At 53.1% G+C, this 66,080-nt stretch overlaps 4 protein-coding genes across 12 annotated transcripts; 3 read left to right on the top strand and 1 right to left on the bottom strand.

Annotated features, from left to right (window-relative positions):
• Positions 1-18,201: 18,201 nt before the first annotated feature.
• FLYWCH1 (FLYWCH-type zinc finger 1) lies at positions 18,202-37,874 on the top strand. Of its 2 annotated transcripts, XM_084882291.1 has the most exons (8): positions 18,202-18,562; positions 18,788-19,234; positions 22,675-23,091; positions 23,236-23,499; positions 29,847-30,110; positions 31,150-31,422; positions 32,504-32,576; positions 36,244-37,874. In XM_084882291.1, exons 1-8 carry the CDS (start codon positions 18,226-18,228, stop codon positions 36,254-36,256), a joined length of 2,088 nt encoding a protein of 695 aa, XP_084738417.1. In that variant the 5' UTR covers positions 18,202-18,225; the 3' UTR covers positions 36,257-37,874. The 2 variants fall into 2 exon arrangements, with proteins under 2 accessions (XP_084738417.1, XP_084738418.1); XM_084882292.1 differs by lacking the exon at positions 32,504-32,576.
• A 3,365-nt stretch (positions 37,875-41,239) lies between these two features.
• Positions 41,240-45,173, top strand: KREMEN2 (kringle containing transmembrane protein 2). Its single transcript, XM_084882356.1, has 9 exons — positions 41,240-41,472; positions 41,738-41,912; positions 42,876-42,967; positions 43,068-43,192; positions 43,372-43,525; positions 43,925-44,257; positions 44,353-44,478; positions 44,563-44,656; positions 44,953-45,173. Exons 1-9 carry the CDS (start codon positions 41,340-41,342, stop codon positions 45,161-45,163), a joined length of 1,443 nt encoding a protein of 480 aa, XP_084738482.1. The 5' UTR covers positions 41,240-41,339; the 3' UTR covers positions 45,164-45,173.
• A 1,363-nt stretch (positions 45,174-46,536) lies between these two features.
• On the top strand, positions 46,537-50,737 carry PAQR4 (progestin and adipoQ receptor family member 4). Of its 2 annotated transcripts, none has more exons than XM_084882481.1 (3): positions 46,537-47,001; positions 48,375-48,596; positions 48,736-50,737. In XM_084882481.1, the coding sequence occupies exons 1-3, from the start codon at positions 46,836-46,838 to the stop codon at positions 49,167-49,169; spliced, it is 822 nt and encodes a 273-aa protein (XP_084738607.1). In that variant the 5' UTR covers positions 46,537-46,835; the 3' UTR covers positions 49,170-50,737. The 2 variants fall into 2 exon arrangements, with proteins under 2 accessions (XP_084738607.1, XP_084738608.1); XM_084882482.1 differs by having other exon boundaries at positions 46,887-47,001; positions 48,301-48,596.
• PKMYT1 (protein kinase, membrane associated tyrosine/threonine 1) lies at positions 49,981-60,469 on the bottom strand. 7 transcript variants are annotated; one of them, XM_084882348.1, is made up of 8 exons: positions 60,388-60,469; positions 59,825-59,959; positions 54,171-54,663; positions 52,797-53,290; positions 52,040-52,146; positions 51,490-51,901; positions 50,329-50,409; positions 49,981-50,244 (listed from the first exon to the last, which is right to left on the bottom strand). In XM_084882348.1, exons 3-8 carry the CDS (start codon positions 54,516-54,518, stop codon positions 50,133-50,135), a joined length of 1,554 nt encoding a protein of 517 aa, XP_084738474.1. In that variant the 5' UTR covers positions 54,519-54,663; positions 59,825-59,959; positions 60,388-60,469; the 3' UTR covers positions 49,981-50,132. The 7 variants fall into 7 exon arrangements, with proteins under 7 accessions (XP_084738474.1, XP_084738475.1, XP_084738479.1 ...); XM_084882349.1 differs by lacking the exon at positions 60,388-60,469 and adding an exon at positions 60,174-60,191; XM_084882353.1 differs by lacking the exon at positions 60,388-60,469 and having other exon boundaries at positions 51,490-51,647; positions 51,729-51,901; positions 59,825-60,018.
• Positions 60,470-66,080: the final 5,611 nt, after the last annotated feature.

Raw genomic sequence — 66,080 nt, 5'->3', positions numbered from 1 at the left:
GGGAGCCCCACATTTGCCCGTCTCCCCCGGCGGTGTCCACCCCACCGCACCCTGCCTCCCTCCTGGCACCCATCTTTGCGGCTCTGGCGGTACCAGTGAGTGAGTGACCTTGCACTTTTGCTGTGGCTGCATCCCTCCTTCCCACTGTTGGTTGTTTATGTAGATTGTCCACTGTGGCTTTCAACCTGTATTCAACTTACACTGAGAAATATGTTTTACACGCAGACCCTGTGCCTGTAGATGTAGACTAAGGAAAGATTCCTTTTAAAGGGAGGTACTTCACATTCCATTCCGTTCTATTCTATTCTGTTCTATTCTTTCCATTCCAGAAAACCATCGCTAACCCATGAAATCGATTCCAGGGCCTAATCTGTGTGACCGTGGTTCAAAATGCTTGTCTTAACCATCCGTCTTTCACTTCCGTTAGCTGCTTTGGCCTTTGGAGAATGCTGAGCTCCAATAATTAGAGAATCACGTGTAACCGTATTATTTTGACATTTCTGGTTCTCAAGGCCAAAAGCATTTCCAGGATTTGGTTTGGATTTTCTGGCTTGATTCAGTCAGGTTTCTCTTGTTCCTCTTCCAAAAGCCCTTAGTCAGACGGGGGGTGGGGAAGGGGGGAGAGTGAGGTGGAGAGAAATAGTGTGTGAGGTTGGTGCTAGATTGTGGAGCTTTTATAACAGAGACAGATGACTTTTATTGGAGAGAGGAATGATTAAAGTTGAACTTTAGGAAGATTAACCAGCAGGCACTGCATTGCGTAGGGAGAATTGGAAGGACCTGGAGCCAGAGGGAAGGCCATTGGGGCAGGGGCGGGGATTGAAGTCCTCAGAAGACATGGAAGGTGGCAGGCAGGCCCCGGGGTGGAGAGAATGAGATGTGAGGACTCGGTAGGCCTGGTGAGAGAGGGCTAAAACTAGCTAAGGTTCTGACGGGGGTTGGGGGTGGGAGCACGTTGGCTGCAATCTCTCTTCCTATAGGGCGTCTCTAGTTGTTTTGGAGCAGTGTTTCCCAGGGGACATTTACAGTGCTGGTTGTCGGGATTGGGAGGTGCTCCTGGCATCCAGCAGGCAGAGGCCTGGGTCCCGTTAAATATCCTTCGTTGCCCAGGACAGCTCCCTCAACAAAGAATGATCTGGTGCAGGGAGATAAGAGATCAACCGAAGACTTGTATGCATGCATATAAGCATAACCAATGGACGCAAATTCTGGGGAGGGAGGGCATGTATGGGGGGGGGGGCAATGGTAAGATATGTACATATATAATACCTTAATTAAAAAAAAAAAAGAATTATCTGGTGCAAATACCACTGGTGCTGAGCTTGAGAAGCATTGCCTTAGAATAGCAGTTCTTACTCTTGATCACTGCCACCTGCAAGCTCTCCCGAGAATAATGTCTATATACACCGAGAGTGGTGCCTATAGTCATAGGAGGGTTCTGGGGCCAGCCAGTGTGCACTGTAACCTGCATAGCTCATCAGTAGGGGAAGGTGGGAGGACAGCAATTAGAATCATCCAACTGATTTTAGAGAGAGGAAAGGAAAGAGAGAAGCATCGATTTGTTGTCCCACTTATGTGCCCTGACCTGGGATCGAACCCAAAACCTTGGCTTATCAGGATGATGCTCTTTCCCCAAAAATAAGACTGTCTTATATTAATTTTTTCTCCCAAAGTTGCGCTAGGTCTTATTTTCAGGGGATGTCTTATCCTTCCATGCGCTAGGTCTTATTTTCGGAGGATGTCTTATTTTCGGGGAAACACGGCACCTTGCCAGGGCTCATCCAGGAGCTTTTTCAAACATCATTCTCTCTTCCCTTCCTACTCTTCAGGACCCCTGTTGGGGCCTGTACAGAGAATTCCTTGTTCTTGTGCAGTGGTTTACAGTTTATAGGAGAATTTGACATACACCGTCTCATCTGCCACTTTTGCTGTTTCACAGGAGAAACCAGCTCAGAGGATTGGCGGGATTTGCCCAGGTCTCCCACCCAGCAAGCCAGCGCCAAGGACCTGGGTGTTGGCACCCGAGGAGGTAGTTGTCGCCCTCTTGTATGAAGGTAATTCTGTTGATCCACCATCAATTGCTGAGCCAGGCTCTGCCTTTCAAGATCTTACTGATTAGGGCTTGGACGCAGGGATGTCTCCTAGGTGTTAGTTTTAAACAGGCCTTTGTAACCACCAGCAGGACAGCATTTTCAAAGCAGGCAGTCTGAATACTGCCCTCAAATTGCTCTGTACCTCGGTTTTGGGGGAAGGGGAGAAAGGATAAGAGAGTGATCAACCATAAATTATGAAGCTCTTGAACTTTCCATTTACATCTGTCTGACTTAAAAACATTCCAGACACTCAAGAAATCCCTAGAGTGAAAACTAAATACTGCAAAAGAAACATTAGGGCCCAAGTATTTACCTCAACACCATGACCATCCACAGTAAAACAAAAAAAAGTGAGTCCACTAGGATAGATATACATATGTCTAACAAATAAAAGTTTTATATGATAATGCTCATTTTTATTATATGCAGTAGAGATTGGTATGGCTGATGTAATTTTTTTTAAATTGCTGACTGGAACCCAAAGATATTAAGACCAATGACCAGGGCAATCTAAAAAGCAGAGCCTTAGACCAAAACAAAGGAAATAAAACTCATAATTCCATACAGATATGAAATGAACACTTGTGAAAGCTTTTACTCGACTTCTGAATAAAGGAAGCAGTAAGATCTTACAGCCAGTTTGCAAGAGAACCCAAGGAAGATTCTAGAAGACTACAGATCAGGAATATTGAAATGGATGTGCAGATGGAGGCAAAACTGGTTTCTTCCACAGTCGGAAGAATCATTTACATGTCCATATTTATTTATGTGGAGAGAGGGAGTTTATTGTCTATAGACTATCAGTTCTAGTTCTCATTATTCTCTATAATGTATAGAGTTGTAAAAATAGCTCAAAAGTACTGAAAGGCTAGATTTATATAGCCTGGAAGAGTGTGTTCTAGACAATGCATAATTTTCCACTGAACAAATTTTCCTTATTCTTTCATAATCTCAATGAAAGATATTTTTGATAATGAAATAAGGCTGGTCTCATTAGCTTTGGCTTGATTATTTGCCTAGGTGCAGTAAGTGTGTTAATTTACCATAGAGGCTTTCTTGAGTTTGCTTTGCTGGAAATCTTCATAAGGAATCTCAGATTGAATTTTTTAAAATCTGGTATTTGCTGTCCTGAGGTATGGAAGCCATTCCCAGGAAGCTCACCCCACCAGAATTTACCTGAACTACTTATAAATTTGCTCAAGTTACTCTCCTCTTAAAGTCCCCACAATACCCCAAAGTATCTGAAACTTGTTAGATTGTTAAAGGATCATTTTTAAATAGATGACATCATGGTTTTCCCACTGATATAAAGTAAACAGATATTAATGATTTTATTTAACACATTAATGAGGAAACCTGTAGAGTATGACATATTTTTTAATGTTTTTATTGATTTTAGAGAGAGGAAGGGAGAGGGTTAGAGGGAGAAAAATTGATGAGAAAAATTGATTGGCTGCTGCCTGCACACCCCCCACTGGGGAACTGAGCCCGCAACCTGGGCATATGCCCTGACTAAGACTCGAACCACTGATCTCTTGGTTCATGGGTCAACACTCAACTACTGAGCCACACTGGCTGGGCCCGTGTGACAGATTTAAATGAGATAATATATGTAAAACATTTCCCGTGGTGCTGGAAGAAAGAAAACCTCAGGTCTTTCTTAAGTTGGTCACTTAGCTGTAGACCACTTACTTCTCAAGAGCATCTATTCCATTGTGTCTGAAAGCAGTCTACAATCCACCAGTACTTGTTCAAAATCCAGATTCTTGTTCAAAATCCAGATTCTTGAACCCCTCCAAAATTTTGGGTGTGGAATCTAGGCACCTGCATTTTTATTTTTATTTTTTTTCCTTTTTGAGAGAGGATGGGGAGAAAGAGAAACAGAGAAAGTTGCCTCCTGCACTCTTCCAACCTGGGATTGAATCCACAATCTTGGGTATGTGCCGGGACCAGGAACTGAACCTGGGACCTTTTGGTGTATGGGAAGATGTTCCAACCAACTGAGCCACACTGACCACCTGCACTTTTGTCAACAGCCCTAAGTAATTCTTATGGAGACAAGAATTACACATACAAATAATTAAAAGTTGCATGTAAACTATACTTAGCTTCATTATGTGGATGCTCTCTTTCTATTCTATTTTTAAAAAATTAAATTTTATTGTTGAAAGTATTACATATATCCCCCTTTTCCTCCATTGATCCCTTCTAGCCTGCCCCCACCCCAGGCCTTCACCACCTTATTGTCTGTGTCCATGGGTTATGCATGTATGCATACAAGTTCTTTGGTTGATCTCTACCCACCTACCCACCCTCCCCCTTCTTCCCTCTGAGATTCCACAGTCCGTTCTATGCTTCTATGTCTCTGGATCTATTTTGTTCATCGGTTTATTTTGTTCATTAGATGCCACATATGAGTGAGATCATGTGATACTTGTCTGTCTCTGACTGGCTTATTTTGCTTAGCATAATACTTTCCAGGTTCCTCCATGCTGTCTCAAAGAATAAGAGACCCTATTTTTTCTAAACTACTGCATAGTATTCTCTGATGTAAATGTACCACAGCTTTTTTATCCACTCATCTACTGATGGGCAATTGGGCTGTTTCCAGATCGTAGCTATTATAAATTGCACTGCTATAAACATAGAGGTGCATACATTTTTTCTGATTGGTGTTTTGGGTTTCTTAAGATATATTCCTAGAAGTGGGATCATTGGATCAGATGGCAGTGATTTTTTCAGAAAACTCCATACTGTTTTCCTTAATGGCTGCACCAGTCTGCATTCCCACCTGCAGTGTACTAGGTTACCTTTTCTCCACATCCTTGCCAGCACTTGTCATTTGTTGATGGTAGCCATTCTGACTGGTGTGAGGTAATACCTCATTGTCATTTTAATTTGCATCTCTCTGATGATCAGTGACTTTGAGCATTTTTCCATATGCCTCTTGGCCATCTATATGTCCACTTTGGAGAAGAGTCTATTTAGGTCTTTTGCCATTTTTTAAAATATATATTGAATTCAGAGAGGGAGAGGAAGAGAAATATAGAAACATCAATGATGCATGCCCCCTACTGGGGATCAAGCCCACAACACAGGCATGTGATGTGCCCTTAACCAGAATTGAACCTGGGACCCTTCAGTTCACAGGTTGATGCTCTCTCCACTGAGCCAAATTAGCTAGAGCTGTCCATTTTTTAATTGGATTGTTTGTCTTCCTTTTGTTAAGTTGTATAGGTTTCTTATATATTTTGGATATTAAAGCTTTATCAGATGTATCATTGCCAAATATGTTCTCCTGTACAATGGGCTCCCTTTTCGTTTTGTTGTTAAGAAGCTTTTTATTTTAATGTCGTCCCATGTGTTTATTTTCTCCTTAGTTCCCATTGCTCCTAGGAGATGTTCTGCAAACATATTGCTACGAGAGATGTCTGAGATTTTTCTGCCTATAATTTTTTCTAGGATTTTTATGGTTTCATAATGTACATTTAAGTCTTTTATTACCCATTTTGAGTTTATTCTTGTGTCTGGTGTAAGTTGGTGGTCTAGTTTCTTTTCTTTTTTTGGCATGTATCTGTCCAATTTTTCCAACACCATTTATTGAAGAGACTGTCTTGACTTCATTGTATGTTCTTGCCTCCTTTGTCAAATATTAATTGGGTCAATTTCTGGGGTCTCTGTTCTTTTCCATTGATTTATATGCCTGGTCTTGTGCCAGTATCAGTGGCTTTGTTGTATAACTTGATATCTGGTATTGTGATCCCTCCAACTTTGATCTTCTTCCTCAAGATTGCTGTGACTATTAGGGGTCTTTTTTTGGTTCCATATAAATTTTTGGAGTATTTGTTCTGGATCTGTGAAATATGCTGTTGGTATTTTAATAGGGATTGCACTGAATCTGTAGATTGCCTTGGGTAGTATGGATATTTTAATGATGTTAATCCTACCAGTCCACAATCACAGTATATTCTTCCATTTGTTTATATCTTCCTCTATCTCTTTTTCAGTGTCCTATAGTTTCCAAGTACAAGTCTTTTACCTCCTTGGATAAGTATTCTAAGTGTCCTAACTTTTTTATTACATTGGTAAATGGGATTGTTTGTTTAGTTTCTTTTTCTGAGAACTCATTATTGGTGTATAAAAATGCCATAGATTTCTGGGTGTTAATTTTGTATCCTGCTACATTGCTGGATTCTGTTACTAAATCTAGTACTTTTCTGGTGGAGTCTTTAGGATTTTCTATGTACAATATCATGTGATCTGCGAATAATGACAGTTTTACTTCCCCCTTTACATCCAATTTGGATGCCTTTTTATTTCTTCTTCTTATCTGATCGCTGTGGCAGGACTTATAGTACTGAGTTGAACAGGAGTGGTGAAAGTAGACATCCCTGTCTTGTTCCTGTTCTTAGAAAAATTGTTTTAGTTTTTGCCCATTGAGTATGATGTCACTGTAGGTTTGTCATATATAGTCTTTATCATGTTGAGGTATGATCCCTCTATTTCCAATTTGCTGATAGTTTTTATCAAAAATGGGTGCTAGATTTTGTCTAATGCTTTTTCTGCATCTATTGATATGATCATGTGATTTTTTTCTTTTAGTTTGTTTAAGTGATGTATCACATTTATTGATTCCAGCCTTGCATCCCTGGAATAAATCCCACTTGGTAATGGTGTATGATTTTTTAACATATTGCTGGATCTGATTTGCTAATATTTTGCTGAGGATTTTAGCATCTATGTTCATCAGAGATATTGGCCTGTAATTCTCTTTCTTTGTAATTTTTAAAAAAATATTTTTTATTGATTTCAGAGACGAAGGAAGAGGAAGAGAGAGATAGAAAGATCACTGATGAGAAAGAATCATTGATCAGCCACTTCCTGCCTGCCCCCTACCAGGGATTGAGCCCACAACCTGGGCATGTGCCCTTGACTAGAATTGAACCCAGGACCCTTCAGTCCAGAAGCCAACACTCTACCCACTGAGCAAATAGGCTAGGGCTTTATAGTGTCTTAATCTGGTTTTGGAATTAGGATAATGCTGGACTCATAAAAAGAGCTTGGAAGTGTTTCTTCCTCTTGGAGTTTTTGGAATATATAGTTTGAGGAGTATAGGAGTTAATTCTTCTTTGAATGTTTGGTAAAACTCCCCTGTGAAGCTATGGACTATGGCTCTTGTTTGCTGCGAGGTTTATTATTATTATTATTATTATTATTATTACTACTACTACTTCCATTTCATCAGTTGTTATTAGCCTATTCAGGTTTTCTGATTCTTCCTCATTCAGTTTTGGGAGATTGTATTTTTCTAGGAATTTGTTCATTTCATCCATCTTATCCAGCTGTTGGCATATAGTTAGTTGTTCACAGTATTATCTTACAATCCTTTGTATTTCTGTGATGTCAGTGATTACTTCTCCATTTTTGTATCTGATTTTATTTATTTGGGTCCTCTCTCTTTGTTTCTGGATGAGTTTGGCTAATGGTTCATCAGTCTTGTTTATCTTTTCAAGAATCAGCTCTTGGTTCCATTGATTTGTTTTTAGTCTCTTTGTCATTTATTTCTGCTCTAATCTTTATTATTCTCTTCCTTCTACTTACTCTAGGCTATATATATAATTTTTATTGATTTTTTACAGAGAGGAAGAGAGAGGGATAGAGAATTAGAAACATCGATGAGAGAGAATCATAGATCAACTGCCTCTTGCACACCCCCTACTGGGGATGTGCCCACAACCAAGGTACATGCCCTTGACCAGAATCGAACCTGGGACCTTTCAGTCCGCAGCCCGACGCTCTATCCAAACCGGTTTCGGCCTCTCTGGGCTTTTTTTTTTATTGTTCTCTTTCTAATTCTTTAAGTTACAGAGCTAAATATTAGTTTTGTTTGTTTTTTTCTTATTTTTTGAGGTATATCTGTAGTGCTATAAACTTCCTTCTCAGGACTGCTTCTGCTGTGTCCCAAAGATTTTGGGCTCTGTGTGTTCATTGTCAATTGTTTCCAGGAATTTTTTAATTTATTTCTTGAGTTCATTGGTAAGCCCTTTATTGTTTAATAACATGCTATTTAGCCTCCAGGTGTTTGAATATTTTTGTAGTTAATTTCTAATTTCATTCCACAAAGATCTGAGAAGATGCTTGATATGATTTCAGTCTTCTTGAGCTTGGAGACTTGTTTTGTGTCCTAACATGTGGCCCATCTTTGAGAATGACCCATGTGCATAGAGAAGTAGGTATATTCTACAGCTTTGTGGTGAAACATTCTATAAATATCAATTAAATATCCAATGTGTAAATTAGATTCACACATTGTTAATTTTTTCTCTGGAATATCTAACAGTGACATCATTGGGGGGTTAAAGTTCCCTACTATGGCGGTATTGTTGTCTTTCTTTCCCTTCAAGTCCTCTAGAAGTTTTTTTTTTTAATATATATATTTAGGTGCTCCTATATTGGGTGCATATATGTTTACCAGGGTTATATCCTCTTGTTGGATTGATTCCTTTAGTATTATGTAGTGGCCTTTGCTGTCTTTTGTGATGGCCTTCATTTTGAAGTCTGTTTTGTCAGATCTGAGTATAGCTACCACAGCTTTTTTTGGTTTCCATTACATGGAAAAAATTTTTCCATCCTTTCACTCTCATCCTTTGTGAGTCTTTTGTTTTGAGGTGAGTCTCTTGTAGACAGTATGTAATTGAGTCATGTTTTTGTATTCATTCAGCTACCCTATGTCTTTTGATTGGAGCATTTAATCTATTTACATTTAAGGTTATTATTATGTTTTTAAATATATTTTATTGATTTTTTACAGAGAGGAAGGGAGAGGAATAGAGAGTTAGAAACATCGATGAGAGAGAAACATCCATCAGCCTCCTCCCACACACTCCCTACTGGATATGTGCCTGCAACCAGAGTACATGCCCTTGACTGGAATCGAACTTGGAACCCTTGAGTCTGCAGGTTGATGCTCTAGCCACTGAGCCAAACTGTTAGGGCTAAGGTTATTATTAATAGGTACTTACTTACTGCCATTTTAATTCTGTATGTCCATGTTTCTCTCTCTCTTCCTGTTTTTTCTCATTACAGCAGTCCTTTTAGCATTTCTTGAAGTGCTGGTTTGGTGATGATAAACTCTTAGTAATCTTGGTGGTTGTTTTTTTTTTTTGTATTTTTTAAAATATATTTTATTGATTTTTCACAGAGAGGAAGGGAGAGGGATAAAAAGTTAGAAACATCTATGAGAGAGAAACCTCGATCAGCCGCCTCTTGCACACACACACACACACACACACACACACACACACACACACACTTCCCCCACCCCCCACCCCCACTGGGGATGGGCCTGCAACCAAGGCACATGCCCTTGACCGGAATCGAACCCGGGACCCTTGAGTCCGCAGGCCGATACTCTATCCACTGAGCCAAACCAGTTTTGGCAGTAATCTTGGTTTTAAATCCTTGCTTTTCATTACTTTGAATACCTCATGCCATTCCCTTCTGGCCTGTAGGATTTCTGATGAGAAATCAGCTGACGGCCTTATGGAAGTTCCTTTGTAGGTAACAAATTGTTTTTTTCTTGCTGCCTTTAAGATTCTCTCTTTGTCTAATTTTTGGCATTTTAATTATAATGTATGTGGGCATGGGCCTGTTTAGGTTTTTCTTCTTCTTTAATGTATATTTTCATTGCTTTCAGAGAGGGAAGGAGAGGGAGAGAGATAGATAGAAACATTAATGATGAGAATCATTGATTGACTGCCTCTTGCACACCCCCTACTAGAGATAAAGCCCGCACACCCAGCATGTGCCCTTGACTGGAATTGAACTCGGGACCCTTCAGTACGCAGGCCATTGCTCTATCCACTGAGCCAAATCAGCTAGGGCTGTTTGGATTTTTGTTTGGGATTCTTTGTGCCTCATTGGACTTGCGTGATTTTTTTCCTTCACCAGGTTAGGGAACTTTTCTGCCATTATTTCTTCAAACATGTTCTCTATCCCTTGCTCATTTTGTTCCCCTTTAGGCACTCTCATTATGTGAATTTTGTTACATTTTCTGTTGTCCCATAGCTTCCTTAAGCTGTCCTCCTATTTTTTCATTGTTTTTACTTTTTAGTTTCTCTAATTGAGTAATTTTTTCATACCTTGTCTTCTAATTCACTGATCTGATCCTCGGCTTTCCCTAATTTGCTGTGCATTTCTTCCAATGTGTTCTTTTTAAAAATATATATATATTCGTATTGATTTCAGAGAGGAAGGAAGAGGGAGAGAGAGAAACATCAGTGATGAGAAAGAATCATTGATTGGCTGCCTCCTGCACACACCCCCACTGGGGATTGAGCCCGCAACCTGGGCATGTGCCCTTGACCAGAACCAAACCTGGAACCCTTCAATCCACAGGCCAACACTCTGTCCACTGAGCCAAACCAGCTAGGGCTCCAAAGTGTTCTTTATTAGTGCTGTCATTCTTTATTTCCAACTTGTCTTTTTTATAGTTACTGTATCTTTTCTCATGCTTTTGAGCATCTTTTCCATCATTATTCTGAACTTTATATATGATAACTTTCTTATCTCCATTTTGTTTAGCTCTTCTGGAGAATTCTCTTGTTGTTTCATTTGGGGGTTGTTTTTTTGTCTCCCCATTTTGGCTGCCTGTTTGTGTCTGTGTTTATGTATTAGGTATATCTGTTACAACTCCTCATCTCTGGTGCAGGACAATGTCAGATGCTGTTTCTGACTGGCCCTGAATCCCTGTTTGGAGCTATCAGCAATCCACAGATTGTGGCTTACTCTGCTGGGCCTGGCTGCCTTTGGAAAGGACCGAGAGATGTGCCCCAGCGTCTGCTTTTCCTAGCCCCGGGCCCAGAAGGAGATCAGGCACAGACTCAAACCTTCCAGAGATCTGCCTGGCCTGCAGTCTGATTGTATTCAAGTTTGATTAGCCTCAGGCTATTGATTGAAGGGTGAGGCAAGAGATCTTCCAACCGGCTGTGCCTCCCCCCAGGCAAAAACTGCCGGGATAGCAGAGGTCCGGTCTCCTGCAGCAGGAGGGCATGACTCAGCACAGAAACCGGGGTGGCTGCCTTTCCAGCCATCCCGAACGGTGGGCAGCAGCCTTGTTCTTTTCACAGCCAGCTGTTCTGTGGGCACCTTTCTCAGTTCTGGTGCTCTGGGCTGGGAAGCCCAGCTTGGGGTTCAGACCCCAGAATTCTCAATGGGAACCCCCACAGCTGAGATATCCCTCCGGACCTTCAGTTGTTATCTGTGGAAGCCTGGTCAGCCCTTTCGCATCTCTGTACTTGCTGCCAGTCTCTGCAGTTTCCACCTCATGCTCTTGGTGATCAGGGCTCTGTCCAGCTCGCCTTCAGTTGATTTTTCAGGGTGGTTTTTCTGTATTTTAGTTGTATTTCCAGTTTGGTCCTAGGAGTGTCAGTATAGCTTCCACTTACTCCACTGCCACTTTTAAGACCTCTATTTTATTTACTTATTTACTATTTATTTTTTTATTTTTAAAAATATATTTTATTGATTTTTTTTTTTTTTTTTTTACAGAGAGGAAGGGAGGGGGATAGAAAGTTAGAAACATTGATAAGCTGCTTCCTGCACACCCCCTATAGGGGATGTGCCCACAACCAAGGTACACGCCTTTGACTGGAATTGAACCTGGGACCCTTCAGTCTGCAGGCCGACTCTCTAGCCACTGAGCCAAACCAGTTAGGGCTACTTATTTATTTTTAAAATGTATATTTTTATTGATTTCAGAGAGGAAGGGAGAGGGAGAGAGAGAATCATTGATCAGCTGCCTACTGCATGGCCTACACTGGGGTTCAAGTCTGCAGCCCAGGCATGTGTCCTGCCTGGAAATCAAACTGTGACCTCCTGGTTCATAGGTCGATGCTCAACCCTGAGCCACATTGGCTGGGCAGTCTTTATTTTCTTGTATGACATAGAAATGTTCCCTGTGAGTTATGGAGTTATAGAAAAAATTACTAAGCAAGAAAATACAGCTTATCTTTATAGCATTTAATATTTTTCCACTGTAAAAGGAGTTCGTGCACATTGAAAACAATTTTGAAATCTAAGGAAAAATAAATTGCTATTCTTACTACTTTTAACATTTTGAGATGTTTTTTCCAGTTATTTAAGGTAGTTTTTTTTTAAGTTATGGGTAAGTAAACTAAAATTAGTCAATAAATAAAAAATATGACTGGAGTCAAGAAGAGATGGAAGAAAAGTGGGTTGAAAGTTAGGTAATGTCATTGTCCAAATGATATTGTAGTCTTTTTATTTTTTATTTTTATTTTATTTTTTAAAAAATATATTTTATTGATTTTTCACAGAGAGGAAGGGAGAGGGATAGAGAGCCAGAAACATCGATGAGAGAGAAACATCGACCAGCTGCCCCCTGCAAACCCCCCACCGGGGATGTGCCTGCAACCAAGGCACACGCCCACGACCAGAATCGAACCCGGGACCCCCCAGTCCACAGACCGATGCTCCAACCACTGAGCCAAACCGGCCTCGGCTACTGTAGTCTTTTTAAAACACACACACACACACACACACACACACACACAAAACCTTAGCTTGGAAAAAATAATTTTTGTTGAACTTATTAATTGGATTTTGCTTTCTAACAACTTTTGTAAATAATTTTTTTTTTTTTTAGAAATTCTTCTTGAATTATTTTTGTAACATGTTGAAACTCCCAAATTCTTGTTTTGGAAACGCTGTGCCATGCATCTAATTTCTATCAAGAATGTCCTATAGTTGTCGAGACCGGTTTGGCTCAATGGATAGAGCGTCAGCTTGGGGACTGAAAGGTCCCGGGTTCGATTCCGGTCCAGGGCATGTACCTTGGTTGCAGGCATATCCCCAGTAGTGGGTGTGCAAGAGGCAGCTGATCGATGACTCTCTCTCATCGATGTTTCTAACTCTCTATCTCCCTTCCTCTCTGTACAAAAATCAATAAAATATATTAAAAAAAAAAAAAAAAAAAAGAATGTCATATAGTACTTTCATTTTTAAGAGGTAACGTTGCCATCTTGTGGTTTTCTAGAATATTGTTGTTGAGGATTTAGATTTTGTTTTCATAACATGGGCTAGGTTACATAATACTTTGGGACTCCATCTGGTCTGCAGGTGGGGCTTCCCATTCTAATGTGGAGTAAAATAGCAAACTACATGTAGAACACAATGTGCAGCAGAAAATAAAGTGTCCAAGATTGTAAATAGCTGTGCATTCGAGTGGCAGGATTAAGGGTGATTTACTACTGTTTTGTTCAGATATTAGCAACGTACAAAATATCTCAACACATAATTCATTCTGCCCCTCTCCTTTGATAAAGAAACCAAGCCCAGGAGTGCGAAATCTGTTTATGATGTATTAAATTGGTTTTTATTCAAGTGACTCTGGGGACCGGAGTCATACCTATAAGGATTTTTTTAAACAGCTTTATTTGGATATGATTTATATACCACACAGTTCCCCCATCTAAAGTGTACAAGTCAATGTTTTGAGTGTATTCGCAGTGGTGTGGAGTACAGCCATCACTACAATCCCTTTTACATTTTCATTACCCACGAATCATTCCGATTCCTCCTCTATGTTCTATGAAACCACTAATCTGCTTTCTGTCTCTATGGATTTGTCTTTTCTGGACATTTCATATGAATGAATTACACAGTATGTGACCTTTTGTGGCAGGCTTTTTTCACAGAGCATCATGTTTTCAAGGTTCATCCACATTGAAATATGTGTCGGAACTGTGTTCCTTTATTGTGGAATAAATTCCATCGTACAGATAGACCGCATACGGGCATGAGCAAGTGTTTCAGAGAGAGAACATGGTTTATGAATGGAGCAAGCCAGTGCCGGTCCTGCATGTGACCAGAGAGGAGAATGGTGTCTGCAGAGTTCAGGGACAGCCACCAGATGAACATGGTGAAAAGGAAGGGGTATGTGGTGGTTCTTGCAAAATGAAGTCATTAATTTTGGTTCATGTTTTAAGGAGGGGGTTTTGTCAGGTTTTGTTTTAGGACACAGGAGCCCTAAAAACCTTGATCATCCAAATGCAAAGAACCAGCAGACACACAGAGACTTGGTGACCAGAGAGAGCAGAACATGATGGTGGAGAAAGGGCCCTCGCGGGGAGGGAGATGTGTCCAAGGAAAGGGATGGAGACACTTCATTTTCTCAATCAGGATAAAATGTGTGTATCCTCTTTTTCCAGAAAGTGAGGACTGATAAGAGCTTATGAAGATATCTCTCCCAAATGGATAAATTGTGAAACAGATAAAGTTATAAAATTCTGAATCATGGAGGGATACCTTTATTTAATCAGATATTAGGTAAACGGGGCATTACTACATATAATTTGTTACAGATTTATTTATTTTGGCATGTGTGGTCAAACATACACACAAAAAACCTACAGCCTAAATCATTTAAAAGTGTACAGTTCAGCATAAAGTACTTTCACAATGTTGTGCAGCCATAACCACCATCTTTGTATCATCCCAAACGGTATCCGTTACACAACACTCCCATCCCCTACTCCTTACCCCTGTCAACCGCCATTTGACTCCCCCCCCCCTCTCTCTCTCTCTCTCTCTCTCTCTCTCTCTTTTTAGTTGGTATATTTGATTTACCCAAATATAATTACTTATCTTCTGGTTTGTTGAAGCAATAGGTCAGACAGCATTTGCTACAATAATGTCTGTCCAAGTATCTGTCGTAAAAACTCCAGCAAAAGATCTGATTTTGCCATTCTTGTCCACTGTGTAGTATTTCAGGACAGCCAGCTTAACCTTCTTTTTCTTACACTTATTCTTCTTGGGGGTGGTGTAAGACTTCTTCCTTTTCTAAGCAGCACCATAAAGTTTCAACACAAGGTGAAGAGTGGACTCACTGAATGCTGTAGTCAGACAATGAACATCCGTCTTCCAGTTAGTTGCTTACCAGTCTTCGCTGACCAGGAGGAATTCCTTCCTCATCCTAGTTCTTTAATTTTCTGTTGTATCCAAGGGTCCAACCTTAAAGGTGATGGTCTTACCCGTTAGGATTTTCACAAAAATCTCTATATTGGCAAGGATTCCACCACAGATAGCAGATCAGCATTTTATTTTCTGACTCTGTAAACTTTGATCATTCTAGCTACATCATATACTAATAAGTGGAATCATATAATATTTTTCCTTTTTTGACTGGCTTATTTCATGTTAGACGTTTTCAATATGTAATTCTCATTTGCTATCCTTTACACTTAATATTTTTGTTCCTTTCACTGGATTACCAGCCCTTTAATGCAATCATCTGAGGGATTTAGCATTTTTGTAGCATGGCACCTGGAGTTCAAAAGCGCTTTGATGTCAGATATTTCAGAACCATTAGTGTTATTCATCAAAAAGCTAAAATCCATGAGGTTCAGTCACTTGCCAAGAACTGCTGTGTAATAAATGATCTCTGATCTTACGAGCTTAAATAACAGTAGTTTATTGTTGATCAGGTAACAGATAAAACTGTAAAATTCTGGATCATGGGGTGGCCGGGCTGGGCCTGTACTGGTTTTCTCAGGCACCTTCATGTGCTTGTACCAGCTGGAGGGCAGGTGGGCTGAGCAGTGCAAGTGGTCTTCCCCCGTTCCTGGCAGTGCCCCTGTCCCTGCACGTGGCCTCTCCTACCACGTCCTTCTCCCCCAGCCTCAGGGCCATGTGCCCTGAGGGCAAGGCTTTCCACCCCCACAGTGAGTGCCTGGCCACTCAGGTTACACGGCGAGGATCAATCTGGGCCGGAGGCCAGTCCAGATTCAAGACCACAGTGCAAAGGGCCTGCATAGCTTTCCGGGAGAATTTGTGGTCATTAAACAGCCTACAGTGTAAGGGCCTTTAATGGTTGGGAATGGGAACCGTCTATCAATCCAATTAAATTCTGGTCCTTGGAGGCCTTTCCACGGCCGATGGTCAGCCGTGGCTCAAGGTCTTTTGTCTTCCATTTCCTCTGGGACGCGAGGCCCTGGATTGAAACCGCAGTTGGAGTTGAGAGGATTGCAGTGGCTCCATGACAACGCGCTCAGTTCCACGGGAGCGCGGGTCCTTGCCATGCCCCCCCCCCCGCCCCCATTGGTCTTTGTTGTCCTGTCCACCAGCTGGCCTGGAGGAGGGGGCTCGGCGGCTGATCCTCTGAGGCCCAGGCGTCGGTGCGGGGCTCCCTGCAGCCTCCCTCCATCCCCCTGTGTGGCGGGACCCCTGCCCACCCTGGGGGACGTGCCTGCTGGCCGGGGTGTCTGCCGGCCTCTGTGGAGGGCGGGCAGCCCCTCTGCGCTCCCGTCCTGTGGGAGGCCGTAGGGGAGGGCACGGAGGATCTGGGGTTGGGCACCGGCCACTTTCGTTCAGGGACCGAGAGCTTGCGAGCCCTAGGGGCGGAGTGCGGGCGGAGGGACTCGCACGGGAGCCAATCACACGCAGCGGCGGCCTGTGGGCGGGGCCTCAACTGCCGCCAGGCCTGTTCCCGGGTCTCCGCCTCCCCCTCCCCTCTCCCCTCCTCCTTCCTCCCCCCTCCCCCTGTCCCCCCTTCCCCCTCCTCCTTCCCCCTCCCCCCTTCCCTTCCCCCAGCGCCTGTGGGCAGGATGGACAGGGCGGGAAAGGCCCACATGGGAGAACCGGAGATTGGCTTGTCTGGGAGGAGCTGGACCGGGAGACGGAGGGGTGAGGGTGACGCAGGTTAGGCAGGGACTCCTACCAGATGTCCTGGTTCCTGCAGGATTTGTTTTCCTGGGTCTCGCCCATCCGGACCGGGCTTTGCTGCTGCCCGAGGCTGGGCAAGCATGTAGCACCGGGGCTTTGGGAAGCCCTGGGGAATGCGGGGACTCTGTGTCCCCCAACCCCCCCCCCCACACACACACACACACACACACACACACACTTGGGGTGACCAGGGCTTGGGGAGCTAATGTGGGCACCGGCCCAGGGAACCTCCTAGTAGGAAAGGGGAACCAGGAGGGATTGGAACCGCAGGACTCGGGGTGGGATGACCGCTCACAGTGGGGAAGCCGGAATGTGAGGCGAGGCGGCAGTCTTGTCTCTGGACTGAAATGGGAAAGACCCACAATGTGCCCACCACCCCAGTGCCCCGAGAAGACAGAGAGACCACCCCCCCTGATGTCCCTCCGCGGGTCTCCAGGACACCCCGGTCCCATCATCCCTTCTTTCTGCTTCTCCAGGCCGGCAGCCAGGGAGCCCTCAGTGACCACGGACCCTCCGGACAGCCGCACAGCCGTCCCCGCCCCGCTGCGGCTGCGACAGCGCCAGCTCCAGCACCAGCTCCAGCACAAGGTCGCTGCCTTCAGGGGGCCCTGGCACCTCCTGAGCGCTGGGGGCCCGCCTCCCGCCGGGGTGGGCACGGATCCAGCTGTGAGTCCAGAGTCCCGCCTCTCAGGGCCAGGAGCGCTGTGGTCTGCAGAGCGTCAGGGCGAAGGGGCGCTGGGAACATGGGGAAGGCCGGTGACCTGAGCTCATGTCCCCAGTGCTTGTCGCTGGTGCTGGGTGCGTCGCCGTGGGGGTGGGCTCCAGCTCCTCCCCAGCCGGCCTCCCAGCTCTGCCGCTCCCTGGCTGTGCTGGCAGCTCTGTGCCCTCACCTGTAACCTGGGTCGGTGAGAATGGCGGACTTTCATAACCTGGGGCTGGGAGGTTAAATGGAAAAAAAACATGAACAGGTCGCCCTGTGGGCCTCAGTTCACAGTAACTCACAGTTACCAGTATCTTAGTGCCCAGACAGCCCCTCCCAAACCACCCTCCCCCTCCCCCTGGAGCCTTGTATGCGGCACATTCACACGGGGAGAAAGTGAGGTTTGGATGAGGGCCGTGACATACTCACTGTCGCCAAGGGAGGAACTGGCCAAGCAGAAGCACAGCCTGGGTTTCTCCGCTCCCTTCGGGTCCTTGCCTAGCCTAGTGCCTCACTGCCCTGCCTGCCCCCCGATCCGCTCCCCTGAGCCCAGGCCTCTCCGCTGATGGGGTTCTCCTCCTCCCTTAGGACAGACACCCTGGACTGCCGGCTTCCTCGCCTGGGACAGGGAGGAGAAATCCAACGACTCTGGCCTGAGTGTGGCCTGGGGGACGGGCCGTTGGTCCCAGAATGCCCCTGCCTGAGCCCAGCGAGCAGGAGGGCGAGAGGATGAAGACCGGCCAGGAGCCGTCCCCTGAGGCCGGCACAGATGCCGTCCCCGCAGACCCCACCGACCCCAACGACCCCAACGACCCCAACGACTCCAACGAATACTTCAATCTGGTCCTGGTGACGATCTGCAGTGGGGACGAAAATGGCGTGGTCTCCCTGGCCAAAGACGTGCACATGACCCTGGAGATGCCTGGCCCCAACACCCTGGGCGGAGCCCTGCCGGCCGAGGAGCAGGGGGCGCCCGTCCAGCCAAGCCCCCAGGCCCTGGAGCAGAAACGCAGCCAGCCCGACACCGGTGAGCCCCCGGCCTGCTGACCCTGACCCTGCATGCTCGGGGAGGGGTGACTTTGGCCGTCCCATCCCTGCCCCGAGCCAAGCCTCCTTGTCTCTAATTACAAACCTGTCCCCGGCTGGTATGTTCTTCATCCCTGTCCAACCTCGCTCCCCCCAACCCTCCCATCCATGTACCCGGTGTCCTGTTTACTCCCGTCAGCTAACCCAGCCCTCCCCTTGCCCTCAGCGGCCCCCAAGCCCCTGGAGTTCCTGAGGACCCCGTTCGGGGGCCGCCTCCTGGTGCTGGACTCCTTCCTGTACAAGCAGGAGAAGGCCATGGGGGACAAGGTGTACTGGAAGTGCCGCGAGCACACGGAGCTGGGCTGCCGCGGCCGGGCCATCACCCGGGGCGCGCGGGCCACCGTGATGCGGGGCCACTGCCACGCCCCGGACGAGAAGAGCCTGGAGGCCCGGCGCCTGAAACAGAAGCTGCTGCGCCCGCCCGAAGGCCCGGCGGACCCCCAGGCTCCCGGAGGCCAGGGGGAGGAGCCCCCCCCGGAGGCAGGCCCAGTGCCAACCCCCGAGGAGCCAGAGGAGCCTGACCCTGAGCCGTACTTCTTGAATCGAAGCGTGACCCTGCTGACCTTGCCTCTCAGGAGCTTGCCTCTCAAGAAACGCCGACTACTGATGATTGGTGAGTGTCTCCCTGCCCCGACTCCACTCTGGGACAGGCATGCACCGGGGCCCTTTCTTATGCCCAAATAGAAATGTGAGGTCCTACACGCTTTATAGAATGTGTTCCAAGTTAAAACGACTTTTAAAAACATTCACGTGTCCCCGTAGTCCTTAAGCTCATAGAATAGAAGCAGAATTCCTAAACCAGTGGTCAGCAAACTCATTCATTTGTCAGCAGAGCCAAATATCAACAGCACAACGATAGAAAGTTCTTTTGAGAGCCAAATTTTTTAAGCTTAAACTTCTTCTAACGCCACTTCTTCAGCATAGACTTGCCCAGGCCATGGTATTTTGCAGAAGAGCCACACTCAAGGGGCCAAAGAGCCGCACGTGGCTCGCGAGCCACAGTTTGCTGACCCCGGTCCTAAGCCAAGGCGACCCAAGTCCGTGCAGACTTTCTGACACAGTAGGGTCTGGTATGAGGCCCGAATCATGAGTTCTAATGGGCTCCATGGGATTCTGGCAACCCGGGCAGTTAGGGAAGGTCAGCCTGGTGGGAGAATGTTGAGCTCTGGGTCCCAGGTTCAAGTTCCAGCACCATCTCATGTAGCTGGGTAGCCTCAGAACATTTGCTGAATTTCTGCAGTTTTGGGGGCTTTGTCCTAGGATGGATCATAGTCTAAATATCAGGGCGATCAGGTGTTTGACATGTGGGCAGTGCTCAGCACTGGCCCAGCATATGGTGGCTCTGAGGAACTTGTAGATGGAACTTTCGTGCAGTTTTTATTACCCACAACTCGGTGGTGGGCTTGGGCCCAAAGGCTGGGTGCCTCCTAACCTGGAAAGGCGTTAACTGCTGTTCAGACAACTGCTGTTTGAGTCCCTGGGGCAGGGCGAGAGAGAGGGGCTTGTTTTTCATTGTGTATCTTATGGTACCATTTGTATTTTATGGCATGTGCAAGTATAAATCAAAAATTAGGTAATATTGAAAAAACCAAGATGGTGGCCTAGGTAAGTGCCTAAACTGCCACCTCACACAACAATCTCAAAACAACAACTAAAAGACAGAACGGACATCATCCAAAACCACATGAAAGCTGGCAGAGTGGAAAATCTACAACTAGAAAGAAGGAAAGAGGCTCATGGATCAGGGGAGCCACAAAGCGCTGGGTAGGGAGACGCATGCGCAGAGAGGAAGGGCAGCCGAGTGCCTGGCTGGTGGGAGGGGAAAGGAAGCCCCCGATTGCACTGAACCCCAGCCCCGGACGAAACCCCGTGGGCCCAGGCTCATATGGATGGATTCTGGACTGTAGAGAAAGGCACATGGAGACTCAGAGACTGGGAGACTTTGGGGAGCTGGGAGCTGCAGTGGGCAGGGTCTAGAGTTGTGCACGAATGAGTGCGCACAGAGAGGTCACTGGAGTCTCTCCATAGTGGAAGGAGTCGGAAGCTCCTGACTGCACTGAATCCCAGTTCCGACTGCACTGAGCACTGAAACCCAGTTCCTGGCGAGCCCCTAGAGTACCCATGCTCTTACAGGGGGAATCTGGACTGTCAGGTGGAAACTCAGGGGAGTGCAGAAGGCAGAAGTTTGAGGCACACGCACAAGGGCAGGACTGGCGGGAAGCCAAGACTGTCAGCTCAGCCCTAAGACTCCACCCCATCCAAGCTGAGCTCAGAGGCTTTTGCAATTTTGCAAGTCTGATCCTAAAGACTGTCTCCAACACAGAAGTTATCCTGGCGTAGACACAGCTGATACTCACATCCAATTGGCCTGGAGGTCAATTCCTCCCAGTGATACCAACAACAATCAAGACTTATCTACAACAAGGCTGTACACTTAATCCACAAAGGGGAGCACCAAGAGTATCTACCTCAGGTGACTGGGGAGGCTGACCCACCGGCCCATATAGGACACCAAACACACAAAGCCACCCTACCAACTCAGGGAAGCAGTGAAAATGCCGAGATAAGGAAACAGATCTCAAACGAAAGAAATGGAGGAGAACAAAAGACTGAATATAGAGTTCAAAACATGGTTATAAGGTTTTTCAAGAATTTCCTAGAAAAAAAAAAAAAAAAAAGAATTTCCTAGAAAAGGCCAATAAATTTAATGAGACCCTCGAGGATATGAAAAAGGACCAACTAGAAATTAAACATACACTGACTGAAATAAAAAATACAGAGACCCAACAGAAGATCGCAAGAATCAAGTCAAAGATTTGGAATACAAAGTGGCAAGCAAAGAACACTCCTCCAGAGAAGCAAGAAGAGAAGAGAATCCAGAAAGTTGAAGATAGTGTAAGGAGCCTCTGGGACAACTTCAAGAATGCCAACATCAGAATTATGGGGGTGCCAAAAGAAGAGAGAGTGCAAGATACTGAAAACCTATTTGAAGAAATAATGTCAGAAAACTTCCCCCATCTGGTGAAAGAAATAAACTTTCTTTCTAAAAAAAAGTCCAGAAAGCACACAGAATTCCAAACAAAAGGAATCCAAAGAGGACCACACCAAGACACATCATAATTAAAATGCCAAGGGCAAAAGACTAAGAGAGAATTTTACAAGCAGCAATAGAAAAACAGTTACCTATAAGGGAGCACCCATACGACTATCAGCTGAGTTTTCAACAGAAACTATGCAGGCCAGATGGGAGTGGCAAGAAATATTCAAAGAGATGAATAGCAAGAACCTACAACCAAGATTACTCTACCCAGCAAAGTTATCATTCAGAATTGAGGGCAGATAAAGAGCTTCACAGATAAGAAAAAGCTAAAGGAGTTCATCACCACCAAACCAGTATTATGTGAAATGCTGAAAGGTATTCTTTAAGAAGAAGAAGAAGAAGAAGAAAGTAAAGATAAAAATTATGATCAGCAAATACATATATATCAACAAGTGAATATAAAAGTCAAGTGAATCAAAAATCTGAGGAACAGAATAAACTGGTGAATAGAATAGAATCAGGGGCAAAGAAAGGGAGTGGATTGATAATTATCATGGGGAAAGGGCTGTGGGGGTGCAGGAAGAGAATGGAATAAAATCGTACACCTATGGATGAGGACAATGGTGGGGGGAGGGTAAGGGCAGAGGGTGGGGTGGGAACCAAGTGGAAGGGAGCTGGGGGGGGAGAAACAATTGTAATAATCTGAGCATTAAAGATTTATTAAATTTTAAAAAATTAGATAATATTTTCAAATAAACCCTGAGGAAAAGTATGGCCTGGAGTGAGTGAGGGCATAGGCTGTGGAGTCAGAGCCAGCTTGGACCGTGTGATCTTGGTCGAGGCCGCCTCTCTGACCACCAGAAGAGGAACTGCAGCGCCCCCTTGAGTTGCTGGGTGGGGGTTCCGTGGGATGCATTTGGACAAAGGACACCTGGCCACACATTCCACTGGCAGCACTGCCTGACCGCCCCTCTGACCCTCTGACCCTGTGACCGCTGGTTCCTTCTCCACAGAGCGCCCGCCCTTCGAGTTCCTGAAGACCTGCTATGGGGGCAGCTTCCTGGTGCACAAGTCGTTCCTGTACAAGCGAGAGAAGGCGGTGGGAGACAAGGTGTACTGGACGTGCCGAGACCACGTGCTCCATGGCTGCCGCAGCCGGGCCATCACCCAGGGCCAGCGAGTGACCGTGATGCGTGGCCACTGCCATCCGCCCGACAAGGAGGCCCTGCAGGCCCGGCGGCAGCAGGAGAAGATCCTGGAGACACAGAGGCCCAGGCCCAGGCCCAGGGACAAGCTGCTCCAAGGGGTGGACAGCCTGCTGTACCACAGGGGGTCCGGCACCCTGACCCTCACCAGGCCCCGTCCCAAGAAGCACGCGAAGCCACAGGCCCTGCAGGAACCTCCCACCAGGGACCAGGAAAGGGGCCGGGGTGAGTCCTTCATGCCCACCGACCAGAGCTGGGGCCCCCTCACGTCTGACATCCTGAGGGCCGGGGGGCGGGAGGGCGGGGGGGGCGGGGAGGGCAATCAGGCCTGGCTCAGTCTTTGCTGACCACCTCCCCATTTCTCATAAGGAGGCCCTGAGTTCCTGAGGACCCCTCTGGGGGGCAGCTTCCTGGTGCACGAGTCCTTCCTCTACAGGCGGGAGAAGGCCTCTGGCAACAAGGTGTACTGGACGTGCCGGGACCAGGCCCGCATGCGCTGCCGCAGCCGGGCCATCACACAGGGTCAGAAGGTGACCGTGATGCGAGGCCACTGCCACCCGCCTGACCTGTCGGGCCTGGAGACCCTGAGGCAGCGGGAGAAGCGCCCTGGTGCCAGCCAGAGGGGGAACGCAGGTAAGAGATGGGAGTAGGCCTGCGACCGGCAGGACTCAGCCAGCCTTTCCATTTTGACCCCCATGACCCTTAGTAAGCACCCTGGTACCTTACCAGGAGCCCTCTGGAAGGAGCACGGCCTCTCCCCTTGCTTTCCCCTTCCCTTGCCTCCACCCTCCCCCACCACCTCACCGCATTCCCTGGCCAGACTTGGGGCGACTCTGGGTAGTCCCACTCACTCAGGTGGTAGTCCTCACCCTCCTGCTTAGACCAACCCAAGCTGCCCCCAAATCTCCACAGCACATGATCAGCCCAGGCTTCCTTTCCTCTTCCTCCTCCCTTTTCTCTCTTAAGAGTTCATAGAGGGGCCCTGGCCGGTTTGGCTCGGTAGATAGTGTCGGCCTTCGGACTGAAAGGTCCCAGGTTCGATTCCGGTCAAGGGCATGTGCCAGGGTCACGGTCTTGGTCCCCAACTGGGGACGTGCAGGTGGCAACTGATCAATGATTCTCTCTCATCATTGATGTTTCTCCCTTCCTCTCTGAAATCAATAAAAATATATTTTAAAAAAGAATTTATAGCTGAAACCGGTTTGGCTCAGTGGTAGAGCGTTGGTCTGCGGACTGAAAGGTCCCAGGTTCGATTCCGGTCAAGGGCATGTACAATGGTTGCGGGCATATCCCTGGTAGGGGGTGTGCAGGAGGCAGCTGATAGATGTCTGTCTCTCATCGATGTTTCTAGCTCTATCTCCCTCCCTTCCTCTCTGTAAAAAATCAATAAAATATATATATATTTTTAAAAAGAATTTATAGAGGAAGCTAATCACTCACTGCCAGTTTCTCACTTTTTTTTTAAAAAATATATTTTATTGATTTTTTACAGAGAGAAAGGGAGAGAGAGAGCTAGAAACGTTGATGAGAGAGAAACATCGACCAGCTGCCTCTTGCACACCCCCTAACGGGGATGTGCCCGCAACCAATGTACATGCCCTTGACCGGAATCGAACCTGGGACCTTTCAGTCCACAGACCGACACTCTACCACTGAGCCAAACCAGTTTCGGCCAGTTTCTCACTTTTATACTGTGATTGGATGATATAGTATTGAGTAACAAGCATATCCTACAGACCACCTGATTTTTATGTAATTAACCAACTCCAGCTCTTCTCCATAAATACCTATCATCTGCCCTAAGGGAGCCACTGGCGAGGGTCACAGCCCCTCTCTTTCCACCTTTGTCCCCTGGGCCAGCCCCAAAGGGCCCGTGTGTGGACTCTCGCAGTCATACACTGCAAATACGTAAATGTTCCGTCCTCCTCTTGCTAAGAAGAGCAGCTTTGGCCCTGCCTTCTCTTACCCAGCTTTTCACTCCTGGGAGAGAACCTGCCTCTTTCAGAAGTTACCAGTTGTATCATTTCTGAATTAGGGGCTTTTTGGCCCTAAAGTTCTCCCAGTTGAGATTTCTGATTGTATTTCTTTCTGACTCTTTCTTTTTATTCCATTTCCATGTAACTCCTGTGGACCTGGAGATGAGCTACAAGGCACATGGCACCCCCGCCCTTCCCTCACTCCCAATCCCCACCCCAACTAATACTTCTGAGCTCTTCCCCTTGTTTCTTTTATATTTTATTGTTTTATAGAGAGAGAGAAAGTGAGAGAGAGACATCAATTGGCTGCCTCCCACTTGTGCCTGGCTAGGGATGAAACCTGCGAGCTGGGTATGCGCCCTGACTAGGAATGGAATCTGCCACCCCTTGGGTGTATTTTATTGATTTTTTACACTCCAACCACTGAGCCACACCCGCCAGAGGTACCCTATTTCTTTTGCCGTTGTCTGCTGCTTCTTGAATCTCTGGTTGATTTGTAACGAGAGAGTGTTGGTAAAGAGAGAGAGAGAAGCATTCAGCTGTTACCTGCTGCCCCCATCCTTTCAATGAGGTTACTGCAGTTTTCTGTTTGCGCTTTATTATATAAAGCTGTTCGCGCTGAGCTGGGGATTCACTGCGATTGTTTCTTTTTTTTTTTTTTTTTTTTTTAAATCAGTCTTTATTGTTCATATTATTACAAAGGTTCCTCATTTCTTCCCCCCTCCACCAGGTTCCCACCCCACCCTCTGCCCCCTCCCCATCCCCCATTGTCCTCATCCATAGGTGCACAGTTTATGTTCAGTCTCTTCCTCCCTCCCTCTCCCCGATAGTAAATCCCTTTTCAGATAGTAAATCTGTTACTTAGCATTTTCTCATATCAATAATACCTCCACATGCCCAATGATACTTCACACAAAAGACATTTCCAAATAGGTCAACCAGCCTCATCCAGGCCCCACCCAAGGCACTCACAGATCAACACCCCAGCGCTATACTAACTCAACACATCCAGATCTAAGCCTTCATCACTTGATTCAGCAGACCCTCAAGTTCCCGCAAAAGTTTCCAGCCATGTCTGAGAGGCAGCCGTGGGCAGGTACAGGCGAGGAGCGAGCTGTTTCGGGCCTGGCTGCTCCGGGCCTGGCCTCTGTTGCTCTGGTTCGTTCCACAACCAGCTGCTCCGGGTCTGGTCACTGCCGCTCCCGACCTAGTTGCTCTGGACTTGGCTGTTGCTGCTACAGGCCTGGCCGCACCCGACCCGGCTGCTCTGGGACCGGTTGCTCCGGTCCCGGCCGCTCCGGGCCTGGCCGCTCCCAGCCTGACAGCCGCTGCTCCGGGCCTGGCTGCTCCCAGCCTGGCAGCCATTGCTCCTGGCCTGGCCGCACCAGACCCTGCTGCTCCAGGCCTGGCCGCTCCCAGCCTGGCAGCCGCTGCTCCGGGCCTGGCCGCACCAGACCCGGCTGCTCCGGGCCTGGCCGCTCCCAGCCTGGCAGCCGCTGCTCCGGGCCTGGCCACACCAGACCCGGCTGCTTCGGGCCTGGCCGCTCCCAGCCCGGCAGCCGCTGCTCCGGGTCTGGCTGCTCCCAGCCTGGCAGCTGCTGCTCCGGGCCTGGCCGCACCAGACCCGGTTGCTCCGGGCCTGGCCGCTCCCAGCCTGGCAGCCGCTGCTCCTGGCCTGGCCGCACCAGACCCGGCTGCTCCGGGCCTGGCCGCTCCCAGCCTGGCAGCTGTTGCTCTGGGCCTGGCCGCTCCCAGCCTGGCAGCCGCTGCTCCAGGCCTGGCCACACCAGACCCAGCTGCTCCGGGCCTGGCCGCTCCCAGCCTGGCCGCTGCTGCTCCAGGCCTGGCCGCACCCGACCCGGCTGCTCCGAGCCTGGCCGCTCCCAGCCTGGATGCTCCGTGCTTGGCTACTGCTGTTCTGGGCCTGGCTGCTCCCAACCCGGCTGCTCTGGGCCGGGCTTCTCCGGGCCCAGCCACTCCGTGTCTGGGTGTTCCTGGACTGGCCACCCTGGGCTTGGCCGCCTCTGCCTCAGGCCTGGCTGCCACTGCCCCAGGTCTGGCTGCTCCAGTGCTGGCCGTTGATGCTCTTGTTCTGGCTGCTGCTGCTCTGGGGCCTGGCCACTGCTGCTCCGGGCCCAGCTGCCACTGCCTTGTGCCTGGCCACTCTAGGCCTGGTCGCCGCTGTTCCAACATTCTGTCCCTTTTTTCTCTTTTTTTTTTTCTTTTAAAAAAACAAAACAAAACGCATTTATGTTGCAATGTTGGCTGGTGCGTTGAGTTCTGACTAGTCTTTGATTTTTCAAGATCTTCTTTGTATTCTTTCTTAAGTAATTTTACTATCATTTGCTCTCACTTGATTTCTTCACATTGAGAACTTCTTTGGTTTCTTCCTCCTTGTCCTGGGAGCTCAGCAGGTTGGCCTGTGGCACCCCTTTGTTCTCCGCGGGCTCCCGCGCTGCTCCAGCCTGTTGCCGGGGTCGGCGCCGCCCAGGAAGCAGCCCCCGTCCTTGGCTCCGTTGCCAGCGCTCAGCAGTCGAAGGCTCAGGGGCACCCCCCCCACTGGGGGCCCCGTCGCCCGGCTCCTTGCTGGCGCCCGGCTGGCCGGTGTCCGGCAGGGGCTCCTGCTCCTCGTGGCGTTCCTCCAGTCTGGGGCTTTCTTTCTCCCTCCCACTAGGGGAGTCCAGGATCAGAGTCAACAGACTGTCCTCTGCGCACAGTGTGCGCGACTCCGGGGGCTCGGCCTTTCGCCGCGCTCCCAGGACTCCACCTCACAGCTCCGTCTCCCCCTGCCCGAGCCTGGGTCCCCAGGGACTGGCCCAGACCTGGAGTTCGGGGCGGTCTGGACTGAGGCTCAGAGCTGCCGCCGGAGGCTTTGTTTCTTCCGGCTAGGGTAATCCAGCATCAGAGTCAACATTCAGTCCTCTGCGCGCCATGTGCGCGCAACTCCGGGGGCCCCGCATTTCGCCGTCCCCCGGGATTGTCTCCCCCTGCCGGAGCCTGGGTCCCCAGGGTCTGGCACATAACTTGGGGCTCAGCGCTGCCGGTTCGGGGGTTCAGCCCAGGCTGGGGGTTCTATTTCCTTCCTGCTAGGGAACGCCAGGCAGCACCCAGCCCTCTCCTCCTCTCCGGCTGCAACCTCTCCGCGCGCGCGTGCGTGCGAGCGCGCAGCATGTCTCCGTACCTTAGGCTTTTTTTCAGCTCCTCTGATTTTCCTTCTGGTTTTCTCCCTCCTTCCTATTGTAGAGTTTTCAGTCAGTCGACTACCTGTAGCTCTGGGCAATGTCCACTCTACATTTTAGTTGTATTCCCTTGAAATTGTTGTGAGCTGCTGCGGCTAGGTGTATACCCGAGCAGCCATCTTGGATCCTCCTGGATTAAACTATCTCACTGCGATTGTTTCTTCCTCACACAGCTCTTCGTTATCTGGGCAGTTGAGCAGCTGCTTTATTTGTCCACCTCGTGTTCCGTGCCCATCACTCCTCTTCCTCACACACCTCTTCCTCACCCGCAGCGGGCAGTCACCAGGCGTTTTGCTCCAGGCTGACGGGGGCCCTGCCTGGGGTCCTGCCACCCATCTCCCTGGGGTCCCCTAGCTGGACCCCATCGCTCGGTCTCTCCTTCTCTGGCTTGGCTCACCCCCTTGTCTTTGGAAGTCCCTCCTCTAGTGACTAGCCTGGCAAGTATCCCTGGAGGCCGCACCTTGAGACCACATGTGTCTGAGGGGACCCTGATGGAGAGTGTGGCTGCTGGCAGAGCTCCAGGCTGTAAATCCTTCCTGGTCACATGGTCTGTTACTGAGTGACCCACAGCTCTCTGAAGGGGTCCTCCCCATGCACGTGGTGGCCAGTGCCTGCAAGGAGGAGCCTCCCACCAGGTCTGAGACCGGCCGCCCTTCCCGGACGGGGGCGTGGAAATGAGTGAGAATGCCGCAGTCCCGCTGCACACTGCCACTTCCTTCTCCCACCCCGAGGATTCCTCCTCCCCAGGCTGACACCGTTACCGTTCTTCATACAAGCAACCCACACACAGGCCCACCTTCAGAGGGAGCCCAGCCGCCCAGCCTTGGCCCCTGGACTGTTGTCAGTGGCTCCCCCTGCAGGCCGGTTTGCCCAGTCTGTGATCAAACGCCCCTGCCCCACGGCTTCCCCCAGCCTCTACCATTCTGTCAGCGTCTCTGCTCCGTGGCCTTTCCTCCCCTTCCCCAGTCTCTGTCCTGGTGCTCCTTCCTTCCTCAGGGCACATTTTCGTCTGGTGCCAGAGGAACAGAAACATGCTCTGAGGTCACCTAGCCACATCCAGGCACCTCCACCCTCTCTCCAGGGCGTTCTCTGGTGGGGAAACAGGCTGTCTGTCTCCAGCTCCTCTGCCTGGTCCCTGTCCCTGGACAGAGGGAAGGGAGCTCTCTGGGCAGAGGGTTCAGCTACCTCCGTCTCAACACATCCAACACGTTCACACTGTGGCTTACCTCCTCCTGCTGCCCTGGGGTCAAATCCCCACCCGGCCTAGCTCCCTGGAGAGTCGACTGCGTGTCACACTCTGCCTGTTGTACTCTGATTACTTGTCCCCCCGAGGGGCCCTCCATTGTCCCTCCCCCTCTGCAGGGACTGGTGGCCAGTGTGCACCCATTGCTGCCCCTGGGATAAGCTCGGAGAGGGACAAAGACGCCCTTTCCTGGAGGCACCATGAGATGGAGGGACAGCCTCTGCCTTCAGGGGCCTCCCCCTCACCAGCCTCTCCTCTCCCCTCCCGGCCAGGCTGGAAAGGGCCCCTGGGAGCTGAGCCAGGCTGGGTTTGAGGCGGGTGGGGTGGGTGTCTGTGTCCTGGGCTCCAGGGCCCTCCAGTGGGAGGAAGTGGGTACAGCTTGGGGTGGAGCTTGTGGAGGTCACTCCGTGAACCATGGTGACCTGGGTCTGAGAACAGGGCCCCTACCCTCCTCGTTGCTCTGCTCCAAGACCTGGGCTCCGGGCTCTCCCTCCGCTGACTGCTCCCCCCGTTTCTCCCCAGAAGACACTGAGTTCCTGAGGACCCCTCTGGGGGGCAGCTTCCTGGTGCACGAGTCCTTCATCTACAGGCGGGAGAAGGCCACGGGCGACAAGGTGTACTGGACGTGCCGGGACCAGGCCCGCCTGAGCTGCCGCAGCCGGGCCATCACGCAGGGCCAGCGGGTGATGGTGATGCGCAGGCACTGCCACCCGCCGGACCTGGGGGGCCTGGAGGCCCTGAAGCAGCGGGAGCCGTTCCCCACCCAAGTCCCGCGCGAAGGCTCAGGTGTGGGCGGGCGCTGGGCCCTAGTCTCCCCCTGGCCTGGCAGCCCCTGGGCCAACCCCAAAACACAGGCTGAACTGCCTGCTAGGACCTCCCATCCACAGCCCATGTCCAGTGTGGTCCCTCCATGCATGTCAGTCTGTCCACCTGCTGAGTTCCCTGAGGGCAGAGGCTACATCTGGGTTCCCCGCTCATGTTGTGGGGCCCAGTCTGAGATGGGCTGTCAGTAAGAGAAACCAGCTCAGACCACTGGAGGGATGCCGGTGCGCCAGGGTGGCAGTTGTGCTCGGCACCCATGTGTGAGGCAATGTGCCTGCACCTTGGGGACCCTTTGTTTCCCCTCTCTGGGTCTCTCTTGTTTTTCTCTCTCTCTCTCTCTCTCTCTCTCTCTCTCTCTCTCTCTCTCTCTCTCTCTTTCTCCCTCCCTCCCTCCCTCCCTCCCTCCCTCCCCAAACCCCCCCCTCTCCCAGTTCTCTTTGGCCACCCCAACCTCAACATGCATGACCTTTCAGCTAAGATTCTTAAAAGTCTTAAGAGACAGTTGATTGGTTGCCAGCTGGCCAAAGGGAGGTGGACAGGGAGCTGGGAGGGCCCTGGTGCACAGGGTTCAGACCAGCCATGGGCCTCCAGAATGTTCCAGCTCAGCCCCTCCAGAATGTTCCAGCTCTGCCCCTCCAGAATGTTCCAGCTCAGCCCCTCAAGAATGTTCTAGCTCAAGGCACTTGCCATCAAGTGTGGAGTCCAAGCCCAGTCAGGAGAGGCGAGCAGGAAACTCGGGGTTTGGCTGGCTGCAAAGCCAGCCTCCCCGGGCAGCGCCAGAGCCCTTAGAAGGTGTCCGGCTGGTGACCCGAGCTTCAGCCCAGGCCCCTGCGGCACAGACGGGTAGAGCGCAGGGACCAGCGTGGCCCTGCAGGGGGATGGCAGTTCCCAGGGCGCAGGCTGGTGGGAAAGAGGAAACAGCTTCCTTCTCTGGCACCCGGGCTCCTCCCTGTTTCCGAGGCCCGGCCCAGGCACCCTTCTCACCGCATGGCATTCCTTCTAGGACCCCCCCAGCCTCTGGAGTTCCTGAAGACGCCCCTCGGGGGCAAGTTCCTGGTGCACGAGTGCTTCCTCTACAGGAAGGAGAAGGCTGCCGGTGAGAAGGTGTACTGGATGTGCCGGGACCAGGCCCGGCTGGGCTGCCGCAGCCGGGCCATCACCCAGGACCAGCAGGTGACGGTGATGCGCGCCCACTGCCACATGCCTGACCTGGTGGGCCTGGAGGCCCTGAGGCGGCGCGAGCGGCTCCCCGCTGCAGCCCAGAAGGAGGACCCAGGTACCGATAGTGTGTGTGGGGGGGATGGGGGGGCGTGCAGAAGGATTGAGAGACCTGTGCGGTTTTGTCTCTGCCAGCCCAAAGTTCAGACACCTTGGGGGAGAGGCACTATCTGCCAGGCCTTTCTGCCTTTCCAGAATTTTCTACCCTCTCTATTGGCTTCTTCTCCTGAACCTGAAAATACACCTAAATCTGACCCGTCCTTACAAACTACAATTTTCTCTTTCTTTTATCGAAAGAGGTCTTAATTTTATTTTTAATATATTTTATTGATTTTTTTTTTTTTTTTTTTTTTTTACCAGAGAGGCAGAGAGAGGGATAGAGAGTTAGAAACATCGATGAGAGAGAATCATCGATCAGCTGCCTCTTGCACCCCCCCACTGGGGATGTGCCCACAACCAAGGTACGTGCCCTTGACCGGAATTGAACCTGGAACCTTTCAGTCTGCAGGCCGACGCTCTATCCACTGAGCCAAACCGGTTTCGGTGAAAGAGGTCTTAATTTTTTACTGATTGAAAATCTGGTGAAAAAATAGAGACCACCCGGAAGAATGTACTAATGTGTGTGCACATGCACACACAGGCATGTAAACTTTCACAAATAATGAACTGTGTAAACCGAAATGGGTTCTCTATACACAAACGGAATATAAACCCAGTCTCTAGAAAGCAGTGTGTGTCTCAAATTAATTCATGTAAATATTATCTTATAAAAGACAGAAATGAACCCAAGATCTATAAAATCACCAAAAGAAACTTGATTTCTACCTAAAACAAAAAAGATTTCCAAGAGAAAGCCACAGTTAGGTTCAAACAGGAAGTAGACATATGGAGTGCCTTTAGCATGGTGAGGGGCGGGTCATCTTCGATGTCTGGTTGGTTCCCAATCTCTTTGATGAGAAGGACTGCATATTGTCTCTGAGAATCTCAAATAGCTTATTGCACCAGGTCCAAGTAATTTGGGGCTTCCCAATGAACCCCCCTGGCTTTCATTATCCTCAAGGCGTTATCAGTACAAGGTGTCTGTCAGCTTCAACAAGAAAAAAGAAAGATTAATCTGGCTTTTCAATTTTTTTCCTTAGAAAAGATAAAATTGCTGACTAAAGTTCAACTGCGCTTCAAGAGTTACTCTTCTGAAAGCCAGCAGATTAATGGGTAATTATACTAGTTATCTAACGCTGTGTCACAAATTAACCCCAAACTTCGAGGCTTAAAATGACTGTCTCCCACTGTTTCTGTGGGTCATGATTTCAGGAGTGGCAGGGCTGGGTGGTTCTGGATCAGGGTCTCACAGGCTGAAGAGATGTCAGCCAGGGCTGCAGCCCTCCGAAGGCTCGAGTGGGGCTGGAGGAAGTCGCTCCAAAATGGCCTTTCAGTTAAATGGCTGTGGGCGGAGGACTTGGCTTCTCGCCATATGGAGCCCTCCCGGGCTACTTCAATGTCCTCAAACAGGTCAGCTGTCTTCCCCCAAAGTGAGTGAGAGCAGAACAAGAAGAAAACTGCAACAATAGCAGAGTTCTGCTCAAACTCATATAGAACATTCTCCAGGATAGACTCCATAAATTTTAAAAGGATTGAAATCATGCACAGTGTGTCATCTGACCACAGTGGAGTGAAACCAGAAATCAGTAACTAGAAAGAAATGTGGGAAACTCACAAATATGTGAAAAGTAAACAATACACTCCCAAATAACCAATGATTCAAAGAAGAAATCACAAGGGAAATTAGAAAATACTTTGAAATAAACAAAATGTAGACACAGCATACTAAAACTTATGGGATACAACCAAGCAATGCTTAGAGGGAAATTTATAGCTATAAAATTTATATTAAAAAAGGAAAGATCTCAACTCTATAACTTAAAGTTACATGTTAAATTACTGGAAAAAGAACAGAGTAGCCTGGCCAGCATGAGTCAGTCAGTAGTTGAGCATCAACCTACAAACCAGGGTACATGCCCTGGTAACAGGCTCCACCCCAGTGTAGGGCGTGCAGGATTGATGATTCTTTCTCATCATTGATGTCTCTCTCTCTCCCTCTCCTTTCCTCTCTGAAATCAATAAAAATATATTTAAAAACAAAAAAGAACACAGTAAACTAAAGAAAGTAGAAGGAAATAATAAAGATAAGAATAGAAATTAAGCCCTTACAGGTTTGGCTCAGTGGATAGAGCGTCGGCCTAACTGAAGGGTCCCAGGTTCGATTCTGGTCAAGGGCATGTACCTTGGTTGCGGATACATCCCCAGTAGGGGGTGTGCAGGAGGCAATTGATTGATGTTTTTTTTCCTCATCAAAGTTTTCTAACTCTCTCTCCCTCTCCCTTTCTCTCTGTAAAAAATCAATTTTATATATATATATATATATATATATATATATATATATATATATATATATTTTTTAAAGAATAGAAAATTAACTAAATCAAAACTTGATTCTTGAAAGGATCAAAAAAATTGACAAACCTTTAATTAAATTGACCCAAAAACTACTTTTTTAAAAGGAGAGGAAATTCAAATTCTTAAAATTATGAATGAAAGATGGGACATTACTATCTACCTCAAAGAAAAAGGGTTTTAAGGGAATACTATGAGCAATGGCATGCCAACCAATTAGATAACAGATTAAATGGAAAAAATGCTATAAAGACAAGCTATCAAAACTGACTCAAGGAAATCTACATAGGCCTAAAATAAGAGAATGAATTATTCATTTTAAAACTTCCCATAAAGAAAAGCCCAGATTCAGATGAATGACTTCATTGGTGACTTCTAAAAACATTTAAAGAGTGCCGGCCAGTGTGGCTCAGTTGGTTGACCATTGTCCCATGCACCGAAAGGTTGCCAGTTCCATTCCTAGTCAGGGCACATGCTGGGGTTGTGGACTTGTGGGAGGTTGTTTCTCTCTTTCTCTCCCTTTCTCTAAAATAAAAACATATTTTAAGAAATAAAATAATATTGCCTTAAGTAAATAAAAACATTTAAAGCCCTGGCCAGCCATCCTGGGCGCCAGAAGGCTGCTGGGTCAGTTCCCTTCCTCTCTCCAAAAATTCAACAAAACAAAAAAATGGAAAAAAATTTTTCAAAGAATTAACACCAATCCTTCACAAACTCTCCCAAAAACAGAAGAGGAAGGAGAGGACTTTGTGGTAGTGAAAATGTTCTAAAAGTAATTATGATAATGGCTGCACAACTCTGAATTTGCTAAAACTGTCAGATTCTGTACTTAAATGAGTGAACTATATGGTCTATGATTATAACTTAATAAAGCTGTTTGGGGAAAACAAAGAGCCCAGCTGGTGTGGCTCAGTGGGTGAGCATCAACTTATGAACCAGGAGGTCATGGTTCTATTCCCAGTCAAGGCACATGCCCTGGTTGCAGGCTCCATCCCCAGTAGGGGGCATGCAGGAAGCAGCCAATCAATAATTCTCTCTCATCATTTATGTTTCTCTCTCTCTCTCCTCTCCCTCTCTTTGTAATCAATTAAAAAAAAAAAAAACATTTTAAAAAGCCAAAATTCTAGGTCACTTAAAAAAAAAGAAGAAGAAAAGAAAAAGGAAGCCCTGACTGAGTAGCTTAGTTGGTTAGAGCATTGTCCTGATACATCAAGGTTGCGGGTTTGATCTCCAGTTCCATCCTGGTCAGGGCACATACATACAAGAATCAATGAATGCATAAATAAGTAGAACAACAAGTAAATCTCTCTACCATCCCCCTTCTCCTCTCTCTCTCTCTTTCTCTCTCTCTCTCTCTGTCTGTCAATAACATAAATAAATACAAATTTAGCCGGGACCGGTTTGGCTCAGTGGATAGAGCGTCGGCCTGAGAACTGAAAGGTCCCGGGTTCGATTCCGGGCAAGGGCATGTACCGTGGTTGCGGGCATATCCCCAGTAGGGGGTGTGCAAGAGGCAGCTGATCGATGACTCTCTCTCATCGATGTTTCTAACTCTCTACCCCTCTCTCTTTCTCTCTGTAAAAAATCAATAAAATATATTTTTAAATAAATAAATAAATAAATAAATAAATAAATACAAATTTGACCAGTCAATTATATTTCCAATAGGCTGCTTTCCTTTATTTTTATTTACTTATTTAATATTTATATTAACTTCAGAGAGGAAGGGAGGGGAGAGATAGATAGAAGAAACATCAATGATTGGAGAGAACCATTGATCGGCTGCCTCCTGCACGCCCCCTGCTGGGGATTGAGCCTGCAACCTGTGTATGTGCCCTTGACTGGAATTGAACCCTGGGCTTTTTGGTCCACAGGCCGACACTCTAGCCACTGAGCCAAACCAGCGAGGCAGGCTGTTTTCCTTTAAAAAAAAAAATGGAAGAGCCAATGTGGCTTTATGACCAGAGTCATATCCCGTCACTCTTGCTTTACTCTGTGCATTAGAAGTCAGTCACCACACCCAAGGGAGAGGAATCACGCTTTTCCTCTTGGAGTGAGGAATACCAGGGAATCTGCAAACATTTTCTAAAACTATCTCAGTGATAGAGGAAGACTGTCTGTCTTGAAAAGGCCCAGAGACTTCCAGAGCAGGACATGGGACTTCTTAGGCATGTCGGTGTTTCCTCCCAGGACATGCTGGTGTAGAAAGCTGGGGATTCCCAGGTTTTACGGCCATGGAGCGATCTCACATTTTAAAGGAATTGATATGATGTATGCATATATGCATGTATAGAAATGGTCTAGTTGATGGCTTTTCTCTAAGGAAAAGTATTACAGGAATCCTTACCTTTCTGTGTTATCTGTTTCTGCAATGTTTGGATTTTCATAACAAACATGTGTTTCCTTGTAATCGCGTAAACCCTAACAGGGAGTCTCAGTGAGGCCAGTCTCCTTTCCCACGGGTGTCGCCAGCATCAAGGACCCCGGCATTTCCCACCGAATTAGCTGCTGCTGGAGAAACGCTCTTTTCCACTCTTTCAAACATCAACAGCCATCACACCCCTCCAGAGGCCTCCCAGGAGGAACACTCCGATGGTGTCTTCAGGCAGGCAAACGAGTGCCAGGAGCTGGCAGCTTGAAGGCGTGCGTGATGTGGGGCAGGCCCGGCCTCCGCAAGATCTGAAGAAGCATCTTCTCACAAAGTCTTCCCTGTTCCGCCGCCCCGAGCCACAAACACCTATCTGATTCCAGAGCGTGAGACCTTGCCAAGGACTTTCTAGTTGGGTGTGGCCCTGCTTTGGCCAGGGCACGTTTGGGGAACTTGTTGATTTTTGGAGCTTAGCTGAACTGCCCTGCCTAGCTCCGGCCACTCAGGTGTTTTCTGGGCAGGTGCCACGTGGGCCTTCGTGCCCCGGGGCCGCCTGCTGCTGGAGCGCAGCCATCCCTCACAGTTATAGAGCGGCCAAACCAGAGGCCCCACGACACAGTCAGACTTTTTCCCTCGCTGTTTTCCCAAGTTAAACCCAATGTCCATTATCCCCATGGCAGGGGTCATTTCTGGCCGTGGGAGCCAGCCCGATGTCCACAGGAAGTCAGCATGGACACACTGCGTCTGCCTGTGGCCGCAGTGCCCTGGGCCACCCACACACACACATCTGAGGCAGGAGGAGAGCAGAGCTGGGCGGCAGCAGAGGTGCATCTTTCTGCAGCCTGGTCACGGCAGAGAGCTGGCCTAGCCAGTCCAGGGGAGGCAGGGCTGCTGCTTGCTTAAAAGGACGTGTCTTTGACAGCAGGGCTCCAGGCCCTCATCCTGTAATTGCAGAGGGAGCACAAGCTGCAGGCTCTCTGGCTCTCTCCTGGCAAGCTGGCCATGGAACCTGCCACCCAGCCATGGGACAGTGACATCTCAGTGTCCCCCACTGCCCCTCTGCTTGTTCATTTCCCTCAATAAACCCTATTTAATAACTCACCATGTAGAGCTGGCGTGTATATCCACATCCCCTTTGCAACAACAGAGGCCATCAAAGCCACGCCCTCCACGTATCTCAGTGGCACATGGTCGGAAAACGGAGTTTGGCCGGTGGCTTCTCTAGTCCTAAGCCCCACAGCTGTCACCTTGGCTGGGCTGTCTGCACCCAGGAGCTGGGCTGCCGTGTGAGAAGAATCTAAAGAGGATGCAGGTCTCTCCTGGACATTCATATCGATGGAGCAGTACACTCACTCTTCACCACACCTGCTTTGACCTTAGAGGACAGACGGATGGTCCGTGTTGCTCAGACTGAGGATGCCAGATGGACATAAATTTGCACAGTCCCATCAGCTTGTTCAGTTAGCTACTGAACTCCAGAAGTGTCTTCTAAGTCCCTTCCTCCCTGGCTCTGAGGCCAGAGCTGTCCCTTGCTCCATCACTGTCACAGCCCAATGCTTTGGGCAGATCCCTCTCTTGGAAGCTGGTGTTCCCTCCGCAGACAGCGGCATCTCAGAGGAATTGTGCTTTTCCTCCCTTCTCCCACTCTGCTGCTAGATTCCGCCAATAAACCTTATTCCATTATGGCTGCACCATGGTGTGGGTGGTGTGTCTGTGCCCCTTTGCATGACAGTTCGCATCGATGTCTCAATTATAACGTTTAAAGTAAAATTCCCAAGGATTAGTGAAATTATCAACAAGGAACTCAAATTTTAAAAGTGGGGATTAGTGGCTGGCTGTAGGACAGTCCCTGTCCCCAAGGTTGTAAGGTGAGCGTCATAGAAATGTTTCTCAGAACCGCACGCCCCCTTCTGGCCCCAGCCCAGCCTCCGGTCCCCATGTCCTTTGTCAGGAGGACTTCTGTGGGTGGAGCTAAGGACCTCCTTTTCACTAAAGTCAGCGGGTGCTTCCCAGAGCTGGCCCTCTGGCACTGACCACCTCCTCCTTGATCCCTCCTCTGAGCTCACCACCCCATCCCTGCATTCCCTCCCAGCTCCCTAAAGGGGTTCTCTGCCCCTCCACCCAGCCTGGAAGCCTGGAGGTTGGTGTTCTGGAAACTGGACCACTTTCAAGGTTCATGGTTTGTCGGTCTGCAGCACCAGCTCGGCCCTCCTTTCTGCAACCCAGCCTGTGTGTCCTGCTGCCTCCCGGGCTCTGGCCCTGGGTGTCTGGTGAGCACAGAGGCAGGCAGCCAAAGGGAGTGTCTACCTGCTGTCCTCACCTGAAGGCCCCAGGACACAAGTAGAACCCAGAGCCGTGGTCTTGATATGGTCCTGCCTGTCCCTAAATGTCCCATCAGCTGTGTCCATCAGTGCCATCCTGCCTGTTTTGTTTTGTTTTGTTTAGTAAAAGCTTTATTGAAATACTAGAGGCCCAGCGCATGGATTCATGCATCCGTGGGGCCCCTCAGCCTGGCCTGCACCCTCTAGCAATCCGGACCCCTCAGGGGGTATCAGACTGCCAGGGTAGACTCTATCCCTGCAGGCCAGGCTCTGTGGGGATTGGATGTACAATAGTAGTGCCCTAAGGGGCAGGTGGCCGTTGAGAAGCCGGAGCCCTGGCTGGGCGCTATGCCACTCCAGCTCCTCCAGGCCCCACTGCAGCTGCCGCCCAGCGCCTGGCACCCGAAGGTCAACTGAGCAGCACTCCTGCCATGGGAGGCACTGACCACAGGGGACAGCTCCTGCGTTGAGCATCTGCCCCCTCCCTGGTGGTCAGTGCACGTCATAGCGACCAGTTGTCTGGTCGCTCAGTCACTTAGGCTTTTAGATAGTCCACATAGCATACAACTCAGCCATTAGGCCGTAGCAGTTGTAATTAAGATGAGGTCATCCTGGAGCAGGAAAAGCCCTAATCCAATATGAGTGGCATCTTTATAAAAGGGGGAGTTTGGGCACAGACATGCACACAGGAAGAATGCCATGTGGAGATGAAGGCAGAGGTCAGGGCTATTGATGCTTCCGAGAGCCAAGGAACAGCAACGATGGCCAGCAAACCGCCAAAGCAGTCCCGAGAGATGGAACAGATGCTCCCTCACAGCTCTCAGAAGACTTCTGGCCTCCAGACTGGGAAACAATCCATTCCTGTTGTTTAATGCCCCGGTCTGTGTCCCCTCAGCAGGGTCAAGGGCCCTGGCCTTCCTTTGCTGGGGCGTCCATGAGCCTCCTCTCAGAGCCTGCGTCCTGGGACTGAGCACCTGCTTCCTCTCACCCCCCCCCCCCCGCCACTTTTTGCAGGAGACTGAGGCAGTGGGGAGTGGAGTGGGCGATGGAAGTGCTGGGGACCAAATGGTCCAACCTCCCTTCAGGGAAGGGACCAGTTCCTCCTCTAACCCCCCACTGGGCCCCACTCTTCACATGGGCACCTGGTTGTCCCGTCCCACACTCACTTTCCTCAACAGGCTGTGACAGCAGGTGGGGAGGCTCTCAGTGCACCCCCATCGCCCTGGCCTGGGATGCTCTCCGTGGTGCCACCGAGCCTTTGCAGTGACTGGCAGTGCTCATAGGCAGGAAGGAGAAGATCCAGGCCACGGGTGGCCGGCTACTGAGTCACCAGTTACCAAACTCCTAGTCAAGTGCTTGAAACTAGGAGGGAGCCCTGGCCAGCCTGGCTGCTGACCGGGCTCCTCAGGAGGCAGCTCGGTGCCAGCCTTGCCTCTGGCAAGCCCTCCTCCTTTGAGTGCTCTCCTGTGTGCGACCCACCCAAGAGCCTGCATGAGTGGGAGGCATTAACTGTGAGGTCTCCTGTCTCATCACAGCTGCATCTTGGCCTTTCTAGAATCTTCCCTGCACCCCCCATCTTGGGGGGGGGGGAGGGGAGGTGGTGGCGCTACTCACCTAGTGGAGACAGGTCCTCCCAGGATGGATAGCCTGGTGTGGACCGGGTGAGGGGCTGGGTGGCTAGCCTGAGGGGCTCGGGTTCTGGGAGGGGCGGATCTGCTCTGAGCCTCCAGCCACCACCCATCTCCTCCCTGTCCCCTCCCTCACCCTCCAACGCACCTGCGCTGGCCGCCCCCCAAGCCCTGGGGGCAGCCGGCGGGCGGCGCTGGAAGATCAGAGGACTCGGAGGAGCTGGGCCCCGGGGAGGGGGCGGGGAATTTCCCCCCCGCGCCTGCCCGGGCCTGTTGGCTCCCCCTCCCTCGCCGGGGGCCGGGGGTACAGCTGGGGAATTCCATCGCGCCGCGATGGCTCCTGCGAGCCCGGGCCGGGGGGTCTTAGGGGAAGAAGGGGGAGGAGAGAGGGACAGGCTGGGACCGGGGCGCAGCTGCCTTCTTCCCCAGACGCCAGCTGCCCCTGCCTGTCCGGGCTGAGTGTCCACCATCCCGCTGTCTGGAGGGCGCAGGGCAGGAGCCGCACGTCCTCCGCCAGGCCGGGGCGCAGGGGTGAGGATCTGAGAGGAGAGGGTACCCGCGTGTCTGCCCAGTGGCTGGTGCCTGGGCGGAGGGAGGGCACGCGTTTCCGTTAAGGGTGCTTGTGAGCGGGTGTCCCGGGTAGAGCGGCTCGGGAGAGGGTCCTGTAGCTCCTTCCTTAGGGTCCTCTCCACACACACACCCCCAATGGAACCTGCACGCACCCTGAGAGGGGGAAGGGGAGGGGGAGAGGAAGGGGGAGAGAAGGAGGGGGAGAGGCGCGCTCCTGGACGCCGAGGGTCCCAGGCAAGTGGGGAAGGCGCCCGGACCTGCTGTCTTCGCTCCCGTCTCGGGCGGGGCTTCCCGGCCTCGGGGATGGGGGTAGGAGGGAGGGGCCCAGGAGGGAGGGACCCGGGAGGGACACAGGGGGGCGGGAGCAGAGCTTTAGGTACCTGGGCTGGGGAAACAGAGCGAGGTGCAGAGGGAGAAGGTGTGGAGCTCCCAGAGGCAGAGACGGGGAGCCCTGGCCAGAGATCCCCCAGGAGGGACAGGGCAGAGAGAGGCCTCCGGGGGCAGAAACCCCAGGGAGGTATCTCCCCCCAGACGAGAGTGCTGCCCAAAGTGGGACGAGGATTCAAGGTCAGAGGACAACGCCTCCCCCCAGGTCGCCTGGGAGACCCCGACGCGACCCCGGGGTGGCGCAGGCCGTATGCAGGCCTGGGCGACCCCTCCCGGGTCGGGGGCGATGGGGGCGGGAGCCCCGCAGAGCCTCCTCCTGCTCCTCCTCCTCCTCCCAACGCCGTGGCCACGCGGGGCCTCCGCGGGGAGCCTGCACAGTCCAGGTGAGTCTCCGCCGGAGAACCGGGCCTTGGTCAGCGCTCCCGCCCCCGCCTCCCCGCCTGGCACCCAGGGCGGGGCCTGGGGCGGGTCAGAGCAGGTGGCGGGTGCAGCGGAGCCAGGCACGAGGGGCGCTGGCCGCGGAGCCAGGCAGGAGGAGTTGGCCCCGGGTGGGGAGAGGGGGGCCTCGGGGAGTCGGGCGGGGAGAGGGGGGCCCTCGGGTTGTCGGGCGCTGCTCCGGACCTCCCAGGCCCTGCCGTGGCCGCGCAGGCCTGTCCGAGTGCTTCCAGGTGAACGGCGCCGACTACCGCGGCCGCCAGAACCGCACGGGCCCGCGCGGCACCGGCCGCCCCTGCCTCTTCTGGGACCAGACGCAGCAGCACAGCTACAGCAGCGCCCGCGACCCCCAGGGCCGCTGGGGGCTGGGGCCGCACAACTTCTGCCGGTGAGGGGCGGCCCGGGGCGGGGCCTGTCGGGGGCGGGGTCTTTCGGGAGTGCATTGGGAAGGGGGCGGGCCCGGGGCGTGGCCTATCGGGAGGGTCTTTGGGGTAGGGCGGGGTCTGTTGGGGGCGGGACCTTTGGGGCGGTGCCTGTTAGTAGGTGGGGCTTTGGGGCGGGCCAGGGCGTGGTCTACCGGGGTGGGCCTTTGGAGTGGGGACGTGGTCTATTGGGGGCGGAACTTTGGGGCGGGAAGGGGCGTGGCCTGTTAGTGGAGGGGTCTTTGGGGGCGGGGGCGGAGTCTGTTGGGGGAGGGACCTTTGGGGCGGGGCCTCGTTGGAGGCGGGGCTGAGCCCCCTATTTCGGGCGTGGACCTGAGGCAGGGGCTGGGGGGCAGGTGCTGGGGGGTGGGAGAGGGTGGCGAGGAGGCTCTGTGGGGCCGGCCCAGCGGAAGGGCTCGGGGACGGGCCTTACCTGCGCTGGGCGCTCAGAACATTTCCTGACGCGGGTCCGGCCTCCGGTGCCCGACCTCTGAACGGCCTGGGCACTGAGGGGCACTGAGGGGCGCTGAGGGGCCGAGTGGGTGGGGCCAGGAAGCAATCTCCGGAGTGAGGGCCGGGCTCTCTGAGGGGCACCCACTAGGGTGGCCGAGGGCCTTGGGGTTCAGAGACACAGCTGCTGTCCGGAGTGGGAGGACACGTCTCTTTGGACAGGAGTCACCACTTCTGCTTGAAAGCGGGGTGCTCAGGCCAGCCAGTGGCCGAGGCCCGGGGGGGGGGGGGGGGGGGGGAAGAACACAGCAAAGGCACAGTCCTCAGCTGAAAACCTAAAATCTGCCCCCGGGACCCTTTCATAGCTCCCAGCCGTCCGCTCGGAGGATGGCACGCGAATGGGGTTGCTGTACCCCGGGGCGGGGCGGGGCAGGGGGGGGATTTTGGGGAGCAGGACCTGGACCCCCTCTCCGCCGCAGGAACCCGGACGGCGACGTGCAGCCGTGGTGCTACGTGGCGGAGACGGAGGAGGGCATCTACTGGCGCTACTGCGACATCCCCACGTGCCACAGTGAGTGGCCCAGCGGGGCGGGGGCGGGGGGCGGGGGCCGCCGGGGCCCGAGGGCCGGGCACGTCCGAAGGCGCCACACAGACCGCGTCCCGCCCCGCAGTGCCCGGGTACCTGGGCTGCTTCGTGGACTCGGGCGCGCCCCCCGCCCTCAGCGGCCCCAGCGGCACCTCCACGAAGCTCACGGTGCAGGTGTGCCTCCGCTTCTGCCGCATGAAGGGCTTCCAGGTACTGTCCACGGCCCGACCTGACCTGGGCTGAAACCAACTCCCAGCTCTGACACCAAACCTTGATGCTGTGCCCATGTCTGGACCTCCAGCCCTCTTCCCACTCCCCAGCCCGACCCCCGGCTCCCACCACCCCACCCGCCCCAGGCCCTGCCCGGCGTCACCCGCTCTGTCCCCCAGCTGGCGGGCGTGGAAGCTGGCTACGCCTGCTTCTGTGGCTCCGAGGGCGACTTGGCTCGGGGTCGCCCCGCGCCGGCCACCGACTGTGACCAGATCTGCTTCGGCCACCCCGGCCAGCTGTGCGGCGGCGATGGGCGCCTGGGAGTCTACGAAGGTGAGGAGTGGGCGAAATGTGGGAATGTGGGGCCCTGACCGGTTTGCTCAGTGGATAGAACGTCGACCTGCGGACTGAAAGGTCCCAGGTTCGATTCCGGTCAAGGGCATGTACCTTGGTTGCAGGCACATCCCCAGTGGGGGGGGTGCAGGAGGCAGCTGGTCGATGTTTCTCTTTCATTGATGTTTCTAACTCTCTATCCTTCTACCTTCCTCTCTGTAAAAAATCAATAAAATTTAAATAAAATGTATTTTTTAAAAAGAAATGTGGGGAATGTGGGAAGGGAAGGCGAAAAGGCTGGGGGCGGGGCCTGGCCGGGAGGAGGCGGGGCTTTGGCGCAGAGCTCCGCCCCGGGAAGCGGCCCGGGGTCTCGGGTTCTGACCGCCGCCCCGCCCGCAGTGTCGGTGGGCTCCTGCCAGGGGAACTGGACGGCGCCCCAGGGCGTCATCTACTCCCCGGGCTTCCCGGACGAGTACGGGCCGGACCAGAACTGCAGCTGGGCGCTGGGCCCGCCGGGCGCGGCCCTGGAGCTCACCTTCCGCCTCTTCGAGCTGGCCGACCCGCGCGACCGCCTGGAGCTGCGCGACGCCGCCTCGGGCAGCCTGCTCCGCGCCTTCGACGGCGCCCGCCCGCCGCCCGCCGGGCCGCTGCGCCTGCGCGCCGCCGCGCTGCTGCTCAGCTTCCGCAGCGACGCGCGCGGCCACGCGCAGGGCTTCGCGCTCAGCTACCGCGGTGAGGCCCCGCCCCCGGGTCCGCCCGGGCCCCGCCCCCCGCCCGGGCCCGCCCCCCGGCCCGCCGCCTCACACCCCTCACACCCCTCTCCACAGGCCTGCCGGAGGCCGCGGAGAACCCCGCGCTCCCCAGGGGCGCGGCCCAGACCCCTGCAGGGCTCCCCTACGGGACCAATGCCAGCTGCAGCCCCCGGCCTGGGGCTCCGGAGGCCACCGTGGGCGGTGAGGCTGGAGCTTGAAGAGGGTGGGAGCTGGGGAAGCAGCGCTCTCCGGAGCCCTGTCCTCACCGCCCCTGTGTGCCCACAGCCCGGGTCTTCTCAACGGTGATGGCCGTCTCCGTGCTGCTGCTGTCGCTGCTGCTGTTGCTGCTGCTGTCGCTAATGCGCCTGCTGCGCCGACGGTGCGCACGCTGGGGCAGGGCCTGCGGGTGACCCAGCTGGGCAGTGGGGCATCTGGTACTGGATGCCTCGGTGCCCAGGCGCGTGGTGGGGGCATGGAGTGTGTGTGTGTGTGTGTGTGTGTGTGTGTGTTGGTGGGGGCGGCGGTCTGGTGGGAAGCTGGGACCCAGATGAGGAATTGAGCTGAAACTCCTAGGTTCTTGAGGGACCTTGGGTCTACACAGGAAATGGGGCCTGGGGTCGCAGGCGAAGCAGGATGGATGTTGGAGGTCTTTGGCTGATGCCTGCTCCTTTCTAGGAGCTGTCTGCTGGCTCCAGGAAAAGGACCCCTGCCCTTGAGGCCTGCCCAGGGCTCTGGGAGAAGTTGGGCTGTGTGGTATCGCCGTCCTGGAGGGGTGGCGCTGCCCTGCCCCCCTGGGGACTCCCAGGCTGAGGGGCTAGCCTCAACTTACCGCCCCCTGAGCGCCTCCAGCCAGAGTTCCCTGCGTTCACTCATCTCTGCCCTCTGACTCAGGACCCCCAGGGTCCATTGGATCCTCCAACAGAGTGATGGACACCCGGCACTCTGTGCCACACTCCACCTTGGCCTTCCCCCTTTTAAGGGCAGCTCTGCCTCTGCTCACCTCTCAGAGGTCAGACGTCGGACAAGAAGCCTCTGGTACTATTATTGGGAACTTGGCCTAACTCTAGGTGTCCAGATGGTCCAGACCCATTGGCAGGAGCAATCGGCTCCCTCCTCAGAGACCTTGATAAGGAGCTCTGATTTCAGGGTCTTTGAGCCCCGCTGGAGATAGTCCTGAACTGCTGCCCTAAGTGAAATGTGAGAGTTCAACAAAAGTGGTCAAAAGACCAGACACAGACTTTGAATAAAGAACCTATTTTGGTATAGGGCTCTGCAAATTCTTAAGTGGTGGGAAATTATGGTGATGACACTGAAGCAAAGGGCTGGGTGTGTCCATGCAAATGAAGGGCGGTCCACGCAGTGTCTGGGCGCCAGCTGAAATGCAGAGGGCTGAGGAATGGCCGGGCGGAAGGATGGGCAGGCGGGTCCTGGAGGGGGGGAGGGAGAGGCAGGCTGTGAGGCTGTGAGCCAGATTAAGCGGAAGAAGCAATGCCTTCCTGGGCCCCACTTTAGCATGAACCCAGGCAGGGAGTGACCTTTCTTTCCTGGCTGCTTGCCCTCTGTCTTCCCCTCCATTTCCTGCCTGTCCTGGGAGGGGCGGAAAGTGTACATTGTGGGCGGTAATAGAGAGTGAGTTTTGTGGAGCTCCAAGAAGGCAGTCCAAAGGGTAGGGCCTCTCCCGACAGCGCCAGGAAAGTGAGGAACACCTGCAGGGGCCTGGACATCCCGGCGCGCCTTGCTGTGCCCCAAGGGAGCCGGGCCTGTGGATAGATCATCGCTGGAGCGGGGAGTGCCGGCTCCAGGCCTGACCTGTCCGAACGGCCCGGGCTGGCAGCACCCTGGACAGAGCCCAGGCTGCCAGGGGGTGGCGTTGGGTGTGGGGCGGTGCTGGGGAGGGTGGGCGCCCAAGGGTGCGTTGACCTGGGAGCAGTTTGGAAAGCCGGGGCGCGCGCCGCGGGGCGACGCCAGGCGCTGCGGTCACTCTGGCAAAGCCGCCGGTTCCCGGGACGCTGGGTCCCAAGTCAACAGCCACTCCGTGCAAATGAGGGGGGCGCCGCATACGTTATGCTAAAGAGGGTGCTGTCCCGGGAAGCCTCGGGGCGGGGCCTGCCCCACCAGCCGCACCTATTGGCTCTCGCAGCGTCTAGATCTGGAAGCTCAGCGCGCGAAACGCTGGTGGGATGGCGGGGGTGGCTAGCTGGGGCGGAGCCTCGCGTCCCCTCCCGCGTCCGGCCGCACCCTTCCTCGGGGCTTCAGAGGACTCCCGGTCGTTGCTGCTGCTGCTGCTGCGGGTGCTCAGTCCCTGCCGGCGCCAGCCCGGGCGGAGCGGAGCGGCCGCACTGCGCTCCGGAGGCCGGCGCGCTCCCAGCCTCCGCCCTGACGCGGGGGCGCGGGGCCCGCGCTTGCGCAGCGCAGGAGGGGCGCGAGCGGGGACCCCCGGGCGGCGCGTGCGCGGACCGGGCCGCGGGCAGACGCAGGGATGAGCCCCGCGCCGCCGCAGCCCCGCTGAAGAGGCCCGGGGTCCGGAGGGGCGCGGGCCGCCCGCGCTCGGTCAGGCCATGGCGTTCCTGGCCGGGCCGCGCCTGCTGGACTGGGCCAGCTCGCCGCCGCACCTGCAGTTCAACAAGTTCGTGTTGACCGGCTACCGGCCGGCCAGCAGCGGCTCGGGCTGCCTGCGCAGCCTCTTCTACCTGCACAACGAGCTGGGCAACATCTACACGCACGGTGAGCTGCGCCCGCACCCCGCACCCGCGGCAGATCTGCCTGCGCCGGGCCGGGGGCCGGAAGGCCGGGGAGCGCCCCAGTGGCCAGATCCCGGGCTGCCCCGGCCCTGGCACCGCCGGGAGCCGCGGTGACAAAGCTGCCATTGTCCCGGACGGCACTCCCTGCTTCCGCTACCCCGGCGGGGGCCCTGGGCAGGCAAGGGAAGCGGAGTGGGGGATCGAGTCCACTTAATCCCTCTGAGCCCCGGGGAGAAGCAGCCCAGTGCACAGCCCCTCCGAAATCCCGGCCCCTGCGCATCTCCCGCCCCTTCCCCCACTCCAGCCCGCACCCGTCCGGACCCGGGTGCTGGGTGTCGACTTGGGACCTGGGTGTTGAGTTGGGCAAGTAGTCCAGGAGCAAAAGCCAGGCCCCGGTCCCTCCCCGCGCAGCCGCCCTGCTACCCCAGCAGAGCAGCCTAGTCTTGGGGCTCCGCCTGGTGGCAACACCTCCCCCCACCCACCCCGCCCCACAGGCATGGGGCCCCTCCTCCGCGCCCGGGGAGCTGTGCTGACACAGCCTTGTACGCCCTTGGCCTGTCCTGGCCGAGGGCCCCAGAGCAGGCGGGCCCAGCCTTGGTACCTATCCCACTGGGGGACTGTGGCCTGGCCAGGCCCTGTCTATGGCGGGCAGTCAGCGGCCCCAGCCTGCAGTGCCCACCTTTGCCCCCTGTGAGGGCAACGCTAGAGTGCCCGCAGGGAAAGGCAGGACGCCTGGGCTGGGAGGAACTGAGCTCCCAGAAGAGGTGCCTGTGGAGATGGAACAAACTGTCTGCCCCCTTTCCCTGCCTGCCTAGCCCCTTCCGAAAGACAGAGGGCTCAAAGCCTTCTCTCGTCTGGGCACTCTGGAGAGGACATGGGGTTGGGAGAAGCCAACTTGCCCTGGGATCTGGTATCATTGCCCACATGTTCTTTTCAGAACTCAGCTTGAATCACGCCTCCTTCTGGCTTCTGCTGACACAGAGGCCGGGCTGGGGGTTTGGGCCGTTGCTTTCTGAGGAGGTGATGTACTGTGGCTGCAGGGGTGAGAACAGCGTGGGGGTGAGGGTGAGTGCCTGGGCTCTATCCCACTCACCTGGGACAGTTTACTCAGTTTTCTTACCTGCGAAGTGGGGATAATGACCTCTTCTTCCAGAGCTATTGTGCGCCTGCTGCGTAAGTAAAGTCCCGAACACCCAGGCCTGCCTGTCCCGGCTCTGGCAATAGTTGTCTGTCACTGTTGACAAGACCTGTCTTGCTCTCATTCCTTCCATGTTGTCTCTAGCTGTGGACACCCTGAGGGCATTGCCTGTCCTCGCTGCTGAAGCTGTGTGATGGATAACTGTTTCCCTCCCCCAGGGCTGGCCCTGCTGGGCTTCCTGGTGCTGCTGCCAATGACCATGCCCTGGGGTCAGCTGGGCAAGGATGGCTGGCTGGGGGGCACACACTGTGTGGCCTGCCTGGCACCACCTGCGGGCTCTGTGCTCTACCATCTCTTCATGTGCCACCAAGGGGGCAGCCCTGTGTACTCTCGGCTCCTGGCCCTGGATATGTGCGGGGTCTGCCTCGTCAACACCCTCGGTGAGCCAAGGGACGGGGCGGGGGCAAGAAGAATGGAAGCTGGGGGGCAACGGGGGCGGGGGCAGCAGGGGACACTCAGGTGGAAGGGCAGGCAGTCCCCAAACTGACGTGCCCTCTCCTGCCTCTCTCCTCTGTGCAGGGGCCCTGCCCATCATCCACTGCACCCTGGCCTGCAGGCCCTGGCTGCGCCCCGCCGCCCTGGTGGGCTACACCTTGCTGTCAGGTGTGGCTGGCTGGAGGGCCCTCACCGCCCCCTCCACCAGTGCCCGTCTCCGAGCGTTTGGTTGGCAGGCTGGAGCCCGCCTCCTGGTGTTTGGGGCCCGGGGAGTGGGACTGGGCTCCGGAGCTCCAGGCTCCCTGCACTGTTACCTGCGCATGGATGCCCTAGCCCTGCTCGGGGGGCTGGTGAACGTGGCCCGTCTGCCAGAGCGCTGGGGACCAGGCCGCTTCGACTACTGGGGCAACTCACACCAGATCATGCACCTGCTCAGTGTGGGCTCCATCCTGCAGCTGCACGCGGGCGTCGTGCCCGACCTGCTCTGGGCCGCCAACCACGCCTGTCCCCCAGACTGAGCCACGGCCCACACACAAGGCCAGCCTGCCCGGTCTCCTAGGGCCACCACCACCACCACCAGGCTCCCCTCCTGCTGGTCTGCAGGGGACTGGCTCCTTGGATGCCTCCCAGCTGCCCCATTCTTCCCTATGGACGAGCCTCTCCTGCCCACCTCGGAGCTCCAGCCTTCTCCCAGGGCAGTGTCTTCCTGTGCAGCTAGGACACCGGTCCTTCTAAGGGCCAGTTTACCCTCCATGACCTGTGAGGGTGGGGCCAGAGGGACGCTGGGGTCTGTCTTGCTCTGATGGCTGGAGTCCTGCCAGCCCAGGGCCTTAGCCCCATCCTGCCCCTTCTCAGACCCTTACAGAAGGTACCTCATAGGTGGCTGGCCTGGCCACCAGTCCATGGCTCCTCCATCTTTTGGCCCTGCATGCCAGCCCATCCAGCAATGCCAGGCTCACCCACCCCCTCTTCCTTCTGTCCAGAATGGAGGGAGGGGTTTGGACAGCAGGACTACCCACTTCTCCCAGGACCGAGGGGCAGGAGGACTGCTGCTGCTGCTTTTCCCAGGCAATGCACAGACGTAAAGAGCCGGTGGCCCTGGACCTCTGGGCTAAGGGCCCACCCTCCACCTTGAGTGCCATGTTCTGAAGGCTCAACCAGCCCACCGGGGACACGCCTGCTCAGGAAATCTCTGGTCCACACAGCACGGGGCTCCCAGCTGCAATGTGCTGGCCAGAGCTCTGCAGCCAGCCAGCCAGCCTCAGCCTCAGCCACCCCAGGGCCCTCAGACCCTGGGCGACGCCAATAAAATGGGCAGGAAGTGCTGTGTTGCCATGCAAGCAAGCTTGGGTGCTCCCAAGATTCAGGTATCTTTTATTAGACATGGCCAGGCAGAAGGGACCCCTGGAGTGCCAGGGGACCTCAGCCTCCAGGATGGGGGAAGAAGCTAAAAGGTTAAAAGCACCGAGGCGGCAGTGGGCTCAGGTTGGGCCCAGCGAGTCCTCAAACAGGCTGAGGAGGTTCCGAGGCTCAAAGGAGGGGAAGGAGCCATGAGGGGACTCTGAGTCAATGTCACTGAGGTCCAGGTCATCCCTAGGGGGTAGGAAGAGAGAGAAATGACACTCAGGATTTGAAATGACCCTCCCCCCTCCCTACCTCTGACCCTGGGCTACCCACCTCCGTGTCTGCCTGCTCTGGGGCGTGGAGGAGGTGCTCCTGGCAGCCCTGGCCAGAATGGCCTCTGGAGAGAACGAGGGTCTGCAGGGGTGGGCGAGACAAGCAGTGTCAAAGCGGTGGTGAGTGCATGGGAGGAGGCTGTGGGATCAGCGCAGTCAACCCTGTCCCTGTGCAGGTTCCCACCTGACGGGCAATGAAGGGTGGTGCCCTTTGAAAGAATCATTCGCACAACTTTTAAAGTCTACCTGACCTCACTCAGAGGCACCTAGGCCCCTTTCAGAACCAGGGGCTTCAGCTGAGCTGGCTCTGAAACGAACCTGTGGTAAATGAAGCTTCTTTTGCACTTCACTTCCGCTATAAAGTGTCCCTAAGACAACAGGGTAACGTTTTCTTTTTAATTCTCACTTGAGGATATGTGTGTTTTTATTGTGTTTTTTGTTTGTTTGTTTGTTTGTTTGTTTTTGAGAGAAAGGGAGAGAGAAACTTCAGTCTTCAATGTGAGAGAAACAAATTGCCTCCCACAGGCTCCCTGACAAGGGATGGAACCTGCAACCTATGTATCTGCCTTGACCAGAAATCGAAACCACCTTTCGGTCGGCATACAGGACATGCTCCAGCTAACCGAGCAGCCAGAGGACCGCAGTGTGATGACCTTCTCGTAGGGGGTAATGGTGTGATTTCTCCGAGAACGGTCTGCCGGGGCATGTGGTTTCCCTTTGCCACAGTTTCTTAATTATAGCCTCTCCGTGGCCAGCAGGCATCTGGGACTGAGGAATTCCTCCCGGCCGGGCTCGCCGGGCTCTGGGAACTGTCCCGAGAAGGACACGCCTGTCCCTGGGCAGCGGCGGCCTGGACTGCGGCTGGCGCTGCACCACCTGCCTCTGCCTAGAGTGGCAGTGCCAAGGTGTGAAGTTGCCATGCTGCCGCGCTCTGCACAGCAGCCACCCCACGTTCTGAGCTCAGAAGAAACAACTGCATTCAAACCAGGCCAGGCTGTACCCCACCAGCCTTGGGGCCCTTCCCAGGGCATGGTGGGGGCCAGGTCTGTGGGAGGGGTCCCCGTGCACCGCTACTCCCTAAGGAGCCTGGCCTCTGTATGGGGTTTGGCCAAGCTGGCAGCCCACCTCCCCACCCCCACCCCCAGTCCGGGCTCTCACCCACCCGATGCTGTCGTCATCCCAGTTGCTGGAGTGGCTGCTGTCCAGGAGGAAGCTGCAGGGCGGCGAGCCAGGCGGGGTGGCTGGAGGCCTCAGGGGCCGTAGCCAGCTGGCAGGGTGAGCCAGCCCATGCCAGAGCCAGCACAGCAGGGCAAGCAGGGCCTGTGGGGACAGGGGGCCAAGGGAGGCTGGGCAGAATCCAGGGCCAGGAAGAGGGGAGGCCGTTACCTTTACCAGGCTTACCTGCCAAAGGGCCCACCCTCGACTCAGGGCTTCAGCAGCCATGTACCTCAGGACACTCCAGGGCTGTGGCTGCCTGAGCATAGGCAGGGCCAGCAGGGCCTCGGCTGTGGCCCGCCGCTCGGGATCAGGCTCCAGCATCATGGTGAGCACAGACCGCAGCTCAGAAGACAGGCCTGTCCACAGGGTAGGATTGTGTCAAAGGCGACAGGGCTCTGAGCCCAGCAGTCTCCTCACAGCCAACCGTTCCCTCACACGAGTCTGTAGCACCATGTCCCCTCCCATCCTTGTCCCTTCCCCTCGCCCCCACTCACTGGCAGTGAATTCAGGGGGCAGATAGCCCTGGCGCAGCTGCTGCCAGCCCTCTCCGCCATGGGGCAGCTCCATGTTGCATGCCACTTCCAGGATGGTGAGACCCAGACTGGGGGTGGGGAGGGAGGTGGGACAGAAGACAGACACGGTTAGCCTTGGGCCACAGATCCCAGAGCCCCAGGATCCCCTCAGAAGAGGGTGGAGAAGAGCCGGCAGGAGGGGAAGGAGTGGGGGGGGGGCCTCTGAGAAGGCCCGGCAGAGCCAATGAGGGGAACACATTCACGAAGCATGGACCAGTGTTCAGTCAGCCCACACACCATTGCCACCCCCGCCAGATGGACACTATGGTTACTAGTGTTACTACAGGATCCTGCAGACAGGGCTGGATAGACTGTTAGAGGCAGAGCAATGGTTACTGACACGGACCACAGAATCCAGTGTCTGGTCCAGTCCCAGCTTTACCACCTGCTGACTGTGGACTCTGGGCAGGTCTCTTAACCCCACTGTGCCCGTTCCCCTATAAATGGAGCAATAACAGTCCCTCTGGGGAGATGTGGTAAAGAGACAAGTGAATATAATAAAGTAACTCCAGATGATTTGCTGCTTAGCCAGCCTGACTGTAGACTACTCCCCACCAGAGGGTGGTGGCTTCACCCTCTCAGGCACTGTCTCCCAGCCTGACTCTGGGCTGGGATGGCATTTCCCTCCCTCTGCCGACTGCACCCCAGCCATGAAGGGGCTCCGTGGCCCAGCCCTTACCTGAACACATCGGCTGCTGTCCCATAGGCGCCCTGCAGCAGCTCGGGGGCCATGTAGCGGGGGTCTCCCTCCTGGGCCTCACCAGCTCCAGATCCATCCAGCTCCACCAGCAGCCCAAAGTCACCCACTTTGCAGCGGCCCCGGGGCCCCAGGAAGATGTTGGCAGGCTTGATGTCCAGGTGGACCATGCCCTGGCCGTGCAGGTGGGCCAGAGCGAGGAGGGTGTCCCGCAGGTAGCCCCAGACCTGGGCCTCAGGCAGGCCGGCGCCCCAGGCCTCGCAGTGCTGCTGCAGGCTGGGCCCACACAGCTCTGTCTGCAGGTACAGGACGCCGCCCTCCTCCCAGGCTCGCTCCAGCCGCACGCAGCACGGGTGCTGCCCCACCTTCTCGTGGCCACGGACCTCCGCCAGCTTCCGGGCCCGGTCCTGGGGGCCCCGGAAGGGGGACATGGAGCGCTTCACGGCATAGAGCTGGCCGTCGTCCTTGGAGCGCACCTGGGAGGGAGAGAGCACTGAGGCGGGCGGGAGCGGCACAGCCATCCCGCAGAACGGCAGGTTCTGTTAAGATTTCACACGCGTGGAAGGCGCAGCGTGGCATCCACCTTCGAGACCCTGCACACGCAAGAGCGAGACCAGACAGACCTCTCCCCTGGGCACTGGCTCCCTGGAGACCCAAGCACGGAAGAGACAGGGCTGACCTGTAGGCACTAATCTCTCAGACTGTGAAATAAAAAAGCTGGCTTCAGAACACAGGCAGCGTGGCCCCCTGTGTAGAATATCAATGGGTTTGTTTCTATGTGGCCAATGCTAGAGATGTACAGAGAGTTCTGGAAGGAAGGACGCCACCGGAGAAACCCAGTGGTGTCTTGTGGAAGAAGACCTAATCTAGGGGCCCACGTTGTTTGTAGTACTTGTGTAAGGATACTACCATTTTGAAGGAAATATAAATTATTGGAAAATATATTTTAAGGAAAAAAAAAAGGTGGTGCACAGGGTATGTCTAAGTATCCGCGGCCTGGGGGAGGTGGGGGGCAGGGGCAGGGTAAGCACTGCGCTCTGGGGGCTGGCTCCGGGGACCAGGCAGAGCTTGCCAAGAGCAGCTGGCTCCGGGGTGGGAGGAGGTGGAAGCCAAGAGCCACTGCCAGGCTCTGGACAAAGGGGGAGTGTGCACCGAGGGGGCCCTCGGAGGGGCCTTGTGGGGGTTTCTGAGAAAGCAGCCAAGTCAAACCCTGAGGAGGGGTGTCTGTCAGCTCAGGAGAAGTGGGCTGTCAGGAGAGAAGGGGAGCAGGCTGCCCAGGATTCTATCCCATCCAGGCAGAGGGAGGGAGGCAAGGGGGCCCCCCCAGACAGGCCCATGGCATGTCACTCCACTCACCTTGAAGACCTCTCCATAAGAGCCACGGCCCAGGCGGCCAAGCCTCTGGAAATTCTGTTGGAAGAAGGACTCCGGCTGGCTTGGGTCGTAACTGGGGCTCTGCAGGGTCCCGGAGTCTTTGCCTTTGAATGACACTTTCCGGGGTTGGGGCTGGTGCCAGCCTGGGGTCCGAGGGAAGAGGCGACTGATGGGGATGCTGCCCTTGGCAGGGGGCCGGGGCGGGAGGCTCTGGCTGAGCCCCCTGGGCCTCTTGAGGGAAAAGCCAGGCTCTGCGTGGCGGAAGTAGGCTGGGACTGGGGTGGGGGTGCCACTCAGGGCTGGTGGGGTGCCCTCCGTGGGCACAGGCATGGCCGGCACAGGAGGCACTGAGAGGCAGAGTACAGAACAGCAAACAGTTCCTTGTCCTGTGGCCCCAGAGAGGCTGTGGAAGGGAGCCGCGTCTACTCCTCACACATGCTCTCCTTTAACACGGAGGCTGTGGAGACACGAGCACCTGGTGGGACAAGGCAGAGGACAATATACACACCTGCACACGGTCAGTCGTCTGTACCCGGAGGTCCTAGAAACACAAACTAAAATGCATGGGACCATGTCCCAGAGGCCCCCACAATCCAGCAGAGGGCAAGTCAAGGCAGGTTCTGGAGCCAGATCCCTGTCTTGTCACAATGCTATTTGACCGTAAGATACGCAATCTCTTCCAAGACTGTACGGGGGAAATATTCACACAGGCCCACACTCCCTTATCTCTGATTTCAAAGTATTAAAAGGTCTGATTCCAAAAGTCTCTTGCTCTCTTTTTCATAGTTGTGATCCTAACACTCATGTCATGGAGTTCCACTTTCCATGTTCCATGGAGTTCCACCCCTATGTTCATAGCAGCACAATTTAAAATGACTAAGATCTGGAAACAGCCCAAGTGCCCATCAGCAGGTGAGTGATAAAAGCTGTGGTACATTTATACCACGGAATACTATGCAGCTGTAAAAAAAAAAGAAGGATCTCTCACCCTTTGAGACAGCATGGAGGAACCTGGAGAGTATTATACTAAGCAAAATAAGCCAGTCAGAGAAAGACAAGTATTACATGATCTTACTCGTATGTGGAATCTAATAAACAAAATAGATCTAGAGACGTAAAAACATAAAACAGACTGGGGAATCAGAGGAGAGGTGGGGGAGGGTGGATGGGTGGGAAGAGATCAACCAAAGAACTTGTATGCATCCATGCATAACCCATGGACTCAGATAATAGGGTGGTGAAGGCCTGGGGCTGGGGGCAGGGGCAGGCTAGGAGAGGTCAGTGGGGGACTGGGCGGGGGAGAACATGTAATACTTTCAACAACAAATATTTAATTTAAAAATCAATCAAGGTTTGGGTGGTACACAAATAGGCCGAGGCTGGTGCCTCCATTATTACAACAAGGTAATTTACCAGAGAGAACCAGGTACAGAGATAGATCAAAAGAAGCTTCCTGGGGTCCGATCAAACCTCGAACACTGAACTCAAAAGCTATCCTGTTAAAGGAGCTAAATTTAATTGGACCAGTCAACGGAGCCACTGATGCTCCAGGACAAAAACAACAGAGAAGACAGCTAGCAATTGGGGGAGCCCAGCAGGCGGATGCAATTAGGGAAAGCAGTCAAAGATAGCCCCCCTAAGCCCTCGGGGCCGCAGGTTGGCTGTGCAGATGTTCCAGGGTAGGTCCTCTGAGGAGCCATGTCAGAGACCTCATACTGCAGAAAGACAGGTCACCACAACGGTCCAGTCAGTCACTAAACAGATAAGAAAAAAAAAAAAAAAAATCACAAGCCCCGGGAGGTTGAGGAGCAGTACACACAGTTGCTAAATGTATATAAAAAAAAAAAAAGTCCGGTGTTTGCTTGGTGGGCTTGGCTCAGTGACCTATGAACCAGGAGATCATGGTTGCAGGCTAGATCCCCAATGGCAATCAACAATTCTCTCTCATCACTGCTGCTTCTATATCTCTCTCACTATCTGTTATTCTCTGAAATCAATAAAAACATATAAAAAGTAAAATGTCCAGTTTTGCTGGCCGGTGTGGTTCAGTGGTTGAGCATCAACCCGTAACCCAGGATGTCTCAGTTGGATTCCCCGTCAGGGCACATGTCCAGGTTGCAGGCTCAGTCCCCAGCAGGGGAAGTGCAGGAGGCAGCCAACCAATGATTCTCTCTCATCCTTGATAGTTCTATCTCCCTCTTCCTTCTAAATCAATAAAAACACATTTATTAAAAGTTTACCAATCTTTAAAAATAAAAACACTCCACTCCAGTTTTCAACAAAAAATTACAAGATGTGCAAAACATAGGAAAGTGTGACCCCCACACAGGAAAGATAAAACAAAATAAAAGGCTGGTTGGTTTACAGCTTCATCCTGATACACCAAGGCTGCAAGTTCCATTCCCAGCCAGGGCACATCCCCAAGCAGGGAACATACAAACCAATGAACGCAATAAGTGAACAACAAATTGATGTTTTTCTCCCCTTTCTCTCTAAAATCAATAAATAAAATGTTTTAAAAAATAAAAGTAAAAATATCTTTAAAATTTAAATAAAAATAACAGGCCACAGAAACTACCTGTAAGAAGGACTAGGTGTCAGATTTAACAAAGAAAGACTTCAAAGTAGTCTATAAATAGGCTCAAAGAACTAAGCTAATAGTTCAGTTTGGCTCAGGGGATAGAGCATCAGCCTGTGGATTGAAGGGTCCTGGGTTCAATTCTGGTCAAGGGCATACGCTCGGGTTGTGGGCTCAATCCCCAGTGTGGGGTCTGCAGGTGGTGCCAATCAATTATTCCCTCCCATCACTGATGTTCCCATCTCTCTCTCCCTCTCCCTTCCTCTCTGAAATCAATAAAAGTATATATATTTTTAAAAAGCAATTGTATGAAACAGTATGTGTGTAATTGTATTGTTAGGCATGTAACATAAAGAAATGTGATATACTTCAAATAACAGCACAAAGGAGGCGGGAGAGAACAGAAATGACACCACGTGGCAACTTGAACAAATGGAGAGAACCAGACACTGGAAATAAGAATGTCAATAAAGCAAACATGATGCACATAAACTTCCTTTCCTTTCTTCCCTCAGCTTCTTTAGGCAATTAAAGACAACCTAAGTAGAGGGTGGGGCAAAAGTAAGTCTACAGTTGTGAGTATGCAAAATAGTTTATTCTTTTATTTTTTATTTTTTAAAAATTTCTTTATTGATTAAGGTGTCACATATTTGTCCTAAAATATTTTATTCTTATATTATTATTTATGAATTATTGTATTATTTTCCATACAAACTGTAATCTTATTTTTGCCCCACCTGTAAATGGAAAGATATTACATGTTCATAGATCCAAAGATTTACCATGAATACAATGGCAATAACTCTCCAAACTGATCTACAGATTCAGCACAATCCCTATTAGAATCCTAGCTGGATTCTTTGTAGAAATTGACAAGCTGATCCTAAAATTTATATGCAAATTCACTAGACCCAGAATAGTCAAAACATTCAAAATGAAGTTGGGAGGATTCTATTTCCCAATTCCAAAACTTACCTCAAAGTTACAATAATCAAAACAATATTGTATTTACATAAGGATAGACATATAGATCAATGGAATAGAATTGAAAATTCATAAGTAAACCCTCACATTTATAGCCAATTGATTTTGACAGAGTGCCAAAACAATTCAGTGGGAAAGAATAGTTTTCTCAACAAATGGGACAACTAGGTAAAACTCATTTGGCAATAAATAAATAAATACCTCATTTGGCAGAAAAATATGGTCTGACCTACCTTTCCTCCCTAAGTGTGAATATTCATATATTTCTTGACAAAAATATTAATATGTTTGATTATTGAATGATGTCCCAGATCCATGGGTGGTGTTACATATAAATGTTATATGCACACTATTAGCTTTCTAAAATCTGACACATTTTGTTTTTTTGTTTTTTGTTTTTTTTAAATATATTTTATTGATTTTGTACAGAGAGGAAGGGAGAGAGATAGAGAGCTAGAAACATTGATGAGAGAGAGAGAGTCATCGATCAGCTGCCTCTTGCACACCCCCTACTGGGGATATGCCCGCAACCAAGGTACATGCCCTTGACCGGAATCGAACCCGGGACCCTTCAGTCCCCAAGCCGACGCTCTATCCATTGAGCCAAACCGGTTTCGGCTAAAATCTGACACATTTTGAATTCCAAAACACTCCTGGCCTCAGGATTTGTGGACCTGTAATAATAATCTCAGAAAAGGCTCAGCCTCATGTCTGGCATGCAGATTCCTCAATAAATGCTGTTAAAAGACACACAACGCTACAGAGGCCCCACAAGGAGCATTGTGTGTTGGGGCAGAGAAGGCTTTTTGAGTTGCTATAATGTTGTAATTGAAACAAAAACAAGAACACAAAAGGAGGGGGATTTAATTTTGAGAGGAAGTCACAGTGTATCAAAAGGTGACATACCAGCCATGGCCAGTGTGGCTCAGTTGGTTGGGCATCCCTCCCTGCACTGAAAGGCTGCTGGTTTGATTCAGGTCAGGGTACATACCGGTGGCAGGGTTGATCTCCTGTAGGAGGCATGCAGGAGGTAGCCAATGGATGTTTAGCTCTCATCTCACATCGATGTGTTTTTTCTTCTCTCTCTCTCCCCCTCTTCCCTTCCTCTCTCTAAAAAAAAATAATAATAATAATAAAATTTAAAAATCTATTTAAAATGTATTTTTTAAAAAGGATGCCATACCTAACAAGGGGGGAGAGGGGACAGTTAGTAATTGAAACAAGAAGTGTGCCCTCCAGTCCCTGGGCGAGTGAGGCCTGAGGGAGGGTCCCCCATGGCGTCTCCCTAGAAGACTCACCCTTCCTCTGCCTCTTTCAGCTCAGGAATCCCACTCCAGGGTTCCTCAAAGTGAGGAACTGGGATGCCAGGATCCCCCGGGGCCTCCAGACCCAGTCCTGTCACATTCAGAGCCATGGACAGCCTCATCTCAAACCAGTTCTCAGACCATTCCAATGCCCGCTACCTCCTAGCGCCTCTGGCCTGGCCCAACAGCTTTTGGGGTGGGGCAGGGTCCGTAGAGGAGCCAGGCGAACCCAGGGCGGCCCAGCCTGGTTTCCGGGATCAGCCAGAGGCCGCCCCTCTCACTGGGCGGACACATCTGCTGACCGGTCTTCCGCGCTGGCCTGCGAGCTGCCCCCAGGCGGGGCCGCAGCCACCCGCCCCCGTGCGCGCCGGGCGCCCAGGCGCACAGAGCGGGGGGGACCGGCTGTCACGCAGGAGGGGCTGTCGCTGCAACGTAGGCGGGGCTTTTCCTGGGGAAGGACAAGTACGGGGTGGGCAGGCACCCCTTTCATGTGGTGCCCAGATGAAAGGGGCCAGGGGGCTGAGGAAGGAAACCGGAGCAGCGGGGGCCCCCGGAGCGGAGGGGCGGGGCGGCCGGGAAGGGTGAGCAGAGGGAAGGGGCGGGACGCAGCCCGACGAGGAGGGGAGCTGGTCGGAGGGCGACGGGGGAGGAGGAGGAGGAGGAAGAGGCTGACCCGGGGGAGCCCTCAGAGGGCAGGGGGCGCCGCAGCAAAGGGAAGCAGAGGGGAGGGAGGTCCGGCCGGAGAGCGCGCCGGCCTGGCCGGGGCTCACCTGGAGCGGGTGGGCGGGGCGCAGCTCCGCGAGGTCCCAGATTCCGGGTCCGCAGGGGCCGCGGGGAACCCTCGGGGCGGCCTGGGGGGCCGGGGCTGCCGTCAACAGCTCTCCGCGCCGGGACCGGAGGACCCTCTGGTGGGGGAACGGCCCGTGAACGCCCGCGGAGCCAACTCGCGCCAAAAATTCCAAACCGGCCTCGAGTCCCCGCCCAGGAACGCCTCTTCCCCCGCCCCATCCCCGCGGAGCCAATCACAGGCTGCCAGCCTTCCGGGCCCGCCGCTCACGTCCCCGGAAGCGCCGCCGCCCCGCCCCCGAACGCCCCACCCCCGCCCGTCCCTGTCCTCACTGCGCAGGCGCAATGCCAATCGGCGCCGGCCTGGGGCGGAGGAGGTGGCAGCGCGCCGCTTCCTGGTGGCTGCGGCGGTACGGCGGGTCTGAAGCCGACTTGGGTTCCGCCCGCCTGGCTACCCGGACGCCAGCCGACCTCCAGACCCCGGCCCCGTCTCCCGTGACCCTCGCTAGGCTGACTTAATTTTCGCGACGATAAAGGGAGCGGTCACCGCGTTTTGCCCCAGACGTGCGGGCCCAGGAGGCGGTCATCTCTGGGCAGGGCAGGAAATCCCCACGCCCCCCCGGATCCCGACGGGGCGGTGCCAGACACGCATTCCTCTGTTCAGACTCGAGGAATGCGGGGCTTTGGCTTGGGGAACCAGAAGATGCTAGCCCTCCCCGCAGACACCTAGGCTGGAGCCTCCGGGGCTGCAGCCCTTCCCATTCATTGGATTTGAAACTTGAGCTCAGCTCACTGCTCCCTCAGCTCCTTCCGGGCTGAGCGACCTTGGGAATGCACCTGGGCCTTCCTGAGCCTCCTCTCCTCTAAAAATGGAGCTGACCAAACCTTCCTCGCGGAGCTGGCGTTTCCAGTGAGATGATCCCCTTAAAGTACTTAGTAGGAGGCTGGCTCGAAGCAAGTGCTGACTCCTAACATTAGTGCGGCCGGCCGGCCGGCCGGGGCTCCTTCCCTGAGGGGACCTTTTATCCATTCAACAGAGTAGAGGGGGTCCCTCTTCCAGGCCACCCCCTAGAATGCTCTGCATCTCATCACATATCCCTTCCCACCTCACTTTCGAATTGCACTTAACTCTAAAATTCTATCCTCTCTGTTCATTGGTTTATTTGTTGACTATCCATCTCCCAAGAATCTGAAAGGTGACATGGACTTCAGGGCTCCCAACCCATCGCAGGGCTTGCCCTTCAGGGAACCTTCCCCAGTGCAGCCCAGGGTAGGCCCAGAACTTCTCTGGGGGATTCAGCCTCCTCCCCAGTCCTTGCTATCTTCCTTTGCATTAGCATCTCTGGCAGCCACAGCCCCTATGACTCACCCTGGATTCCTGTTAAAGACCCCAGGCTTGTCCCCAGGAGGCCTGGGGAGCCAGCATGCCTCTCTCCAGCTGTCATCCCCGCTGCCAATCCCATCTCCAGGAGTCCTGGACTCAGGCCTCTTTCCAGCTGCCCATTCTTGAAAGTCTAGTTCGCAATGACTTAAAAAAATTCTTTATTTAAAAACATTCTTCCAACCAGCCAGCATGACTCAGTGGTTGAGCATCGACCTATGAACCAGGAGGACACGGTTTGATTCCCTCCCCGTCAGGGCACATTCCTGGGTTGCAGGCTCCATTCCCATAGTGGGGCCTACAGGAGGCAGCCAATTGATTATTCTCTCTCTCATCGTTGATGTTTCTACTCCATCTCTCTTCCTCTTTGAAATCAATAAAAAAATATTTTTTAAAATAAGTAAATAAATAATAAAAACATTCTTCCAGCCCTACCCGGTTTGGCTCAATGGATAGAGCGTCAGCCTGCAGACTCAAGGGTCCCAGGTTTGATTCCGGTCAAGGGCATGTACCTTGGTTGTGGGTACATCCGCAGTAGGGGGTGTGCAGGAGGCAGCTGATCAATGTTTCTCTCTCATTGATGTTTCTAACTCTCTATCCCTCTCTCCCTCCCTCTCTGCAAAAAAAAAAAAAAAAAAAAAAAAAAAAAAAAAAAAAAAAATCAAGAAAATATATTTTTAAAGAAACAACATTCTCCCAATGGACATTCCACTGTGTGGAAGGGGTGTGATGTAAAGTTAGGTACAGGAGCAGGTAAGAGCCTGGGCCATGGAGTCAGGGAAATTGGGGCTTCTCTGCCACACAGAAGCTGATTTATGTCCCTGGGCCTGTTTTCACATGTGTAAAATGGGGATGATGATAATAGTTCCTACCTCCTTGGGGGTTATGAGCATTAAATGAGCAAATGCATGTGAAGTGCTCAGTACAGGGCCTAGCACACAGTAGGAACTTACTCATCGTTTTTTTGTTTGTTTGTTTGTTTTTAATATATTTTATTGATTTTTTACAGAGAGGAAGGGAGGGAGTTAGAGAGCTAGAAACGTTGATGAGAGAGAAACATCAACCAGCTGCCTCTTGCACACCCTCTACCGGGGATGTGCCCGCAACCAAGATACATGCCCTTGCCCGGAATCGAACCTGGGACCTTTCAGTCCACAGACCGATGCTCTACCACTGAGCCAAACCGGCTTTGGCTACTCATCGTTTAATAACAGTAGCACTCGCTCCTTTGCACAGTGTTTCGCCATCTTCAAAGCAGCCATCTGGGCCAAAAGGAGGAGTCTGGAGGAGAGGGGTCAGGACTTCCACACCCACCGGGAGTCCCAGGGACAGGCGTGGGCCCTCAGGATTTGAGACCAAAGCGCTTGGCTGTGGCTTGGTCCAGGAAAGCCCCCACGCCCTGCTCAACAGTGGGATTCCCAGCCCGACATCTAGGTGTGTCCCCGCTGTTGTCGTGGTGTAACAGTACCAGGCCCGCTCACATTTTCTCTGGGAGGTCTCCAATGCGGCCACAAAGCAGGATGAAGTGGAGTAAGAAGGCAAGGAAACAGCCACAAGCGCAAATGTGGCTGCCCTGGCGGGAAAGGGGAGGGTGTGAGGGGCGCTTCCGGGGAGCTGGCTGTGCTCTGTCTCCTGGCCTCTGTGCCAGCTGCGCAGGCAACTGCTTTACAGGGATTTGTTACATTGTACATGCCTGTCTCATGCACACTTCGGAGGGTACCCCTATGTCATCCTGCATTCAGTGTTAGTAAACTGAGAGGTGGTGAGGAGAGGGAGTTACTCCAGTGCCTGGGGCTGCTGGGAAGGTGTCCCGGAGGCTCTGGCTCAGGGACTGGGCTGAAGAGCTGCCACAGGAGGGTGGAGAGGGTGGCCTGAGGAGGCATTAGCACAGCTGCAGGTTCGGAAGGTGTCTGCCCGACAGGCGCCTGGCCGCCCTTCACGCTCTTCTCCCCGGATCCCCACCCTGCCAGGTGGCGCTTCCGTGAGCAGGTGGCTGGAGGCCAGCGCACGGGCTGTGTCCAGATGATGCACTTCCTGGGCTTCTGGCTTCCACTTTTTATTTATTTATTTATTTTTAAAATATATTTTATTGATTTTTTTACAGAAAGGAAGGGAGAGGGATAGAGAGTTACAAACATTGATGAGAGAGAAACATCGACCAGCTGCCTCCCACCCCCTCCTCACTCCCTCACTGGGGATGTGCCTGCAACCAAGGTACATGCCCCTGACCAGAATCGAACCTGGGACCTTTCAGTCCGCAGGCTGACGCTCTATCCACTGAGCCAATCCGGTTTCGGCAACTCATTCTACTTTTAACACTGCAGCTGTCCCCTTGCCCTGGGCTCCTAGCTCTGGCCCTCCCAGTTGCTCCTCTGTCCAGAGGCTGAGCTGTGTCCCCTCAAGCCTGGGAGCGAAGGGTAGCCCAGGCCCGGGCTCCATCAGGAGCCCCATCAGCCCCCCAGTGATCCATGGGCTCGCAGGCCCGCCCTGCCTGTGAGGGGCTGGGGAGAGCCGAGGGGACTAGCCGTGCTGGGGGTAGGGGTGGTTGCAGTGCAGAGTCTGCGGCTGCCCAGCTGGGCTCAGCCCTGGTCCGAGGAGCACCAAGCTGGCCCGAGGCCCCTGGCTGGCTGGCATTGCCACAGGCCCGCGTCAGCACCCAGACGGCCTGGCAGCGGTGGTGGGCGTTGGCATCCCCTCTGGCAGTGACCAAGCAGGCACCTGGCCTTTACCTCCTGCACGGCCCCTCCTGGTCTCCCCGCCTGCCTCCGCCCGGGCCAAGCTTCCCTGGCGCCCCTCGGGGGGAGCTGAGTGTCTGTGTGTCTGGGTCTGTTCGAAGACCCTCAGCTACCACGGGTCTAAAGCAGGGCCCAGGCTGGTGTGGGGCAGGCAAAGAGTAATGCAGTGTCTCAAGTAACTGGGCCTGTGGCTGCCAAAAGTACGTGGAATAGCGGAGAGTGGAGTTCTGTGGACTGGGGTGGGGGTGGGGGTGGGGGTAGACTGCCTGGCTTCAAATTCCAGCCCCGCTGCTCAGGAGCCAAGACCCTTCTCCACTCTGCCTTTGTTTCCCCATCTGTAAAACGGAGTGTGAAGTAGCTTCCTCAATACCCCCGACCCCATAGCATCGTCATACTGGAGGAGAGTGAACAGACTCAGGGAGGTCAGGGGCCTGCTCATGCTCCCCAGCTGGCTAAAGCAGGCGCTTACCCCGATCTGAATCTGAATCCGTACCCAGCCTGCTGAGCGTGCGGCGCTCAGCTGCCCTCCATGAGGAGGCCGGTGAGCCAGAGCCTGTAGCCGTGGGAGGAGCAGCGGGCAGCAGGAGAGCCCGCCCCGGGGAGCCTGAGTGAACACCCCGCGATCCAGGCTCCTGTGGCTGGCTGGAGCCTGGGGCCACCCCTGAGCCACTCCCAGCAGCCAGCGGAAGGTCCAGCGTCCGGACGCCAGGTCACAGCCCTCCGCCAGGCAGGGCGGGAGGAGGGCGTGTGCGATGCTGTGCCAGGGCGTGGACTGAAGGGACCCAGCAGGAGCCTTGTGCAAAGGTGGGTCTGTCGGGGGAGATGGGAGCCACAGGCATGTGTGTGTGCGTGCGTGTGTGCGTGTGCGTGTGCGTGTGTGTGTGTGTGTGTGCAGGCATGCTCAGGTAAGCATGATCCCTGGGTGCAGGCCCTCAGGTGTGGGGAGAGAGATCAGCCAGGGGGGTGGGAGGGGAGATGCAGGTAAAGGGAGACGAGCTGTCCCGTTAGGTGCTGTGGGCTCAAAGGCATAAGAAGCAAAACCCATCACCCTGCCCACTCCTCCCTGTAGCTCCTGCTTCGTGTGGCTGACTGGACTCCTGAGCCACAGACGCTGGGGAGGAGGGGGCAGGGGGCAAGCCAGCAGATGGACAGGGTGTGGGGCCTCTGTACTAGGGTTCTGGGGTCTGAGTCCCCACTGCCCCCGCAGCCCGGCGGGGTCCACAGACGCCCTGGAGGAGGTGAGGGTGGGTGTCCAGACTCCTTGACTCCTGACCTTTCCCAGGCCTGCCTCTCCTGTCCACGCATACTCTCACCAAGCCCCCTTCCCTGGCCCGATGCCATCTGCCCGCCCCCCAGGAATGGAGTGGTCACTCGCCCCCCCAGGTACCCTTCTTGCGATTTTGCCCCCTCCACACCCTAAGAAGTGGCCCCTGAGAGTCTGTCCCCCAAAACTGGAGTCAGTGCTGCTGTGTTCCGGCTGGAGATGGAGGTGAACTGGGAGGACCGCCTGCAGTGGGGGCCCTAGCAGAGCCTTCAGCAGTGAGGCCTGGCAGTGTGACTCGCTGGCCGTGCCTCATCCCCTGTGCCAGAGGCTGCAGGCTCCACTTCCCGTCAGGGCACGTGCGGGGGTGCAGCCTCCAATCCCCAGCAGGGAACGTGCAGGAGGCATCGACGGATCGATCAGTGTTTCTCTCTCTCTGCCTCCCTTTCTCTCTCTTTAAAATCAAATTTTAAAATACATACATATATATATTTCAGAGAGGGAGGGAAAGGGACAAAGAGATTGAAACATCAATGATGAGCCCTAACTGGTTTGGCTCAGTGGATAGAGCGTCGGCCTGTGGACCAAAGGGTCCCAGGTTCGATTCTGATCAAGGGCATGTACATTGGTTGCGGGCATATATCTATCCCCAGTGGGGTGTGTGTGTGTGTGTGTGTGTGTGTGCAGGAGGCAGCTGATTGATGTTTCTCTCTCATTGATGTTTCTAACTCTCTCTCCCTCTTCCTTCCTCTCTGTACAAAATCAATAAAATACATTTTTAAAAAGTTTAAAAATAAATAAAAAGAAACATCAATGATGAAAGAGAATTATTGATCAGCTGCCTCCTGCGTGCCCCCTACTGG

The sequence above is a fragment of the Pipistrellus hanaki genome, assembly GCF_964339955.1.
Source record: "Pipistrellus hanaki genome assembly, chromosome: 4".
NCBI lineage: Eukaryota > Metazoa > Chordata > Mammalia > Chiroptera > Vespertilionidae > Pipistrellus > Pipistrellus hanaki.
This window is presented reverse-complemented; position numbering and strand designations above follow the sequence as displayed.

Coding starts and splice junctions, on each gene's coding strand:
- PAQR4 (XM_084882481.1), top strand. CDS start 46,836: ATGGCGTTCCTGGCCGGGCCGCGCCTGCTGGACTGGGCCAGCTCGCCG. Junction 47,002..48,374: donor GGGCAACATCTACACGCACG/GTGAGCTGCGCC, acceptor TCCCTCCCCCAG/GGCTGGCCCTGCTGGGCTTC. Junction 48,597..48,735: donor CTGCCTCGTCAACACCCTCG/GTGAGCCAAGGG, acceptor TCCTCTGTGCAG/GGGCCCTGCCCATCATCCAC.
- KREMEN2 (XM_084882356.1), top strand. CDS start 41,340: ATGCAGGCCTGGGCGACCCCTCCCGGGTCGGGGGCGATGGGGGCGGGA. Junction 41,473..41,737: donor GGGGAGCCTGCACAGTCCAG/GTGAGTCTCCGC, acceptor GTGGCCGCGCAG/GCCTGTCCGAGTGCTTCCAG. Junction 44,258..44,352: donor CTTCGCGCTCAGCTACCGCG/GTGAGGCCCCGC, acceptor CCCTCTCCACAG/GCCTGCCGGAGGCCGCGGAG.
- PKMYT1 (XM_084882348.1), bottom strand. CDS start 54,518: ATGCCTGTGCCCACGGAGGGCACCCCACCAGCCCTGAGTGGCACCCCC. Junction 53,291..54,170: donor CTTATGGAGAGGTCTTCAAG/GTGAGTGGAGTG, acceptor TCTCCCTCCCAG/GTGCGCTCCAAGGACGACGG. Junction 50,245..50,328: donor CAGAGCAGGCAGACACGGAG/GTGGGTAGCCCA, acceptor CCTACCCCCTAG/GGATGACCTGGACCTCAGTG.
- FLYWCH1 (XM_084882291.1), top strand. CDS start 18,226: ATGCCCCTGCCTGAGCCCAGCGAGCAGGAGGGCGAGAGGATGAAGACC. Junction 18,563..18,787: donor ACGCAGCCAGCCCGACACCG/GTGAGCCCCCGG, acceptor CCTTGCCCTCAG/CGGCCCCCAAGCCCCTGGAG. Junction 23,500..29,846: donor CAGCCAGAGGGGGAACGCAG/GTAAGAGATGGG, acceptor GTTTCTCCCCAG/AAGACACTGAGTTCCTGAGG.